Source organism: Saimiri boliviensis, chromosome 11, assembly GCF_048565385.1.
Source record: "Saimiri boliviensis isolate mSaiBol1 chromosome 11, mSaiBol1.pri, whole genome shotgun sequence".
In the NCBI taxonomy this organism is placed as follows: domain Eukaryota; kingdom Metazoa; phylum Chordata; class Mammalia; order Primates; family Cebidae; genus Saimiri; species Saimiri boliviensis.
The window spans coordinates 101,332,708-101,398,331 of NC_133459.1; the positions used below are offsets into that span (position 1 = coordinate 101,332,708).

Sequence of the window (65,624 nt, forward strand, 5' to 3'; positions counted from 1 at the left end):
ATAGACACCACAACCAGCTCCAGGACTATCCCTTGGAGACTTGGGAGTGAGCACTTTTATAATACAAGGAAATCAGATTACATGAAGATAAATGCATTTTAGGATGAATTTACTGAACACAAAGGACAGAAAAGCACTCGTGCAAATCAAAATGAAGGAGGTAGTCATTGTAAGGTTCTAAGGCAGCTTGTGGAAATAAAGTGCAGCCAGTCTCCTCTTGAAAATTGAATCTTGGAAATCTGCACTGTTAGGGCTTGAGGTAGTTTCTCTCTCTCTCTCTCTCTCTCTCTCTCTCTCTCTCTCCCCCACCCCTCTTTTTCTCTCTTCTTCTCTCTCCCTTTTTAAACTTTGAGATACCTACTCACTTTCCCATGCCTCCAATTGTGGATTATTATGAAGGAAATGGTCATGTTTATGAGTGGCTAAGTCTTCTATTTCCTCAAGAAAACACAGCAGTATTGTGTGACTACAGCATCCTATGGAAAATTTTAATCTTATTATAAGCAGAGCTCTGGTTTCATAGTCATCCAAGCTCTCTTTGAAATGACTTATAGACCCTCTTTGATTCTCTTTCTCTGGGGCCTCTACAGTGTCTCTATGGTCTCATCTATTTATACATTTGGGCCATTTGTCTCTCTGCAGCTTATTCAAGAGGCATTTCTCCCTCTTATTAACTTCAGCCTGCTCACAACATTGATTGTAGGTAAAGCTCCCAACTCCCAACAACCTTTGAGCTCTGATTGCATTCTGGCTGTGCAGCACATACTTAAAATTCTCAAGAGGGTGAATCTGATTGGTTGCTGACCAGCCAATAGATTGTTCAACATTCAGACAGGATCTGATTCTGGTCCAATCAACTGTAGCTGGATGGTCACATAGAACACATAAGGCAGTCAAGCCAGCCCCTTCAGTAGAGTTTACAGACCAAGACAGATCACAGAAAGAGACAGAGTGGGCCAGGTATCCCAGAACAAAATTTCTGTTAGATCAGTTTTGAAGTCATCAGAGGTCCACAACTTTAGGGAAAATTGTGGCAGGAAGAGGGGATCTGTTCATCATGGTGTGCATAATTTGAGGGACTACTGGGTAATTATAAACTTCAAGTCACTCTTAGCTTTTCATGTGTGAACAGAGCCTCCTCCTTCTCTTTCGGCTGCTTCCCAGAGTCACTGTACAGTTGGCAGCAAGAGGGAAGATTCCCAAAGCATGCGATGGGGACAGTCTCCTTCCCAACCCCACACTCCAACCCCCTTCTTCCCCACCCTGCACTAGAAACAGCCCCCACATGATTGTTTCCTAGCAAATGTTTCCAGAGGCAGCTAGCCCACTTTTTGTTGGAATGGCCTTCTAAAGAATGAGAAAGTTGTCTGCTGGCACTGAACTCACAAGCTTAAGCCCCTGTAATCAGAGACTACGCAAATGTAGGTATTTGGGATAGGAATAAACCAGTCCAAGCAGATCTGGGTTCACATGAGTCTTGCTTCCCATTTTTAGATTTTTGCTCTTTAAGAGAAATTTTCTAAACTAGATCTTACTAATGAGCTGCCAGCATTCAAAACTACTTTCAAGAGTCGAGACTTTCCAGTTTTAGCTTTACTACTCACTAGCGATGTAACTGTGGGCTATCCCTTCCCCACCCTAGGCCTCAGATCTCTCCCCTGTATAAAGAGGGAATTTGGAGTGATGATCTCTAAGACTCTTTTCTTCTTGACCATCTCTTACCCAGCTTTTACCCAATCACACCATCACCGCCCAGCTGTCCTCACCTCCAGGAATATGCCCTGAACTCTCGCAACCTTCCCACCTCTGAAGGTTTCACCTTGATTTTCTCTTTGCTCCGTTTCTCCAGGGTCTGAGTGGCATCCGGCCCTTGCCGGTTCACATGAGGAGAACTGCATACCTTTGACTCTGGAGAGTCATTCATTGTTAGTTTGTTTTCTATTTCTACCTTCTCCGGAACTGTCATCCTCAGGATCCTTCTATTTGCCACCAAGCCTTCCTGAAAAGATCTTTCAAGAGAGTTCCATTCAGCCCCTCAGCGTCTAAATCTACTGAAGAGCTGAACTTCCACATCAAGAGACACCTCCATTGTCCTGGAATGTGTACCTCTGAATTGAGCCCACCGCAGAGCCAGTCTGCAGGGGCTGAAAAATGCAATGTTACTGAGAAGGTAGGCCAGGCATCCTGTGTTCAGGCCCTCAGGCCCTGATAGGTTGCTCACCTCTGACGCAGTGTGGTTGGGTAAGAAGAGCCAGACCCAGTCCAGAGGCAGTCCCTTCCCACCTGTAGCCTTGTTTCCCTGGCACTTACTGCTTCTGTTTATCCTCCTCACAACGAGCTCCCTCCCACCTGTTCCTTTCTTGAAGGTCATTTTACCCGGCTTCCTGGTTTGTGCTCACACTCTACAGTCAGCAGCTTATCTCCCTAAAGAAGTTCAGTACCCACATATGGGGACAACTTGTAGGACTCGCAGCAGCTATGTGGACAGAGTCATCGGGCTGCCTCTCCCTATGTCCACCCTGAGGTTATCAATATGGCCTCATCCAACTTCTCAGCTTTGGTTTGATTTTCATGGTTTGCCATGAAGACGCAACTGTTCTTCATGGCTGTTCTCCTGCTAAAATCTCTCCAGAAGCTTGTCCCCTGGGGGATCTGCTGACCATAACCTGTACTAGAGGGGAAGGTCCTCTCTGCACTCAGTTTATTTCCAGAGGAATGAGGCCAATGCACCAGGCAACATCCAAAGAGAAGGGACCGAGATAGGAGAGTCTGAGGGCAGCCTGACTTCAAGAAGTAGGAGGACAGAGGTAGATCGGGAACTGCTCATGGCCAAGGGCAGCCGGTTGGACGTCAGTGTTTTTCCAGGTGAGGAGGATGAGGCCTCAGTAGCTCTGTCCTCTAGAAACCGCCAAGCAACCTAGAAAGCTTCATTTATTCATTCATATATGTGTTAAAGATATATTGAGCTCCTACCCTGATATATACTGTGTAGGCAATATAGAAATAAACAAATCCTATTTCCTGCCTCCTAGGACTGCCACTTGAGAAAAAGCAGCACAGAAATAGATCACAAAGTACCACGTAGCACATCTTTAGAATGGAGAGAGGCTGGAATGGAGAAACTGGCAGTACCTGACATTGTAAGAATGCAAATTCACTGGATCTGTCACACATTGCTGGGAAATGCAAACTAATACAGCCACTTTGAAAAACAGTTTGGCAGTTTCTTAAAAGTTAAATATACTTCTCTTGCCTGAGATCTGGTAACCAAAAAAAAAAAAAAAAAAAAAAAGTTAAATATATACTTACCTTACAACTCAGAAATCCCATTCCCAGGTATTTACCAGGAGAAATGAAAACATATGTTCACATAAAAAATTCTACATGAATGTTTATAGCAGCTTTATTCATAATTGCCCCAAACTTGAAACAACGCTAATGTTCTTCAACTGATGAACTGATCAACTGTGGTACATCCATACCTCAGACTACTACCTAGCACTGGACTACGGCTGCTTGCAACAACATGGATGAATCTCTCTGAGTAAAAGAAGCCAGACTCCAGATTTCATTTATGTAACATTCTGGAAAAGGCAAAACCAAAGGGGAAAAAATAAAACCACCACAGATTAGCTTGGTGGTTGTGAGAAGCTGGGGATGGGGGAAGTTGCTGACTTGAAAGGTGTATGAGAGAATGTTTTGGGGTGATGGAATTGTTCTGTATCCTGATTATGGTGGTGGTTATACAACTGATGTGTCTGTAAAAAATCTTTAATTGTATTTTACTTTGTGTAAATTGCACTTTAATAAACCCGAATGAAAAAACAGAATACCATGTAGTTTAGATACCAGGCTACAGGAAGGCCCAGAGGGATTTGCTTTCTGAAAAGATGGCCCTGTCACAGCCTAATGGGTTCTTCTTGCCCACTGCCCTGAAAAAAACAATGAGAACAGCAGGTTGTTGCAGCAAAGAAAGAGTATAAAGCTGGGCGCAGTAGGTCACGTCTGTAATCCCAGCATTTTGAGAGGCTGTGGCGGGTGGATTACCTGAGGTCAGCAGTTTGAGACCAGCCTGACCAACATGATGAAACTCTGTCTCTACTAAATACAAAAAATTAGCTGGGTGTGTGGGTACATGCCTGGTGGTGCATGCCTGTAATCCTGGCTACCTGGGAGGCTGAGGCAGGAGAATCACTTGAATCCAGGAAGTGGAGGTTGCAGTTAGCCGAGATCGTGCCATTGCACTCCAGCCTGGGCAACGGGAGTGAAATTCTGCCTCCAAAAAAAAAAAAGAAAGAAAGAAAGAAAAAGAGTTTAATAATCTCAGGGCCAGCCGCATGAGCAGAATGGGAGAAACTTCTCAAACCTATCTTCCCCAGAATTCCAAGGCTGGGGTTTCTTTTTCATTTTTTCTTTTTTTAAATTATTATACTTTAAGTTCTGGAGTACATGTACAGATCGTGCAGGATTGTTACACAGGTATACACACGCCATGGTGGTTTGCTGCATCCATCCCCCAGTCATCTACATTAGGTGTTTCTCTTAATGTTACCCCTCCCCGATCTCCCACCCCCTGCTATGCCTCCCTTACCCCCCTCGTCCCCGAACAGGCCCCAGTGTGCGATGTTCCCCTCCCTGTGTCCATGTGTTCTCATTGTTCAGCACCCACTTATGTGTGAGAACATGCGGTGTTTGGTTTTTTGTTCTTGTGTCAGTTTTCAGAGAATGATGGTTTCCAGCTTCCTCCATGTCCTTGCAAAGAACATGGATTCATCCTTTCTTACGGCTGCATAGTATCCAAGCCTAGGGTTTCTTAAGGGAACTCTGGCAGCCAGGGGGTCTGGGGAACTGAAACAAGTGATTGGCTGGGGATGAGATCATAGGAGTGTCTAAAATTGCTCTTGTGCAGTTGAGTCAGGTACTATGAGGGGGTCTCAAGACCAGCTGGAATCGCTTGGTCTGCGAAAATGCCGAATCTGAAAAGACATCTCAAAAATATTTCAGAGATACATGGGGAAGTTCTTTAGGTTTCACAATAGTGGTGTTATCTCTAGGAAAAGCTAGGGAAGTTATCTTGTGACCCCTGCTTATATGACTCTGGGGTAGTAAAAAACTTCTAGAAAAACACACACTAAGCCATAGGCATATGCCTATTCTTCAGCGAAGTTAGAGCCTTTACCATTATTCTAATCATGTGTTATGAATGCGACTTCAGTCTGAACAAGGAAGGGACAGTTTTTCTAGCCTCAAAGTTTAACTGTAAACCAAATTTCCTCTCATAGTTATAGCATCCAGACTAGAATCAGCAAAAGACCAATTTAGCCTGTGAGGTTGGTCGCAAGATGGAGTCTGTCATGTTAGATTTCTCTCATTATTTATACTTCTGCAAAGGTGATTTCAGCCCCTTCCTGGGGGTGAGGTACATAGGAAGTGGGGTGAGGAGGATTAAGAATGCCTGAATGTAGGGGGTCGCGTCTTGCTAAAAGCAACAGAATAAGGTAATGGCTAAGGGCATAACCTAATCCTGAAAGAGGCTGAAATGAAGTTTTACTGGCCAGGGAAGGAGGCAGGAGCCAGATTGCAAATGTACTTAGGAGTGTGTTCACGTGGGCGGTGGAGGCGCTGGGGGAGTGGTGCTATCTGGAATGTACGGATTCCAGAAGGACATGGAGGCAGCGGGGAATCAGACGGGCCTCACATCAGCTGAATTGGGGTGTGTGCAGTGCAGACTGAGCCAGAAATGTACTTAGAGCCTCAGAGCTTATTTGCTCCCTTCAAAGAAAACCCCTAGACAGCAACTGCAGTATAAACAGCAAACAAGCAAGCACATCGTTCTTCTGCATCAGAATGGAGAAGAGTTGGTCCTGAGCAGCCTGGAATCCAGCAGTAGCTCTCCTGGGACCCAACCCCTCCCAGGGGCCCCCTTGGCTCCCAGAAAGCCAGCACCTTTCTCCCCAGCAAAGCCCACCCTACACAGGCTCCTGAGCCTCCCACAGCCAAACAAGTGATGAATAGCAGCCCTCTCTCCAAGGGTTCTGCCCACAGAGGCGCGAGGGCTGCTTGCTAAATGGAAGCTACAAGCTACAAGGCCTCTGGGGCTGCGGCGGTTTGTTTTGCTGCAGGCCCCTTGGCAGATGGCGTTTACTCAGCCTGCCCAGCAAGCCAAAATGAGAAAGTGGGGTGCTTCAAGAGAACTAACCAGGAGCTAAGAAGGAGACATCAGAAGGAGCAAACATCCCTATGACAATGGCACCTCCAGGCCTGGGGTCCTGGGGTCCAGGGAACACAGACTTCAGGCCTCTCCTGGTATTTGGGTCCCTTGCGGTGCAAATGCCAAGGACTTAAGGGGAAGAAATGGGGCCCAAATGAAGATCAAGGGGGCCAATCTGGGTCAAGAAATGGTAACAACAGCTGTAGCAGACTTATAGCTAGGAGCAGAGACCAGCGCTAGGCTGGGTTCAAATCCCAGCCCTGCCACTTATGGGTTCTGTGCCCTTGGGCAAGTCGTTTAACATTTCCTCATTTGCAAAATGGAAATAGTAACAGTATGTACTTCCCAGGATTGCTAGGGTAACTAAAGGAGTTACCCACATAAAGTGCTTCGAGCACACCTGTCTGTTCCTAAGGCCTCAATAGGGTCACCAGCAATGAGTGACTGTTTCCAGAGGGTCTTCCAAGGACCTTGCAGAAGTTCTTGTTGCTTCTCGCTAGGAAAGTGATGTCCTGGGGCTGGATTTATTTGTGGGACCAGGTTTGTTCTGCACTCCAGCCCCTCCTCTCCTCACTCAGCCCTCCAAGGTGCAGTTTCAGTGTTACGGCTATGAATGTTTCAAGATCTGATCCTTTCAGTCAGCTGAGACTCTCTCCCCATGCAGCAGTGTTGGGATCTGGTTGCCGCAAAGCCAGTAGTTGTGTCCCTGATTAGCCACTTAACTTGCTTTCCTGCCCATTATTTCTCTCCCTATTCCACAGGGTGTCAGGGGAATTGGGGGAATCGTACTTACGCAGAAGAATGGCTGCATCTATTAAATGCCCCACAGTGCCTCTTCTGTCTTCACGGAACTTCAAGATCCAGCCTCCACCCTGTCCCTAGCTCTCCATGTAAAAAGGGAACAAGGCTACATGTATTTATTCTGTATTCCTGCAGTGCTCTGGGGTTTAATGTTATCACACGGTAAGCTGGGTCTATCTGTGCTGAAGGAAGGAAGGAATGAACAAAAGACAAACAAGGCAGGAAGGTAGGAGCAGCAAGTCACTTGGGAGGGTCAACAAAGGAACCAAGGGCCTCTCTGGAGTTGGGGCACTACCAGGCCCGTTTCTCCATGTTTTCAGGAGGAGAGAGTCTAATGCTGGGCAGGACCCTCCCTGTCTTCTCTCCTGGCTCTGAGTTCCTCTTCAGGACCCCAGAAAAGGCTCCCTGGTGCTAAAATGAAAGATGATTACTATTTGGGCTTTCTCTCCAAACCAAAGAGGGTTAACATCTTGACATAAGTACTGTTGCAGTGCAAGAAACTCAAGCAGCCCAGAGGAGTGCAGAGTTCCTCCATGCTGCCTGGAAACAGGGGCCTGGGTGACTTCTTGGGCAGCCCTCTCTACACGCTCCTTTGGGCTCTGGCTACAGCCCTCTTCTAGCAGCCTCAAACCCAACTGCGACGGGCAATCCTCTGGGTGGGGAATATTTTATTTATGTTTTATTTCTGCTGCTGGAAACTCAGGGAGTCTGAGAGTTCTACTGTTCACTCATCAGCCACTTGTAAACTTATTTTCGAAGTCTTTTAGCCTAGGAAGAACCTGAACTCTATAAAGGAGATCTTTCTCTGGAGATGCTCAAAGAGTGTGGGGGAAGGGACAGGGTAAAAGAAGTTGCTAGCATAGCATCAATAAATTCTGTTTTGATTGCAAGTGGTTTTGTACTTTATTATTCTTTCACTTTCCCCCTTCTTATTCTTCTTCTTTCTTTCTTTTTTTCGTTTTTTTTTTTTTTTTTTTTTTTTTTTTTGAGATGGAGTCTTGCTCTGTTGCCCAGGCTGGAGTAGCACAATCTTGGCTCACTGCAACCTTCACCTCCCTGGTTCAAGCAATTCCCCTGCCTCAGCCTCCTGAGTAGCTGGGATTACAGGTGTGAGCCACCACGCCCGGTTAATTTTTGTATTTTTAGTAGAGACAGGGTTTCACCATGTTGGCCAGGCTGGTCTCGAACTCCCGACCTCAAGCAATCCACCCGCCTTGGCCTCCCAAAGTGCTGGAATTACAGGCATCAGCCACTGCACTCGGTCCGCTCTCCCTCTTCTTTCTCCCCCTCCTTCTCCAGAGACAAGCCAGGATCCCTCTTAGGGGACTAAATAAAGAAATATCTTGAGTTCCTTCCAGGAAAATTACAGGCTCCTAGCTAGCCTTGAAAAGTCAATGAGCAACTTGGTAAGCAAGAAGGTAACAGTAGTTTCAAACGATAGCCAAGGAAGTTAAAGTCATGTTGGGTTCCCTGTAAAAACTACAGATGACATTTCAACATATGTCCCTGAGCTGTTTCTCAGAAACCTGGACCCTTACCAAGCGGATCTGCTGGTATGTCAACCTCAGATAAGGAGGCACTCAGGACTGAACTCTGACCTCTGTTCTTCCTTCTAAATTTCTTCCTGAGGGGCTTAGAGGAGATCATGCCTCTTTTCGGCTGCTCTCAAATGTTTAGACAAAACTTCACCTCCTTAACCAATCACAAATCAAGAAATCTTTGAATCTACCTGTGACCTGTTCCTCTCTCCCTCACTTTGAGCTGTCTTGCCTTTTTAGGTCAAACCAATGTACAGCCTCTATGTATTGATTTATGACTTTGCCTGTAACCTCTGCCTTCTTGCCTTTAAAAACTCTTACCTGTAAGCCACTGAGGACTTCAGGGCTTAAGAATTAGTGGCCCAGCTCTCCTTGCTTGGCACCCTGCAATTAATGCCTCAATTTCTCTTGCTGCAGTCCCAATGCCAGTGTTTGGCTTCGTAGTACTGGGCCAGCAGACCCCAGTTCAGTTTAAAAACACCCTTTCTTTTTTTTTTTTTTAATATGCAAAGTCCTTTTGGAATTCCTCAGTTGTACCAAGAACACCATGAGAAAGAGACTGCCTCACCCCATCCATTTGACCAGGAAGAATGGGGGAGCTTCGTACCCAGACGAAAGGAAAAGCCCAGAGGTAGAGATGCTTGTGAAGGACTCTTCCCAAATGGAAACCCCCGTTTAGCTCCCTTCTTCACTGAAAGCTTACAGGAGCTTAGTTTTGTTTTGGAGAGGAAGGCTTGTTGCCTTTGAGGCCTCAATTTGTTCCTCAAAGTAGTCTTTCCCACTGGAAGAACTGTTGCTTATTCTACGTATAAAACTGGATTTTTAAACCTGTCAGTCTCCCACATGAAATGTACCCTCTAAACTGGAGTCACTTTGAACCCCAGCGACACTGCGGGTCAGATAATGACCCTGTTTGGAGTGCCTGTCTGTCTGTGTTGCCCAGACATGCTCCTATTTAACCTTGATAATCCTTTCTGGATGAAGGATGCCAGAGTGAATATCAGTCATTCTATCTCCAGCAGCAATCTTGGACAGCCAAAGAAATGCCAACCTTAGGAAGTAAACAGCCCTAATATTAGCCTAGATGTGTGGACATGTTTCCTCAGCAGGTGTGGAAAAAAACCCTTAAGTTCTCATGTATTTTTAAAGCATGCCTCATGCACCAAAATCTCCCAGGATGTCACTAAATGTAGTTTGGCCCAGAACAGCTGTTATTACCGTATCTCTTACCCAAGGGATGAGCCAGCATCCAGCCCTCAGTTTCCTGGTCTCAGGATAGCTGGCTGTCCCCAAAACAGGTTGAAAAGCCCACCCTTGCTGACCCCGCATGTCCCTTTGCCACCAGGCAGGCAGCCATTTTAGAACCGCAGCACACGGCAACTCCCTCCACCATCGAAAAGAATATGCAAGTGACAGATGCAAACAGATCATGAAGCAAACACCAGAGGTCATGCTGTCACCAATGGGCATTTCCTGACAGGGTCTGTGCACAGCATCCTCTGTTGTTCACAGGGTATCGTAGGTGCTGGGGTTACATGGAGTCTCACACAGGCGCTAAAGGCTTGACAGGCAGGAAAGATAGGACATCGTCATTTATCATCGTCATGATAAATACTTATTATCGGGCCTGATTGTGCAGGTAAGCACTATAGGAAAGTCCTCAGAGGAGGGAGAGACTAGAGAGAAAGGAGGAGGGGTCAGGGCTGAAGAAATGGGACCTGAGAAGTACCTTGTTACAAACCTAGACCTCCACTAAGGAGGGGAGAGGGAGGGCTTCTGGAGAAGTATTGGGGAAAGGTGGGTTAGACAAGGTTGATGGACACAAGTGACGCAGAGCACAGCTGTATTGCAAAGAAGTTAGAGCTTATCCTGTGGCCTCCTGGGAGCCAGACTAGGACAAGTAAATGGGCCTCAAAATGTATGATACAGGAACCAGAAACTCCCTATTGGCCTGAACTTTAAATTCACTGTCGCGAATGTGGCGCCTACAGGTCAAAGAGGTAGGTGCTGGTGGAAGGTAGGGTTGGGAAAGTCAGGGAAGAGGAAAGGTACAGAAAGAAGAAGAAACAGTCACTGGGCTCCCAGTTGCATCAAAGGACAAAGGGCTGTATGATAAGAAGCGAGAGGGTGGCTGGGTGAAGTGGCTCACCTGTAATTCCAGCACTCAAGGACGGCTTGAGGTCAGGCATTTGAGATAAGAAGCCAGAGGTCTAAGGCAGTATACCAAAAGCAGCACATAATTGCTATAGCACCCAGAGTTCGTTCTTTTAAGAAAATAGAAATATTTTTATAACTTTATATTTTATAAGCATTTATTATATAATTATATCCTTATAGTTCTAATAAAATGGAATCAAAACTTATGGCCTCGTCATTTACGAGAGTTTAAAGTAAGGCAGAAAATTTTGTTTCCAATTCTTTCTTTTTTTTGAGACGGAGTTTCACTCTTGTTCCCCAGGCTGGAGTGCAATGGTGCGATCTCGGTTCACCGCAACCTCCACCTCCTGGGTTCAAGCTATTCTCCTGCCTCAGCCTCCCGAGTAGCCGGGATTACAAGCATGCACCACCACGCTGGGCTAATTTTTAGTAGAGACAGGGTTTCACCATGTTGGTCAGGCTGGTCTCGAACTCCCAACCTCAGGTGCTCCACCCGCCTCAGCCTCCCAAAGTGCAGGAATTACAGGCATGAGCCACAATGCCCAGCCTCCAATTCTTTTTTTAGTGTACAGGTATGAGAGTTTTAAAGACGTTACAAAACAGTGCTTTGGGCAAAATTGTGTAATGATAGAAACATCTAAACATCTGTTTTCAAATGTTTTTTCCTTAGCAGGTCGTAAATGTTTAAAAGATAACAAAGCATCATCTCTAAAGGAACTGCTTGTTGTTTTGTATAAGAAAAACAAGTAACTTTAATTTTGATACATCTTAAGTACTTGCCATGAGAAAACTGGTAAACCTTTATGGGAAACAAAAGACCTTCCTGATCACTCCATATCCCATTACAAACTATTGTAAGAATTCTGTTTTATATATATAAAAAAGAATTGTTATATTTTATAGACCTTTTTATAAAGCTAACAGCATCAATTACAACACAGCATTTTGTGCACATCTGGCTTTAACTTCTTTGCTGCCCAGTAAAGGAATATTAAGTGTGATTCTATCCTTGTAACCACATCAGATCCCTCTTTTTATTCCAGTCAATAATTTTTCTATAAAGCATTTTTATTAAGGAAGTCATTTACTCTTTTCCCACTCATCTTCCCTTTAGTGGCTCAAAAATACTGCTTTCTGATACAATTCTTGTATTTCAACAAAATGTAGCAAGTCCCATTAACTGAGATGTTAGAAATGTCTCCATTTTAAGTCAAATACATAGCAGATTTCCTACTAGGCATACCTTGTCCTAACATTCATTTACAAATTTTTCAGCGATGCTTTTTATGCGTTTTTCTATAAAGCCTGCTGACAAAAGATTACACTTTTTATTGCCATATTGTTTTTCATGTCTCATTTCAGCCATTTTTCATGGTAGAAAAAGCAAGTGTTTCCCTAAGGGCATATGGCTTTTTGTGTTTTGCAATTACTAAGAACACCAAAAGATTCATGCGTAGGTTTATCATTAGATTTAATGAAATGTTGTTAAATACTGGATTAAGCATTGTAATGACTAAGCATCAGTGAAAAAATTGAGAATGTTTTTCTTCATGATCTAGATGCTTAATTTTTAAGTATCTTACTAATTGGGAAATTTTCTGCTATCATTAGTTAGTATCTCAAGACAAAAACTCTTAGGACAATATCCTTCATCAACATTAATAAATGTCAACCACATTTCCGATAACTGTTTTTTAAATGTTGAATTTTTTTGTCAACTTCTTTTTAGCTCCGATTGGATTCTCATCACTTTTGCCTTATAAAGTGGCTAATAAAGTACTTATAAAGAAGGAAGAGGATCACTCCAGAAATCTTTTTGTTTTTTATGCTTTTATTATTTATATTATCTCCAACTCGTATTTCTTTGCAGGAATCTTTTAAAGACGTTTGTTCATTTTGTGAAGGTTATATAGACATATGGTAGGCACTTGAAAAGATGTTGCTGGTTGATTGAGAAAAATCTGATAGATGATATACTCATTATTTCCTCTTTTTTTTTTTCTCATGCTGTCTAGTCTAAGATCAACATTTTCTCTTTACAAAGATCTTACAGCTCCCAAATGATTTTCAAGATCTGCAATCCATGGGGCTATCAGTGGCAAGCACCCTTATGCCCTAAATGGTTTGACAAAGAGAGGGAAAAGGCCCCTGTTCCTAGTTCAGGAGGATCAAGTTTTTAATTCTCAGGGACTTCTCAGCCAAGACGCATTTTCTTGTATGCCACATTCTTTCTTGAGAAGAGTAAAAACAATCCATGGTATTTTATTCTGCACTTTCCCCCCGAGTCATAAATACAGATGAACAGTCAAAGAGCTCAGCCTTGTCTGAGATGCATGCCCAGGCCTGCTGGAGTTCTGCTGGGAGACTGCAGCCTGGCCAGGTCTAACCGAGGAGGAAATGAGCCTGAAGACAGAGCCCGGACAGGAAATGCACATTGGTTGTTGAGTCTGCAATCGCACAAAAAGGCACTCTCTTTAACAATCTTCAGGCGTCGCTTAGAATTGCATTTGGCTCCCTGTACTAGAAACCCAACCACGCTGGCTTACCCAAATGATGCTTTTATTTTTGTCATATAACAAGAAATCAGGAAGCAGAGTCCAGAGATGTTGTCAAGAAAGTTAAGAAGAACCTCAGATCTTTCTAGCTCCCTGCCCCGCCGTCCTAGCATGGGGCTTTCCTTTTCAGGAGCGTGAAACAGCTGCTTCATTCCCAGGCATCTCCTCCTTCAGGTGGGAAGAAGGGGCAGGGTGAGGCCAAATGCAGCCTTACTCTCCTCTTGGGCCTTTCTCTGCGTGCACACATGCCCTTCTCAGAACCCTGCACCTGCATTTCATCGTCCAGCACTGTGAACACTGCAAGAGAGCCTGAGAGATCAGGTATCAACTGGGCACATTACAGCCCCAAATAAAATTGACATCCATTTAGTGAGATGAAGGGAAGGAAAGACTCTGGAATAACTTGGAATGACTGGGCTCATCTCATGAATTCACCACTCATGCTTCAATTCCAAATGGAATAGACTGATCCTTGCTCGTCCACCATCCCCTCTCAAAAACTTGTTCATCATGCCTTAGACAGGCAGCACACTGAGAGAAAGTCTTCGGGGGGTTCTCCATGCGCCCCAGTCACACACTGAGTTGGCCTACGATTCATTCCTGAACAATTTCCTTGGAGACAGTAGGGACCGGGATGCCTGGGCCCAGCCTTTGCTTTACTGTGGGGAAAAGGAGACTCCTCCAGGTCCTTGACCTACCTTCTGAGTGCTTGAGGAGGATACCTCCTATTCACAAATAAATGGAGCCATCTGCGACAGGCTGTGCAAAGGCTGAGCCTCAACCGCAGAGCCACAGCATCCAACCCTGCTATTCATCCTGAGTCCAGATGGGCGTGCAGCCCAGCAGCCCCTGAGGGCGTTGGATTGCAGCACCGGGAAGACCTTGTGTGGGAGGCTCTCCCAGACAAGAGGAGGTGGGAGCAGGAGGAGGGGAGGCTCAGGGCTGGGGAGCTGACTGTACTTGAAGCTGTGATTCTCATCAGCGCCTTGGAAGATTCGCCACTTCTGCTCCATGCCTCTTCCAAGGGTGATATGGTAGATGTCATTCAAGCTAAATAGATTTAATGTTTTGTCAAATATTAAGAATTTTTGTGTGTCCTCTTAAAAGCAGCATAGCCTAGGTGACTCTGGGCAGGGTTAACAGTCATCTGTGTGAATGATTTGAAGGAGGGATGGGTTTTTTTCTCTCATTGTCAAGTCAACATATACACACTGAAGAAAATTCAGAAAGTACAGAACAATTTTTAAAAGCAGGAAACAAAACTCTTTGTAAATCTTAGGAGAAATACAAATCTAGATACAGATTCTAGACAGATGGATAGTATCTCCCTACAGTGCCTAGGAAAGTGTCCATGGCAGAAATTGCTGGCTGCTCCCAATGTCAGTCTTCATTCCTACCACAAGCTCAAATTCGTTTAGCATAGCAAAGTGCCCAGGTGAAAGACAGCATTTCTTAAGCTCCCTTGCGACTGGCAAGTGTGAAAGGGTTCTAAGTAGAACTTGGACAGGATTGCAGAAAGACTCCTAACGGTGCAGACAGGTCAGGCATGCGTGCCATGCCCTTTCGTTCCTTCTGTTCCCACTTTTCCTACCTGAAATGTAAATGTGATGGCTAAAACACCAGCAATCATCTTGGACATTTTAGGATTAAAGCTACGTGCAAAAGACAGTGATGCAGAAAGCTAGAAGAAACCTTTATCCCTGATGACTTGGTGAGAGCTGCCATACCTTCTCTGAAACCTGCCTCTGGACTTTTATGAGAGAGAGACTTAAACCTTTGTTTAAGTCACTGTGGTCAGGTCTTCATTAATCACAACTAAATGTAATTCTTACTGATCCGCTGTCTGGCACAGCGGGATGTCCAGTAAAAGCTGGAACATCTCTAAGGAGCTGCAGGTGATGAGAATAGTGGGCAAAAGAATCCTGGCATTGCTCTGCTACAAGTTCTGAGTGGCCAAGTCCTGTGCTCTTTCAGACCTCAGTTTATTTTCTCTGACGTGTGAGGGTCACACTAAATACTCTCTAAAAGCTTCTTTGAGCTCATATCCCTCCAAATCTACGGACTGGAGAGATCTGGGTGCTCTTCTGGTTCCACTCTAATCACTTTGCAACTGTAGGCGGGTTTCATAGCCTCTTGGAGCCTTGGGTTTTTATCTCAGTTGAGGTACACAGGAAATGTCTGTTGAATGAGGGAGGAAAGTGGGGATCATGCCACCTGTCTTGGCTGCCTCCCCAGATGATAGCAAGGATAAAATAAGATGACCCTGTACAGTGCCACCCAGAAGAGCGGGCTACTGTAATTCCAATGGCTGCAGGGCTGGCCTCCCCCAGCCTCATGCAGAGCTTGTGTTCTAGGTATTTGCCAGAACTGGCCTCTACTAGAAAATCGCCCTGCCACCTTCCTCCCTTTGAGCAGCCTCCAGACTGCTTCTTGGGTGGCCAGATCCATTTGTTGAAGGAAGGACCAAGAAGAGAACTAAAGCAGTCCACAGCAAGTGTGAGTGAGAAGTACAATCAGCCCCTCCCTGAATGCCGTTCCAGAGACACTGCCCACCATCTTCTGGCTGACCCCTTCTGAGGGTGCCAGGGACTTCTGCCATCATTTATCTTCAGGGGAGAAAGCTGTGGCCATCTGAGGAGCTTCTTGATCCCCATTGGCCCAGAGCTCCACCTGTGCGGCTGTTTCCTGGGAGGAAGTTCGGTTGTCCTGGCACTCAATCTCCATGGCAACCCTTGCTTTTGAGACACTGAATGGAAACTGCCTGGTATGGAGAGGCCAGTAGCAGAATACTGATTTGCCTGAGTGTCTGTAACAATGACTACATCCCAATACCTTTCCAGATACTCAAAGAGCTAAAAATATACCCGGCTCTGTCTAGGGCTCTCCAGCCCCGCTAAGCATCTTAAAGTACATCTGTGCTGGCTCTGACCTGCTAATATTAGTTATCTTCAGCAACTTGGGCTTGGGACATGGAGTAGGGTGTTGAATGCAAAATTGCAGAGCCAAGGTCTGAAGGGGTACGTTAGAGAGAAGAGGGTGAAGTGAGGAGGACCTTCTGAGAGGAAATCAGGGGGTTCTGGGGGAACAGCCAGCAGAGAGCACACCGAAATCTTAACTCCCTGCAGAGCTCTAGGGAGCTTCTTTGTCCAACTCAGACAATCTAAGCAGTTGCTCATTTGACAGCCATCTATTAAGCACCTACTCTGCTCCAGGCTCTTTGCCAGGCACTGGGATGACAGCGGTAAATAAAGGAGAGTGTATGTTCCCTGCTCTCACCAGAGTTTACCAAATGTCTTAAGTCAGAATCATCTCTGCAAGTTCAGAAATACTGTCTGCATATACTTGGATGGCTCCTCTGCTACGCAGTGAGCTTCTTCAACTTGAGGATTATTTTACTTACCATGTTGGCACCCCTTCCAGAACATAGTAGGTGGTGAGCTAATACAGAATTGAATGGAATGGGATGAACTGGAATGACACCGCTACAACTGCCGTGGCCTGTTTACAGCACTGCCGTAGCCTTCCCTTGGGCCTCCCAGAGGCTCTGGCTGGCTCTGCGAAGTGTGTGCGCAGGCTGTGAGGCGCTGTGTTTGGGACAGACGAGGTGACTGCTCCACTGACACCTGCTAAGAAAGCTCGGTATAAGGTGACAGTTTGAATTTATTCCTAGTTTCTTTGGCAGGATGTACAGACAGTCCCCCCGCCACAACCCCGCCGAACTTCATCTCCTTCTTCCCATAATCACTGCACATGGCATTCAATTAATTCTGCATTTCCCAGGGCAGGAAGCTGTACAGAGTTTAGAGCAAACAGCCTGTGCCAGGGCTGCTCTCAAAAAAGCAGCTGTCACACACTCAGCCCCAGTCTTCAGCTCCAACCTGGCCTCCTCCACATGGCAGATAAGCCACAAGATGGAGAAACGGAAAATGACCATGACTCTCTGGGGATGTTCTTGGATGTGCAGTGGATGCTATGAAGGTACATGAAGTGCAGACGCCACAGTGACCCTCACCATCCTCCTGAGCCTCAGGGGTCAGGTCCTGTGGCTGGCTGGTTGGCTGAGAGCCGAGAGAAGGCGCTGGGCTCCTGGAAGCACCCACGTGCTGCAGGCTGTCTAGCTGAGAATGAGAGTGTTTCCGTGCAACCGAACCCTTCTTTCTGCCAAAGCATCTCCAGATCTGCCTGAACAGGAACATCCACAGCAGAGCTGCTTGGGGTTCCTTCCTGGAACTCTGCAGGCAAAACAACCGCAACGCCCCCCCCCCCATCCCCCAATAGGTGGGGACACAGCCAAACCATATCCATGTTCTTGGCCCTTGGAGCTTGAAGTCCTCTAAGTGGACTCTCTAAGCCAGGCCGGACTAGCATGCGGACACTGTGGCCCCTCACATGGAGGTCCTATAGGGACTTCTGCCAATAGGCCACCCTACCCTGTAGGCACTCCCTGGCCTCCCTCTGGGTAGAAGCAGCTGCCACAAGGGATACCTGGCTGTTCCTATTTGCCTAGGACCTATCTCCCCTCTCTGCCTGCTACAAGGCCTTAGTCCCATCCCCTAGAACTGCCCTTAGAGGCTGGAGCGTAGCTAAACCTGCAGGAGGTGAGGCCAGGGCTTCCAGGCAGTCCAGTGGCTTGGCTTCAGGAACAGCCACCTGCTTCCCCACCTGATGGGCTTGGCCTAGCCTCCTTACCCCAGCTGCTCCTCTCCTCCTCCCAGAGAAGCCCGAGGTCTCTCCTAGGAGACTGGGCCTTTCCCAGTACAGCAAACTGGCTGTATATGAGCACACCGCACCTCCAGGGCCGTCTTCCTTTCCTCTTTTCCCTCGGGGGCCTTGCTGGGTGCCTCACTCAGAACAAGTGCCACTCCCTGTCTGTGGGATGACTGAGTGAAGAAAGGAAGGAATAACTGTGCTGAAAGTCTCAAAGCGAATTCAGCGCCTTGGCAATTTGCTTTTCTTCAGGACAGGAATCTCTATCCACACTGACAGTGCCCCTGACCTTTCCTTATGCCAACCATGCAGGCATATTTCTTCAAGAGGAAAATCCCGTCTCTTTTCCTGGGAGCTTCCAACCACAAAGTGGCCCAGGCTTGCTCAGTGGTGCCAAATGTGGCACACGAATTATTCTAAGCAACTCGAAGGCTTGGTTTGTAGGTGCACACCCTACAAAGAGACTGACGGGAACTGTGCCCTCCAGGAGCGTGCGCCCAAAGGAACTGAGTGCAGAAGGCAGTAGGGCAAGATACAGGTGGCCTACCGGATGGCAGCCTGGAGGGCATGGAGGAGGGAGGAGGGACCCCTCCTAGGGGTCTGCCTGCACTTCTGGCTGGAGATGAGGGTTAAGCTGAGTAGGCATTGCTGGGCGATGAGGTAGGCTTGGTCATGTGGGAGGAGGGAGGTGGAGGAGCCCGGGAAAGGGGAGCTGTGTCTGGGAACCGTATGGAAGAGAGTGTTTTATTTGGCATGAGAAAAGTGGTGATGACCCATTCCTGTTTTCAGCAACTGATTCCTGCTAAGGTGTTAATTGTTAATTAAGGAAGGTGTTTGCTGATAACAGCTTCAAGGTGGGACTTGAAAACATATGATTTCACTTATGTGAGGTACTTAAGTCAAATTCACACAGACAGTAGAATCCCGGTTGCCGCCGGGGCTGGGGGAGAAGGGAATGAGGCGTTATTGTTTAATGGGAGCAGAGCCTCCGTTTGGGAAGATGAAGAGTTCTGGAGATCGTTGGCCGTGTCGGTTGCACAACATGTGAATGTATTTAATGCCACTGAAAAAAATGGCTAAAATAAAAAATTGCTGTGAGTCTATTTGACAACCATTTTTTTAAGGCAATGTTTTTCTTCTCTTTCTCCAGAAGCAAGGCCTCTACTCATTTCTTTTTAAGGACAGCAGACAAGAGCAGTGACACTTCTAAAAGGTCGCCAACCCTGAGCTTGATGCCTAATTATCAGCTGATCCTGCTCAGACTCCCAGAGGGGAATTGATTAATCAGTGTTCTGTCCAGGCCAAGGAGTCTATGTCTCAGACTCATTGGAAGGAAGCTGGCTCTGGTGCTGAAGTCAGGCCGAGGGAGGCGAGGTGGATTAGCATTCACTGAGTGTCTGCTGTAGGCCAGGCAACGTGATAAGCAGGTGCCAGGCATACAAATCAACCGCTTCTGTCCTCAAGGAATTTGCAAGCAACTTCCACACTCAGCTACCAGCCTGCCATCCCCTATTGTGGAGAAGGCCATGAGCGTAAAGGGGAAGAGACGTATTCTTGCAATTGTCTGCCAGGACGCAGAACCCAAAGAATTTTTTCCAGGGCTCCAAGAAAAAAGGGACCTACCCTGCTACTGACCTCTAACGACAAAACTGCCTCTGTGTCCAGATGGTGAAAAGCAGTTAGGGTTGTCCGATGGAATCTTCATGGTGATGTCGTCGGCCATGGGGCAGGAAAGGACAGGAATCCTATCTGGGCTCCATACTTCCTTTAGCCCCCCCGGGGTGGGTGGGCAGGGTGGGGGGCCTGAGAAGACCTCACCTTTGAGCTGACAGAAGAGACTTTCTTTGGCCAGCATCCCCTGGTGATCACAGGTCCCCCAAACTGGGAAACCACCCAAATAGTTCAGGTTCTTGAAAAAAGGGTCTTATCTTTCCTACATCTGCCACTCTCTAGACATGTGGCTGATAGAGATCCCACCACGAAGTTTGGCTGGCAGTTTAAACTTTCAGCTTCAATTCGAAACACATGCTTTTTATTCATTCCACATCGACTGAGCCCCTACTTAATATTAGGTATGTTAATAACTGAGTCTCTGCCCTCAAGCCAAACAGGAGACAGAGATATGTCAAAGCATAGTTTCCAAAAAGTTAGAAACAGGAGTCTCATACAGTTATACTATGAAAATGTATTAAAGATTTTATTGAACCTAAACAATAGAATAATAAAGTTGATTCAAAGAGCCTTTGAGGAACTGGGATTTAAAAGAAAGGCACACCAAAATAATTTTTTAAAAAATAAATACACATTTAGTTAATGTCCTACAAGGAAATAAAACTGGGCTTATCTTTCCTACTGGATACAAATCATTTGACTATCAGGCAAACAAACCAACAATTACCCTGTAAGTTAATATGTAGCTTCACAGTCTGAGCCCTTAATCAATAGCAAATGACAAAGTCAAGCAATTATTGTCTTCTACTGCAGCACTTTCCAGTGGATATATAATGTGAATCAGGTGCATAATTTAACTTTTTCTAGTAACCACATTACAAAGTAAAAACAAACAGGTGAAATTCATTTGAATAATTTATTTAACCCAACACATTCAAAATATTGTCATTTTGACAAGGACACTAGTCACATTTCAAGTGTTCAATAGCCATCTGTTGATAGCACACTTCTAGAGAATTAGTAATCTTCACGTCAGACAAAGCCTCAGTATGATATTGAAGGAACATGCAGGCATCCTCTAGGCCACAGCCATATTTTGGATCATTTTTCCTACCATATCTACACAGATCCCCGTGATCTAGTTGGCCAGGACTACAGGAAAGGAGAGTCTAATCTATCAGGCTTGAAAGGGCCCGTGGAAAGCAGTTGAGTAAACATCTAATGCAACAAATGCTCTTGTAAAGGTATGTCACTGGCTGAGGAACGAGATGTTCTGCTGGCGGGACAAGGTGGATTAGAAGAGACTTCACAAGGTCTGGCGCGGTGGCTCATACCTGTAATCCTAGCACTTTGGGAGGCTGAGGCAGGTGGATCACGAGGTCAGGAGTTCAAGACCAGCCTGCCCAACATGGTGAAACTCCGTCTCTACTAAAAATACAAAAACTAGCTGGACGTGGTGGTGCACGCCTGTAGTCACAGCTACTTGGGAGGTTCAGGCAGAAGAATTGCTTGAACCCAGAAGGCAGAGGTTGCAGCGAGCTGAGATCACACCACTCCACTCCACCCTGGGTGACAGAGCCAGATTCTGTCTTGGAAAGGAAAGGGAAGAAAAAACTTCATAAAAGAAATCAATGTATCAAAAAGAAAGGCCAGGGCCGGTGGCTCACACCTGTAATCCCTACACTTGGGGAGGCTAAGGCGGGAAGATTGCCTAAGCACAGAAGCTCTAGATCAGCCTGGGTAACATAGCAACACCCCATCTCCACAAAAATTAAAAATTAGCCAGGCATGGTGGCATGTCCCTGTGGTCCCAGCTACTCAGAGGAGGATCACTTGGGCCTGAGAGGTCAAAGCTGCAGTAAGCTGTGATGGCACCATTGCACTCCAGTCTCGGTGACAGAGCTAGACCTTGTGTTTAAAAAAAAAAAAGATACCTGCACTCATATGTTTATTGCAGTACTATTCAGAGCAAAGACATGGACTCAACCTAAATGCCCTGCCCACCAAAAGATGATTAGGAGGTAAAGAAAATGTGGTACACATACACGTGGAATATTATGCAGCCACAAAAAGAATGAAATTATTTCTTTTGTAGCAACATAGATGGAACAAGAGGCGAAATAAGTTAGACACAGAAAGACAAACATCTCGTGTTCTTACTCATAAGTTGGAGCTTAAAAATGTGCACACATGGATGTAGAGAGTGGAATGACAGAAAATGGAGACTCAGAGAGAGAGAGGGGGCAGGAGAGGGGTAGATCATGAGAAATTACTTCATGGGTACAATGTATGTTATTTGAGTGACCGATACCCTAAAAGTCCTGATGTTACTACTGTGCAATCTATGCATGTGACAAAATCGCACTTGTACCCAATAAATGTGTACCCCCCCCAAAAAAAAGAAAGAAGGAAAAGGCACAAAGGATGAGCAGGTTCACAAGGTGGAGGAAGGGAGGGGACACTCCAAGCACAGGGAAGTGTGTGACCCAACGCAGGAAAGTGCACACATTCAAACACTCGTGTGTGTATGAGAGTGGAGTCCAAGTGTGTGGCACGGACTGACTGAGGCCCAAAAGAGAGGCTGGGACCAGATGGTGAAGGTTCTGGGAAGCCACGCTGAGGCATCTCACCTTTATCCAGCAGGGAGTCAGAGAAGACTTTTCAGAAGAGAAGGGCATGACCAGTCTTGTCTTTTAGCAAACTCGTTCAAGGAGCTGTTAGACCTGTGGCTGGTGGAATCTTTTCCAACTCCCTATCCTCATCACCCCAGTTGTAAATGGGGATTAAGTCTGAGTCATCATTGGTAGCTAAAAATATTTTCTGGGCACCAAGTGATAGAGGTGATTCCCAAATACAGGCAGAGGGTGCAAGGTGGCTTCTGAGGTCAGCATGGATTAAAGTCTCCTTCAGGGATCTGAAAAAGGCTGCAAGATGAGTTTTATAGATTGGTGATTTAGTAGCTGATACTCTGGCAGCCTTGAGGTCAGGTTAACATGAGGTCAGAGAAATCCCAGTTTGGCATTAACTTAGCCACTGGACAAGTGAGGCAAGAAATGGGCTTGGACTATTTTTATCCCCATCCATCTGGATGGAGGTAAGAGCCAGCTTTGATTTTTCTGTCCTTTATATCTGAGAAGCCTGGAGTACTTCGTGGGCATTCCGTATGATGCTGGTCTCTACCTCCTGCAAGAAGCAGGTCAAACAAGGGCAGCTAGAGCTGGAACAGGCACAGATAGTACAAAGAGCCAAGAACTCCTTCGTTCTCTGAAACACCCTCCTTGATCCCCACCCTCTCAATGTCAGAAAGAGGAAACTGACTTGTTGAACTTCTAGTTCAACCTGAAGACAAGATACGTGCACTGGGCAAGTTTCTTCAGGCCAAGAGCCCTTGCCTAACAGGAAGAGAAGAGGCAGTGTGGAGGAGGAGAGATTTCGGGATGGTTCCACAGTCAAGCCAGCTCTGTTGGGGGTGCGTTATGGAAGCAGAACTGAAGAGTCTTAAGACAGCTTCCTGATGGCTGCTGTGTTTCTAAGTGACTAGTCTTGGAAGAGAGTGGACTTTAGGGTCCTGTTTCCACTTAGGGCTGTACAATCACCAAGCGCAGGATAACTACCCAGTTGAAAACTCTGGCCTGATCTCCTTAGAGATAAGTCTTCTTGCTTCTGATGCTCCTTGCCATTAACTGATCACTGGCAGGAACTTCATCTGAATGCCTTCTGATGACAGGAAGAGCAGAGAACACTGAAGCCCAGAGCAGCAGGGGAAACTGAGTTAGAACTTGGGGAATGGTCCTAAATGGACATAGATCTGCCAGCTCTCAGCCCCATGTTTAAAACTGAGCTCCACAAAATGTCAAATATTTTATTAAAGCCAAAATCCAGTCTGAATTCCAGCTGTGATCCGAATACCGCATACAGGTTCAGTTGCCTCTCTGCCCCAGAAGCCACCAGCACTTAGGTTGAGACCCTCTGATCATTCGTCTCTCCCCTTCTCTCCTCTGCCAGACCTACCCCTCCAGCCCCAGCCCCTCATGGGGAGGCTGTGGGCTAGCCTACGTTCCTTTTGTCCCCAGTTTAGCTTTCCTCTACCTGTTGAATTGGGAAAGGTTCTTAGAGCTCATCCAGAAAAGAAGGGAGAGAGGAAGGAAGGAAATGAAACCTTATAAAATGTCAAGTTATTGAGCTAAGCAGGAGGAGTGCAGGACCTATTGGAGCTTTGTGTGAACCCGCTGAGGAGGGCAGTGTTATCCCTAATTTTATCCCAAATGGGAAACTGCAGCTTAGCCAGGTTAAGCAAGTTGCCAGACGGCACAGCCCATGGCGGAAGCAAGGCTGGAGTTCAGGCCCCCTAATTCCTGTCCACATTCAGTCTCAAGTACAGCTGAGTTGAATTCTAGAGAAACCAGTGATGGAGCAAACCCCCCACAGCGTGGATGCCTTGGATTGAACTAAATGGCAGCCGTCAGGGCCACGTGGCTCGCTATCTTCATAGCCTCTGCTGGTCCCATGTCTAATTTCTAGACTGAAAGTTCTTCATATTGTGTGTCAGGGGTTTGGGGGGAGAGGAGGGGAGAATCAGAGAGGTGGTGCTGCTGGTGATCAGGGAAGGAACCAGCCCATGGCAGAACCGTAGGTGGCCTGGGCACCTCCCAGGGCGAAGTGTGTTGGTGTGTGTGAGACATGGCGTGGCTCTGTGAGCTGAGAGAGGCAGGGCCCCCCCAGGCTAGTCCTGACCTGTCCTGGAACTGGACTTTTTGTTCTTTCTTTTTATTTTTTATTTTTAGGCAGAGTCTCGCTATGCTGCCCAGTCTGCAGTACCATGACTAATTTAGAGGTGCCATCATAGTGCACTGCAACCTCAAACTCCTGGGCTCAAGCCATCCTCCCGTTTCAGCCTGTTGAATAGCTGGGACTACAGACATGAGCCACCGCACCCAAGTTAGGGTTTGTTCTAATAAGGGACATGGTATTCCATTACACAGCTGAGATTCCTAAGCCTCCAATTGGAAAGTGGATTAAGATCTCTTGTCCCCAAACCAGTGGCATCCACAGTTAAGAAACCAGAGTGGTCTTCGTCTCAAAGAAACCCAAACCTTCCACCTGCCAACAATGGGGTGGCGTCAGGCTAATCCCACCACCAAACTAGCCTGCTAAAAATAACGATGACCTAAAGAAAACATTGTGGAAAAAAAAAACCCCGACTAATCTGTGCTGGACTGGAATACATGCCTCTTGTTCTGACCTACCTCCAGGGTGAAATGTGCCACCTCTTCCTTGCATTGTTGCCCCGTTCTGCTCATTCACGTGCTCACTCTGCAGACACCCAAACAGAGCATTTGGGGTTTGCCCAGCTGTTCTATTTCCCGCCTGTTCAGTTCATTTTAGGCCCCGCAGCCTCTGTCCACAGCAGGGCGCAGTCTCTCCCCCTTCCCTGCCTGCTTTTTCTCTCCCGGCCTGCTCCGAGGCTCCTGCTCCTCTCCCTGCCACTCTCCTTGTCCCCCTCCTTCTCCTCCTTTTCGTCCTCTCCTTCTCAACTTCTGAGACCCTGCTTTCAGGGGTGTGCATTTCCCTCTGGCCTCTCACTGCTTCAGGAAGCCAGCATACAGGCGCCACTGTTTCCCGATCGTCAAGGGGGAAATGGGCATGACGGTGAGCTGTCTCATGAGCACTGGTGTCCCAAGGCTCTACCTCGAGCTGGACCTGCCTCCACCCTCTCAACCCCTCTGAAAAAAGGGCTTCTAGTGTTGCTGTTGTGCAAGGCATGCCTGCCAGGGCAGGGTCCCTCAGTGTCACGGGGGAAGGACACACATTGAGCACTGTTTCCTGCCTGGGTCTACTGCCCCTTCACATATTCCACCTCCATTTACTCCTCTGGGCAAAATCTAAAGATGTATCATTATCTCCACTTCACAGGCCATGCTTAGAGAGGTTAAGTCATTTGGCCAAGGTCACGCAGCTCACAAGTGGCAAAGCCAGTGGAGACAGAAATAGCAGTCTGGCCGTGGACCGGGAAACGACGGGAATCAACGCTAGTGGTGGTGCTGGTGCCAAGGGCCCGGCTCTTCACTGTGGCTGTGTCTGGCCACAGAGCCAGTGTAGAAGCATGGTCAAAATCGGCCTGTGAAATCCATCTGTGAGATCTCCATCAAATTACTCTCTGGTTTCTTCACCTGTAAAATGTGATTTTAAAAAAGGTTGCTCTGATCCATTGCCCTCTGACTCTGGAGGAACACCCAAGTCCATGAGAGAAGGTCGGAAGAATGTTAGCCCCTTACCTTCAGTGGCGCTTCAGGAGTTCCAAAGGACCCTTCCATCCACTTTCTCATGCAATGATCACCCCACCTTGAAGGAAGACAGGGGAAGCTTAATTCCCATTCACAGATGTGGAACTTCAAGTGCAGAATCAGACGTCTCCCTGTGGAAAGAGCCCTTGCCGGCCTCTTTTTCTTTGTCAATGTGGCAGTAGTTTCATCCAAGAGCACAAACCTGAGCACCTAACTAGCACTTGGGGAGTCAGGGTGGGTGGGAGGCTCACAGAACACCACTAACGAAGACTGAGAAGGAAGAAGTACGGAGACAGAAAGGACGTGGGACGCGAACCCCGCGCTGTTCCACGTTGACCGTGACGCAAACTGCAGTTACTAACATTGGGAAAGAAGGGCCCAGATGGCTGAAGCCTGGGGAGTTGAGGGGAATGCGGACTGTGGAAGGGAGCACTGATGGTGAGGGCGGTGTGGGTGGGAGGAGACGTGGCTGGCTCGTGGCAGTGGGATAGTAGAGTGAGAGGCCCAGCATCCCTGAGAATTATTCTGGACAAATCTTACAGCCCAACCATGGACCTGAATGACGGAGGTGAATGACAGAAGTCAGCAGAGGGCAGCTAATTCATTCACTCCTTATTCATTCACTCATTGCTTTGTTCACCTTTGGGCTCCTGAGCACTGAGCAGGGGTTGGAGGTAAAAACACGAATAAGGAAGGCATCCATCAATGAGTAAACAAGCAATAAATTAGCACTATGCTATAATGGAGGAATATGTAAGGTTCTGTGTGAGCATAGGACAGAGGAACTCTACCTGGGAGAGCCCAGGAAGGATTCTCGGAGGTGACGTGGAGTGGGCCTTGAGGGATGAGTAAGAGTTTGCCAGGCTGAGGACGCAACAGTGGAACATGAGGCGAGCACAGGAGAGGGAAGATCTTCCAGAGGCAGCTTCTGGTGCAGATCCCTTTGAATGTCTCTTTTGTGCTCCATGTCCTTGTTAACTGGAGTCAGGCCAGAATTCCTTGTATAGCCCTGGCCTCTAATTTGACCCACACAAGGAAGTTTTGGATTTCTTCCTCTCCTAATCCAGACAATTGCCTATTCTGCTTGGAGCTCTCTGGTGCTAGGACTTACATCACAGAGAACAAGGCTCTCACTCTACAAGTTGACAGAAGGTCAACAGTTCCATCTCCTAGGTAATATACATGGACCCTAAATTCATACTAGAGTGCTAATGACTGACACGAGATACTTTCTTGTGCATAGATCAGAAAATGAAGAGGGTGAAGAGAGCAGAAGGACTCTGGAAATGTATGTGTATGTTTGGGGGCCAGTATGCAAGGGGACAGTAGTCAGCGAGAACCGCTGGCAGGGTGAGGATGAACCTGAGAAGAAAGATGGACAGTACTAGAGAGCAACTCTCCAGTCCTGTCCAGGGAAACCCAGCTTGTCACCACCTAGCACTGAGGCCCAGAGGGAGCCTGGTATCACTGGAGCCTTCTTACCTCCCTGCTGCCCTCAACATCCTGTCCCCGGGCTCCCTGGGGGCTGGCTGCCATCTCTAGTGGGGTCCTGAGAGAAATGAGGTCCCTAATCGATCTGCTAGGAGTGCAAACAGTGTCGTCCCCTCACGGGAGGAGCGGATCCTGGGCACACAGAGGGATGCTGGGAGAGAGCTGATGGTGACTCCTGTTCCCTGGTACTGTGGCTGCCTGGTGCAGTGAGAGGATGGCACAGACTGGTCTCTCAGCAGTCTAATTAGGAGGGAGGCCTCAGGAGCAGCTTTGCCGTGGTGGCAGCCCTGGTGGTGACAGCTGTGGCAGTGGCACAGCTCTGCTTCTCATGGGAGCTTAGGAGCCAGCACCCCAGGGAGGGTCACGTGGCAACAGCTACTCTGGAAACAGATCCTCCGGGCCTGCAAGGCTGGTCCCTGGTCTTCCTGAGGGGCAGCTGGCAGGCCTGGGCTGGGTGTGGGGAGGAGGTGGGGCACCTGTCACTGAGCCGCCGAGCGAGGCTGGGGCATGGAGGAAAGCCGGTGCTTTTCCTGCGTTTCCTATGAACATTTAATCACTGATGCTGGATTTGGAGTTAATCGTCCTTGGACCAGCGGCTCAAAATGAGGAGCTGAGGGGAGGGGAGCTGAGGGGAGTCTCTAGGGATCTTGCAGGTGGCACTGGGCCTCAGGCTAAGAAATCCTGGGCTCTGGGCTCTGGTCCCTGCAGAGGACTCCTAAGGAGCAGTCTCTCGGGGTGACTGGGGTCTGTGAGCTGAGAGCTCAGGGTGCCCTTGGTGTCAGTGGCAGGTTGGAGGAGCCCTGCAGTCCCACCTGAGGCTGGAGCAGGCTCGGGAGGCTCTGAGTCCAGGAGGACTGGTGGGGGGCTAGTGGAGTGGGGTGCTGACTCCAGGAGGACTGGGGTGGTGGAGTGGGGTGCTGACTCCAGGAGGACTGGGGGGGTGGTGGAGTGGGGTGCTGACTCCAGGAGGACTGGGGGGGTGCAGTGGGGTGCTGACTCCAGGAGGACTGGGAGGGGTGGAGTGGGGTGCTGACTCCAGGAGGACTGGGAGGGGTGGAGTGGGGTGCTGACTCCAGGAGGACTGGGGGGGTGGTGGAGTGGGGTGCTGACTCCAGGAGGACTGGGGGGGTGCAGTGGGGTGCTGACTCCAGGAGGACTGGGAGGGGTGGTGGAGTGGGGTGCTGACTCCAGGAGGACTGGGAGGGGTGGTGGAGTGGGGTGCTGACTCCAGGAGGACTGGGAGGGGTGGAGTGGGGTGCTGACTCCAGGAGGACTGGGGGGGTGGTGGAGTGGGGTGCTGACTCCAGGAGGACTGGGGGGGTGCAGTGGGGTGCTGACTCCAGGAGGACTGGGAGGGGTGGTGGAGTGGGGTGCTGACTCCAGGAGGACTGGGAGGGGTGGTGGAGTGGGGTGCTGACTCCAGGAGGACTGGGAGGGGTGGAGTGGGGTGCTGACTCCAGGAGGACTGGGGGGGTGGTGGAGTGGGGTGCTGACTCCAGGAGGACTGGGGGGGTGCAGTGGGGTGCTGACTCCAGGAGGACTGGGAGGGGTGGTGGAGTGGGGTGCTGACTCCAGGAGGACTGGGAGGGGTGGAGTGGGGTGCTGACTCCAGGAGGACTGGGAGGGGGGTGCAGTGGGGTGCTGACTCCAGGAGGACTGGGGGTGGTGGAGTGGGGTGCTGACTCCAGGAGGACTGGGGTGGTGGAGTGGGGTGCTGACTCCAGGAGGACTGGGGTGGTGGAGTGGGGTGCTGACTCCAGGAGGACTGGGGTGGTGGAGTGGGGTGCTGACTCCAGGAGGACTGGGGGGGTGGTGGAGTGGGGTGCTGACTCCAGGAGGACTGGGGGGGTGCAGTGGGGTGCTGACTCCAGGAGGACTGGGAGGGGTGGAGTGGGGTGCTGACTCCAGGAGGACTGGGAGGGGTGGAGTGGGGTGCTGACTCCAGGAGGACTGGGAGGGGTGGAGTGGGGTGCTGACTCCAGGAGGACTGGGAGGGGGGTGGAGTGGGGTGCTGACTCCAGGAGGACTGGGGGGGTGCAGTGGGGTGCTGACTCCAGGAGGACTGGGAGGGGGGTGGAGTGGGGTGCTGACTCCAGGAGGACTGGGGGCGTGGAGTGGGGTGCTGACTCCAGGAGGACTGGGGGCGTGGAGTGGGGTGCTGACTCCAGGTGGATGCAGGGCCACCTTCTCTTTTCCTCTTTCCCACTTCCCGACCTCACTTCCCTCCTTCTCTTCTTCACTCTTCATCGCCCCCTTTGCCCCTCCCTCCTCTTCCTCTTTCCTACTTTCTCCCTCTGCCTTCTTACTCTCTTCCTTTCCCAGCACCTTCTTCATTCATTTCCGCATTTCTCTGAGTGCCTACTCTGCATGTAGCACCAGGCTAGGCCCTCGAGGGGGAGCTGGGAGGAACCAGCTCCTCTGAGCAGCTCACTGCTGCCGGAGGGGGAATTTGACAAGTACCAAGTACCAGGTAGAAAATGGTAGGTTCTAAAAGGAAGAGAGGGGAAGAGCTATGGGAACTCTCTAAGGCTTCCTCATTATTCCGACAGTTTCTCAGGCAGGAAATGCATAATGGAAAAAGAAGAGCTTTCACGTTATTCCCCAAGGACTCCCAGGAATGCCCTAGAAGTGAGGTGCAAAAGCCAGCTGGAGACAGAGGCTGCGAGGCTTAAGAGAGGATGGAGTTCAGCAGCTGCTCGTGCCAGGCCTATCTCCTGCCCATTCATTCATTTGTTCATATTTACTGAGCCCCTACAGGCCTAGCAACTTACAGGGAAGCAGGAACTCACAACTGATGGTTACAGAGGACTGCAAGTCCCTTCAAGAAAATGCACTGGCTGCAGTGATGGAAACTGACAGAGGCAGAGGGGCATGGATGTGTGAGGGGGAAAACGCCTCACCAAGAAAGTGACATGTACAGCCAGGCCTTCTCAGCTACGAGAAGGTGGTTGGGTGGGGCTGGGCTGGGTTAAAGCAGTCCCTGTGAGGGAACAGCAGGTGCACAAACAGTGAAGGTGAGAGGGCCGGGGGATGTGTGGGAAACTGACAGGAAGGTGAGCTGCTGGTCCCAGGGGCTGAAAGCAGAGGCATGAATGGATCCGCAGAGGCAAGAAGGGCCTCAGGAGCAGCAGGGCCTCACAGGCCCCCCTAAGGAGTCTGGATTGTACACTCAGTGGGAACCCAGCCATTGAAAGGGTTCTAAGCAGGGATGACATGAATCTGATCGTTTCCATTGCAAGACGGTCTCTCTCTGGTGGCTGGGTGGAGATTGGTGGCAGAAGGGCAGATGGGACCGGGGGAGACCTGGGAGGAGGCTCCTGCAGGAGTCCAGCTGCCGGAGTGGGGTGAAGAGCAGGAAGCGGGAAATCCCTAACATGTATTTCAGAGCTAGAAATGTGGAACTTGGTAATGGGTTGGAATATGCGTGGGAGATTATTTTTGTCTGTTGGTCTTCTGTCCTCTCTCCCTGATTAGAATGTTTAAGTCCCATGAGGGCAGGGATCCTGTTGGTCTTGCTCACCACTGTTTCCCCAATGACAGAGTATGGGTGTTTACTAAAGATCTGATGCACGAAAAATGAGTGAGTGAATTAAGGAACGGGAGGACGGTTTTGACATCTGTTTCAGCTTCAAGGTGGATGCTGGCCGCACACTGAGAGGGTGACCTGGGAGACAAAAGGGTGGAATCACAGCTCAGCATCAGGGCGCTGTGAAGACACCTAGGGACAGCCACACAGGCACATTAGTGAGCAGGGAGAGCATGAGGAGGGGGTGTCTACTTGGGTCCCTGTTGTATACCCAGCGTACAGAGCAGTACCTCAGACAGAGACGCCACATGTGGTGGCTGAATGAATGAACAAATGAATGAATGGACCTGAGAGGGGATTTCTGGACTGGGACTATAAATGTGGATGTCACCAGTAACTGGAAGAGGTTTAAGGCAATGGGAGGGAATGAAGTCACCCAGCAGAGTATGTGGAGAGAGAAAAGGAGCAACCCCTAGTTCCCACCAGCAACCAGAGCTTGCCAATTTCAGAAGCCAAGACCCTAACTCAGCTGAAAGTGGCAGCCCCCATTTCTGGTAGACTTGATTTGAATGTTTATAGTATATGCTTGCTAACCCTGCTCTTCCAGGGACCCTGGAGAAGCAGGTAAATAAGAGGGGGGAGTGGAGGAGCCCCCGTAACCCTGTGGGGAAAGAAGGGAGAGGCTTCCAGCACCAACATCAGAAGGCCTCTGACCCCTTTGACTTGCAGCTGCAGCCATTTGGTTCCGTCTCATCAGGCCCTAAAGCTGGGCCAGGCCCAGCGGAAGCTGTCTGGGAGAGAGCCTGGTCCCCAGCATCCCCGGCAGCCTTTCAGTGTGATTTTGCATTTTGAATGTGGTTACCACGGCCCCAAGTGACTGAGCCAGCTCATGTACCACCTCTTGCGTGTGTGCCAGTGTGTGCACACAGGGCTTGGTGCCAGGTAAGGAAAGAAAGATGGTCACTGCAATAATGAATGCCACAGGGACCCTACGAGGGTGGGCACTGGATGGCATCACAACCCAGGTCCAGGATAACCCCTCGTTCCAGGCTAGAGGAGTCACAGATGTCTCTCTGCCCTGTCCTACACCACTGATGGGCTGGGAAGAGGCAGAGAAGAATTTGAAGAAAATCTTGCTAGGAAAGGAAAGGAGTTTAGTTGAACTCCGTTTGGAATACCTGTGTTCCCGACCTGCCTCCCCCACTAACTAGCTGTGTGTGCCACGTGAGTCAGAAAGTCTTAGGATTGGAAACAGTCTTCTAATTCCACCTCCCACGCCGAGCAGAAATCCTTCCCACAAACCCTGGTGCAGCACATGATCATCCACTGTGTCTCCAAACATTTTCAGGGAAGGGAACTTCACTACCCCGCAGGGAAGCCTATTTCTGTTTGGTAATTGTGTTAGAAAGCTTTTTTTTTCTGAAAGCCTGGGAGGACCCACACCAGATGTTAACAGTGTCACCTCTGTGGAGGAAAGTGGGACTGAGGAAGGGTGACAGGGGATTCCCTGTTGATTTGGTATGGGGATGGTTTCTAATACCTTGTATTAAATAACGTTTGTTTCTTTGAGACAGGGTCTCCCTCTGTCACGCAGGCCGGAGTGCAGTAGTGTGATCATAGCTCACTGCAGCCTCAACCGCCTGAGCTCAGAAGATCCTTCTGCTTCATCCTCCAGAGAAGCTGGGACTACAGGCACATGCCGTCACACCTGGCTAATTTTTTCTTTTTCTTTTTGTAGAGATGGGGTCTTCTCACTATGTTGTCCAGGCTGGTATCCAACTTCTGAGCTCAAGCAATCCACTTTCCTCAGCTTCACAAAGTGTTACGATTACAGCATGAGCCACCATGCCTGGCAGTATTAAATTTATAATAGCAAGGGAAACAACAGAAAATAAGTTTCCTATATATATACCTACTATGTACCCACAAAAATTACCAAAAAAAATTTCATTTAAAAAATGATTTTAAAAATTTAAGCCCAACCTACCTCCCTAACATGGCACCTATTAGTTCCAGATCTGCAATCAGAGAATAATCTAAACCCACTTTCCCACAGGCACCCTTTACACAACAGGTAGTTGAGATCAGGTTTCCAAGACGTCTCCAGCTTGAGTGGCGGCTCCTCATGTAACTTGGGTTCCAGAGCAGTCCTACCCCACTTACCCACTTGCATGTGTCAGAGAATAAAATTCCAGTGGCATCGCAGAGGGAAGGAACCAGTCACTGAGCTGGGTGTTATCTCCTGCTAATTAATGAATGAATCCCGAGAGGACATCCCTCCCCACTGTATGTGTATGTGGAGTGGGGTACACACACATAAAAGGGAGACAGAGTTGGATGACTCACTTCCCCAAGCCTTGGTTTTCTTATCTATAAAAGGGGAAAACAGTATCTTTGCTATGAGAATCAATTGCAGTTAAGGAAATAACATTAAAAGCACAAACTCCTACACTGGGGGTTATAACTCACAAGCCCCATTCAGTTCAGAGAGTGGGTAAGCATTGGACGCACAGAGCCAGACTGTTTGAGTTCGAATCCCAGCTTTGCTACTTAGTGGCTGTGTGACTTTGGAGAAATGGCCTGACATTGCTGTGCTGGTTTTCTCCTCTGTAAAACAAAGGTAATGATAACATCAATCTTGGCATGCATCTTTATAAGCATGAAATGTACCGCCTAGCACTCAATAAATGCTCGCTGTTTGGTATAATCGTCCCCACTCTTACTCCTTCGTAAGGAGATAAGGACTTCACTGAAATGAGGTTGATTCACTGAAAAGTGAGGACATCAAACCAAACTGGTCATCTGTTCCTGGAGTGAGTTGCCCCCAAATCCTCCCCTCTCCCTCTAGCAATGGCTATGTGCTAGGCACTGTGCTCAAGGCTTTTAGGCACCAACTCATTTCTCCTCATAGCTCAATGAGGTGGATGCTACTGTGCTCCCATTTAAAAGATGAGGAAATAGAGGTTCAGACAGGTTGAGTAACCTGCCCAGGGTCACACCACAAGGAAGTGACGGAGTCAGGACCCAAACCTGAGTCTGCCTGACTCTAAAAGTCTGTCTTGTTCTTTTAAACAATGTCCTGTCCTTTTCACCAGCTCCCTACTTTGGGCTCGACTCCAGCTTCGGCGGACAGGAGGAAGCCAGAGCCCTTTCTTGCTTGACGACACGGCAGCCTGCTGTTTCTGTCAGGTGGGGAGGGGGAGTGACCTGCTGCTTCTCTCGCCCACCCCTCTGCACTCCTGCACACTGCTCCCTCCTCTTCCAGCAGCCTGAAAGGGTCACTGGGGACCCCAGCTGCCACCCCTTAAGTCCCCTCAGGACCACTCTGGCATCTGGTACCCCTGCCGATGGCTGGGTTCTCAGCCCCTGACCATGAAATGGTTCCACATCGATCTACAGAAAAAACAGCCACTTTGGCCGTGGGCCCTGATGCGTAATATCGTTATGGAGTCAGCAGTGCATCCCGTCCCATTATCGCCTGGCCAAGCTTTTCCGAGGCCAGCCTGGCTGCAAATGGCTTTCTCCTGTCTAGGGGGCCACAGCCGCTGTTTGCCCTCTACTACCGGAGGAGAGATTTTATCTTTAATTGACACTGGCTGCCTGCCACCCCCTTGCCTCAGCTGGCCCAGGCTCCAAGCCCGATCTTCCCTTACACTTCAGGAATAGGCTACCCCTGGCTTCTTCCCTCTCCTCGGCCATGCTGTCCTCACCCTGCTGTCCTACACTGCCCCAGACAGCTCCCGGGTGTGTTCTTGTCCTTTCTTGGAGCAGCTAGACACAGAGATCTCAGAAATCTGTGGAGAAAAGCCTGAGAGTGCCACGAACAGGGCAGGGAGGGAGCTGACACTGTGCCACTACGGTATGTCATGTCACAGGTAGACACGTGACGCAGGGCCAGGCTCTTCACTCTCACTGTCTCTGAAACAGGGGCCATCATTATCCTGTAACAAACAGGGAAACAGGTTCAGTCAGTCACCCCCAACTTACCCAGCCGGCAAGCAGCAAAGCAAGACTTTGAATTGAGGCCCCTGTGGTCCTATGTGGATGCCCAGAGTAAGAGCGAGGAGTAAGACAAGAACGAGGAGAGGTGAGCAGGCCACCAGACGCACCACAGCCCCATGCAAGATGGAAACACAGGGCCCCTCCTTCAACCATGATTAATTTCATGATGGTGACAGCTCAACACTAAACCCAGTGTGGGGCCCTTCTAAGTGGCTGTGCAGGTTGCACACCCATAAGGCTGGCCCTGCATGTGCCCCCATGCGACAGTGAGAGGGATAACCACAGTGAGAGCCAAGGGCCTTGTCTCACTGGTCATTTTCCCGTCCTATCCAAGCCCAGGATGTGTTCACTCCCCATCCCTAAGTGGTCCCTAGTTGTGCTACCAGTCCCTAGTCGGCCTCAGTTTGTCAGCCATACAGTCATTGCAACGACTTTGGCATCCCCAGGGCCTTGGCCCATTTAGAACTGGTACAATTGCAGGGAGGAGGGGAGGCCCCCTGCACACATGGAATACAGTGGAATTCCTTAAACAAAGAACAGTCTTTTCTTCCATGCTACGGCAGCAGTGGAGATGATACCACTGTCCCCAAGCTTGGGGACAGCACTGGAGATAACACTGTCTGGGACTCAGGGTCCTGGGTTAGGCCTCTTTGTGTGTCTTTGGGCAGATGACTTGTCCCCTCTGAGCACTAGTCTCCCACCGTAAAATGCAGGGGTTGGGCCGCACTGATGGTTCCTGCTGGAGTGGGGTTATGCTGAGTGTGTGCACTCCTCAGGTGTCAGGAGATAGAGCCCCAGGAGGTCCCGACAGACACAGAGCCAGAAAGAAGAGGCAGAGGCAGGTGCTCACACGGCAGGAGCAGCAGGATGCTCCAGATGTCTTTATTGGGGCTCAAGCACAGCATGACAGTTGGAGGCAGGCGGACGGGGCACAGGGCCCGGCCTGGGCATACCCCAGACACACACGAGTGGACAGCTTTAGAAAAGGACTGACCAACACCAGGGAGGAGCAGGGAGGAAGGGCCGAGGGAGGGGCAGAGGCCAAGCTGAAGGGCTCACCTGGCCTCTGCTATTGCACGCATCCTCTGGCCACTGGCCAGGAAGTACAGTATTGCAACTGGTCTCCTCTCGCCCAAGGCTTCCCTTCTCAGACCCCTGAGCCAGATGGGCAGACAGAGCCTTTCCCTGCCCGTCTGCCCAGCAGCATCGTTAAAAACAAACAGACGAAGGAGACAGAACAAAGTCAGAAATAAAAAAGACAAAATGCCCCCCCCCAGTCAAGGACATAGTTGGGGTGGAGGAAGGCGGGGAGGAGGCTGCAGAGAGCCCCTGGAAGTCCCCCGCCAACGAGGGTGTGGGGTGGGAGGTAGAACCCCAGTCTGGGGTGGGGTGGGGCTAGTGAGGCAGTGATCCTGGGGGGCAGTCTCTGGCCTTCAATAGACTTCACCAGGTTACTTACTGACAGGGAAAACACCCCCAAGACAGGAGCCTGGGATCACGCAGCTGGACTAGCAATTCCCAGATGCACTTTTCTTGGGCCATTCCACCCACACAGTCAGCAGAAACAACAGAAATCAGTGAAGGGGATGGGAAACTCCAGGTGGGGCAAGGGCTTGGGGAGACACAGCCTAACGATGAAGACAAACCACCAACAGCACGTGCACTACACACAAGAGTATAGTATGTATGAATATAGATACTATATGTGCATATATATCTCTTCAATGTACAGTAGAACAACATCAGGCCCAGATGGCTCTGGGCTCCGAGGGTCACATGGGAGGTTTTCCACCAGTCCTGTGCAAACAAGGATATCTGAGTCTTCCCCAGTGAAAAGATTCTTGTCTGGGTTCCAGAGTTTCCCTAAGCCTCTGGCTTTCTGTCTGTCTGCCTGTCTCTCTCACGTTGGTGCCGCTTTAAGAGAGGGTGAGGACTTCAGCCTGGGCATAGTTGGACGAGAGGGCGTCTTGGCAGGTCTCTGTGTTTAAAGAGCACAGGTGTGAGACACTGGGACGCACGCTTTCGGCTCAACATTGCCTTCTGGGGGAGAGGACAGGGAGTTCAGCAAAAGACAGGGAGAAACAAAGAATGAGATGTTAGAAGGAAGCCAGCTGCTGACCCACAAGGTGTGGGCTGAGGAGCAGGCCAGAAGCAGAGCTGGAAGGCATGAGGAACCCAGGGCTAAAAGGCCGGGAAGAGCAGGGATGGGTCAGGGAATGGGGTGAGCCCTTCACCCTTCTGCCAGCCCAACTCTGGTGACTCAGATGACGCAGCTCATCTCCATACCTGTTCAGGTAACCACTAGCTCCAGGAACCACTAGCCTCTTAGGTCTTCAGAGCTCCAGTGCAGTGGACTAAGGGACCATGGCTCTGCAGCCTTGCATGGAGGCAGTGGGGAAAGTTCCTGAGTGGCTGTGGCTCACAGGCCATCACCCCAGCTGCTGCCTGCCCCACTTGAGCTCTCCCCCAAGTAGCTCCATCTGCTGTCACCACCCTGGGATATTCCATTGTCCCAAGGAGCTGGTGAAGAAGGCTCCTGAGTATGATGCCATGTCGTGCCCAGCCCCCTTCCTCAATGTGGCAGGAAGAGTCCCAGCAGTTGGAGGGCATGCAGCCTCAGGTCAGTGCTGAAGGGGAAGGTCACGGAGGACGAATGTGCCTGTCTCAGGAGAGAAGGTCAGGAAATAGTACCTTATTGAGAAACCCGACCCCTCAGAGAGCCCTTCTGGGACCCCATCCTCAGCCTGGGATGTCTGTGACCTGGGCCTTTCCTTCTGATACCTTACCAGTGGGACCACAGGTAGGGCAGGGAGGAGTGCTGCCCTCAGCTGCAGATCTGGGTCGATAGTGGAGGTGGCAGTTCCAGACCCGTCGGGACAATCCCTGCAGCTCTGGGGTCTGAGGTCTAGCGCTAGGCCTCCTCTCAAGGTGGGCAAAGATGTGGCATCCAGACGTCACAGCTTCCACCTGGAGCTTTGGGGTGCCTCCACCAACTTTATAGGGAAGGGGTGTTCTCAGTTTGGAGTAATGCTGTTTCCATCTTCTGAAGACTATATGTCCCAGTCACCTCCATAAACCCTGTGCCTTGGTCTACAAGTGTTTGGAGCCTCTGAGTACTAGCCTTGAAATCAGATGAGCTCAGGGTTTTTCAGAGCCCCATTTCTGAGGACAAGCAGACAGAGCTGTGTTCTTGCCCTGTACTCCTGTCTACGTAACTGAAGCAATACCTGCCACTGCTCCCACTCACTAGGGGACAGGGAAGTGCCTCTGGGCTCCCTGGAGGCAATTAGGCCCTAAGATGCACTGGGAAGAACGCCTGGGCCACTGAGGGGTCTTCTGTATGAGACAGGAGTCACAGCAAGGCTGTCAAATGTCCCAGAAGCCAGGGAGCAGAGCGGCCCATACTGAGGTAATGGCCTTAGATTGCTTTTTCACTGGCTCCATGGACTCTGCATCCTCAGGGACCTCTGAGAGTCGGGGAGGGGTCTTCCTAGGAATCTCACCCTGGATTCTTACCTATTTGACCCACCAGGGGTGGGGCAGGGATTTTAGACAGTGACACTGGCCAGAGCAGAGCTGGCCCTCGTCTCCCAGGAAGCTCTGTGAAAGCGCAGCCTAGGGCCTGTGGCCAGTCCACGGCCTCCTCCCCTCTGGCTCCTGTCAGCCAGGCTCTAGGCTGCAGCGCCCCCTCCTCTGGTTCTACCCCTCAGAAGCCCTGAAAAGTGGCCTCTAGGGCTGCCAGTCGCCCTGCTACAGACTGGAAGGTGAAGTCGTGAACTTCTACCCAGCCTGCCTCCCAGTTCTGTGGGAAGGGGCGGAGCTCCAGCTGCAGGGGAAAGGCGTCTGACAGCCAAGGAATGGGTGCAGGTCCAAGTCTAGCCAAAGGAAAACAAACTCCACTCTCAGATGGTGGGTGGGAGAGAGCCTTCTCCCAAGGAGGGAGGCCCACGGCCTGGGTAAGCCCGACGCTTGTGCAGGCAGCCACTTCCTGTGGCAGTGCCTGGTATCCAGGGTTTCTGCAAATGCCAGGGCTCACTCTGCCCTTTCCTAGGGCCCTGGGCAGGCCCAGAGGTGCTGAGAGGTGGTAAGGGCAGACAGTCGACTCAGCCCTCCCGCTATCTGGGTTCTGTCTCTCCTAGATGAAGCCAGAGACCCAGGAGGGATGTGTGGGAGCCAGCTCCCTGAGGCATTAGGGCTCCAGCCTGGCACTGCTGCATCTTGTCGCCCAGGGACATCTGTGCCCACCAGAGGGGTGCCATGAGCAGGCCCAGCCCTGTGGGAGGGAAGAGAGGGAAGGAGGCGGTGGGTGCCGTGGAAACTTGGGCTCCTGACAACTTGAGGGCTGCCACAGAAATAGCGGCCTTGGTTCCCTGAACCAGAAAGGCAAGTCAGAGGAGAAAAGAGCAGTGGCGCCCTGCTAACCTGCACACCAGGCTCGCTGTGGCCGGGTCGGAGCCCAGGCCCTCTGCACAGGGAGCCCTGTGGCTGTGGGGCGCGGGGCCCTTACGGCTCCATCCTGCTCCACAGGCTTCCCCATCCCTGTCACTTCAAAGGCCTGGAGGCCCCCAAATTCCCTCTTCTCCACTTTTAGGGATCACTTCATTCTGAGAGCAAGCAGGAGGTGGGCCCCACAAAGCACTGCAGGGTGGGGTATCCCAGTGCCCACTCAGGACAGATCTTTCCAGAAGGACATTTCCGTGTCTGCCCAAGACTGAAGGAGGCACCGAGGTGGGGACGCTCTGGGCACAGGCTTTACAGAATACCCACCACGCAATAATCTGCTCTGCCCAATTCACCTTTCGGACAGCCCCGGATTGCCCAGCCTCTGCCCAGCCCTGACGCTGCCCTGCCATCCTATCTTTGCCGACCATGGAAGGAGCAGATCTGGACCTTAGTCATTCTCTCCGCAAAGTTGCATAATCTGACTCTAAAAATTGCCAGGCGCAAGGCTCTGCTGTCAGGTCTAATTCCCATCAGGTGAAACAGGAAACGTCTTGGCTGAGGCAACCTTGCTCCTCAGGCTGTGGAGGGCCCCCTTCCTGGAAGTGGCAGGAGCAGGTGGGGGCAGGATGGCTTCTGTCCCCACACTTCCCCTCAGCTGCCCTTGCGCAAGGTGTACCCCTGCTCACCCAGTGACTCACAGACCTGTTGTGCTCCTGGGCTCGTTAGGTAAATGAATACACTTAATTATAGAAATTAGATGAGTCTCCGGTTCTGGCAGGAATACAAAGCGCAGAGGCTGGGTGGGAATGGCAGGTGACTCAGAGGCAGGGCTGGGAGTTTGAGGGAGCGGGAGAGGGAAGAAAAACTGTCGCAGAAGCAGAGGAAGCAGCGTGGAGAGCGATGCCGCGGCAGCTCGGGGCGCAGAAGGGACACCAGGTGCTGCCAGTGGGAGTCACCACTGAATCTAGGCAGAGGCTTCCCGAGGGAAGGGTCTCCCTTGCCTAGGCAGCCGCCCACGACCTGCACCAAGCCTGAGGCTATAGCGCTAGGGACCCCTGCCTGCACCCCAAGCCAGAGACAGAAAACATCAGGCCTCTTCTCCCAGGGCAGCACTGCCCATAGGCACTGCTCTTCCAAGGAGTCAAACCGCCTTTACACGAGCAGAGATGCCCCACATGACAGCCTTGTTCCTTGCTGGTCTGGGTGGGGGGTGGACAGACAGACAGACAGACAGGCTGTTTGGCTACTGGTTAAAGGCTATGAGGAATGGAAATACATTCGCAGTGATTAAAAATATTAACATAGGCCCAGCTCCCCAGCAAGGCTAACTGGCCCCAGGCGCACTGTGTGCACTTACATGCCTGGTGGCTGCCACTGGCCTTGGTGGAACACCAAGAGGGAGGCAAAGCCGAGAGACAGGTCCAGAGTGTGCACCTACAGCCCAGGAAGAGGCGGTTACGGGTGGGGAGAAGCCCTGGGACTAAGCTCCCCTTTGGTCTCCCGTTCCAGAGCTGAACCTTTTGGGAAGCTGGGAGCTATGGAGGAGAGGCTCAGGGGCCTCCATTCTTCTCTCCTGACTGCTCCCTCCTGCTGGCCCCATGGGCCCTCGGGGAGTGAGTGCTGAGGGCATGGAAGGTGCCTGTTTGTGCGCATGTGCCTGGAGAGGAAGGTGCAGCTAAGGGGCAGAGTGACCAGGGGGTGGGCTGGTGAGGGGCTGGAAGGGGGTGAGCAGAAACTTTCTCAGAGGGTAGGGCGAGCTGTATCGCGATGCCAGTGGAGACAGCCCCAGGCTGGTTCCAGCTGCTCCAGCTATGTTGTTTAGACTCCGGGACTTTCCACAGCCTTGGTGAAGAAAAGGCACATGGGTCAGTGGGCGCAGCTCCTCAGGGCCCACGTTCCAGGAACACTGCAGGGCGGCGGCCCTGGGCCGGGGTGGAGGGGCCTGGCCCTCCTGGGCTCTCTTTCACTGTCTAGGTCTGGACTCCTGAGGACAGACTCTAGGGCCCCACACCCAGCTGACTTTTGTCCTGTCTCTTCCCCAGGTAAGCTTCCCTGCCAGCCGCCCCCCAACCCAGCTCCTTATAGTCCAGCTGCACAAAGACCCTACAGCCTCCAGCATCGACCTTCTTGACCCTAAGAAGCCCTAATTAGCACCTGCCCCCATCCTCCCCGGGAACTGGCACTCTGCCACATGGGCCTGTGTGGGGAAGCCCGAGCCCACTCACTCCCGGTCTTAAACGTGACCTGAGTATGGAGAAGTGCGGCACGGTATGACGTGGGGAAAGTTGCCGAGCGCGCACTGGGAGTTTGACGATGTTAACTGCCACGCTTGCCTAGCAGGGCCTGTCTCCCAGCAACCCACCTGTTCCCTCTCGAAGGTCACCCTAATTGGCTGAGCTACATGCTTGTTGCCAGGAAGCACTGTGGAGGCATCTTGAAAACAGAGCAGCCAGGCCCCACGGCGCCCCAGGGGCACTGGAGGGTGGGGCGCTGGCTTCCCTCCCCTGTGCATGTGCACCGCCTTCCCCCGGTGCGGCCCACTCCCTGTACCTCGTGGTCCCTCCTGACTGGCACCCTCACGGCCTCTTCCACACCTGTTTCCACTGAGCCCCTCACTGCCCAGGGAGGAAAGCAGGTGTGCATGGCACTCAGCTCCGAGTTCTTGAGTCCTATGCGGGGACCGCTCGTTCTAGACTGTCCACTTAGCATGGTCCAGCCAAAGCAAGGCTGTGGGCACTGAACAAGGACACAGTGGAAGCCACTGCCTGTTTGGGAAGGCAGGAGAAAAGGCCACACCCAGGGCCGAAGGATAGGACATGGGGGTGAACAAAGGAACACAGCTGAGGGTACAAGGTCTGAGCATTCTCCATCTGCAGCCTTTTGCTGGGGTTGCTGGACCACCTCCTTCCAGGCGCCAGATCACTGTTTCTGCTTCCGCCAGCCCACAGAATACACACCCAGCAAAGCCGGACACATGCCTTTCTGGGCCTGATTAGACTCGGGAGCCTGCGGCTTCTGTGGGAACAGTGGTACTGAAAGAGCCGGGAAAGGAACTAGAAGATGCCCAGGGAGCCTGCATGGTCTGGCAGGCCGGGGACATGTTCGGAGGGATAGAGGCATCACAGGCTATTCCTGTAGCTGCCACTGCCCCTACTTCACTCAACTTAGTTTGGGTCTGGGGTCTGGGGACAGAGAGAAATGGGGGATGGGAAATCCAGCTGGTTAAGAAGTGGCAGAGAACCCGGGGAAGTTTGTTTTAGAGGGAATCAGGGTTTATAAATTCCTGGTCTATCATGGTTAAAAAAAAAGCGGGGGAGGGGGGATCAGGGTTAATTCTAGAAATAAGCAGAACACTGAGAGAGATGAGGTAACAGGGACAGGGCAAGAGAGACGAATAAGTGATGGAAAACCAGGTAGGAGCGTCTGGTCCTAAGACCCCTGGTTCTCAGTCACCACAGGCCCTCCACCATCCTTGATCATTCCTGTCCCCTTTCCGAGGCCCAGAATCCCTTAGCTCCACAGCCCGACTTCTGCCCTTGCCTTGCCGCAGGCTTGGGGCCTGGGGATGGAATTTCAGGCTCTTCTGACAAGCAGAGAATGGGCTGCTCCCTCTACCTCTCCAAATCCTCAGAGCATTGCTCAGATGCGACCCACTCTTCCTGCCCACCTGCCCCACCCCCTGGTCACTTCTGGCACTGCCTCAAGAGGACAGTCTCACCTAGGCGCTTGCACATGGAGGTCTGCCCATCCCGTGCTCCAGGACCCTCAGGGCAGGTTGGGAGGATGCAGGGCCCTGAAAGGGGCTCCCTGATTCCTGAACGTTGTTGGCACCTTGAGCGGTGACCTACTTGGGAAGCCTTAGCTGTGTTTAAAGGAGGCCTAGGGAGAGGCTGGCAGTGACCCCGTGGAGCGGGGCCTGAAGGCAGCAGCAGGGACCAGAGGAAGAGAAAGAGATGCAATGGACGCACGGGGCGGGGCCCTGGCCTTGCGTGCCCTCAACCCTCTAGTGCTGCTCTTTCCCGTGGGCAGCTGGATGGGAGCCATATGCCACAATCCAGGGACTGGAGATCAGGCACCCGTTCTAAACGTGGGGATGCATCCAAGGCAGAGGAGATGGTGGCCACGGTCTCAGGGGAGGGGGGGACCTCAAGCTCTTTGGGGGGGACTGGGGAGACTCAGCTCTTGGGGGGCTCCCCACCTGTCCAGCTTGGGAAGCCATACCTTTCCGGACACTACCATCGGCGCAGGCATAGTCCCCAGCGCTGAGCAGGAAGCAGGCAGCTGCCTTCTTGTTTCTGTCTCGAGTGGTGGAGCGTCGCAGGGCCCGGCGCTCCTCGGGGGTGGGGGAGGAGGCCAGGGGCTGGGTGAGGCCAGCTCCCTCCTCATCAGACAGCACCGCGTTGGCATCGCCATTCTGCTTAGAGTCTGAAGGGGGCACACAGAGAGGAGGCTGCGTGAGGGGCTGCCTGGGCCTTGCTCATGGGGTCCTCTGGGGTCTCCTGGACCCAGAGTGTCACTTCCTCAACCTCAGGAGGGGGCCTAGCATCTACCTGGGAGTCCGTGTCACCAGGGCAAAGGCAGGATGCTGTCCTTGGTCTGAAGGCTGGCTTCCCTCCCAGCCTCAGCCTAGGGTCTTTCCTCAGGGATGAAGTCACAGCACAGATGCCCTACAACAGCAACTCCCCAAATCTGCCCGCTGACGGCTGCCCCAGGAGATCAGCCCAACGCAGGCTGCAGACTCTACTTCCTCCTTGAGTCTGGCTCAGGCTGGCTCTTGGATGAGTCTGCACTCCCATGGAGAATGCCTAGCTTGCTAGGGGTGAGGGGTGGCACAGCAAGGGTCAAATCTACAAAGTGGTGTCTGTGCTTTCTCTCTGGATGACAGTCATTCTGGGTCACTAGGCATTTAGGTCAGAGTCCTGTGCCCCAAAGACCTAGAGCCCTCTGCAATTAGGGCTGACCTTTGTCTGGGGAGGATACCGTGGGAAAAGCTCCGATGCAGCTCCCAAGAGCTATGGGCTTAGTCCCCACCCCTTGCCTCTGTCAGGCAGCAGCACAGGTGAAGCTCGGCCCTGGGATCTGGAGAAGGGGGTGCTAGTCTACGAAAAGACAGTGGCCCCGCCATTGGCCAGGCATGCCCTTAATGTGGCTGCTGTCAGGGTCAGGCTAAGGGCAAGGCTGATAGGGCCACTGTGAAGTGTACCTTGAGGAGCTGACCTAAGGACTTCCACATGTTAATATTAGGATTCTCTCTAAGCCCTGAATGGGCCTCAGAGTGCAGCTGAAATTCCCTGGGAGATTAATATTCATGAATTAGGAAGGGGTATCACTTTGGTGGGGGAGAAATGGGAAGCCTGATGGGTGCTAGTCTATCAAGACCCAGGCCCCTGACATGACTCTAGGGAATGAGAAGACCCAGGCACATATGATGGGCACATGCCAAAGGCCATGGGTGAGTGTCCCGAGCCAGGTGTCTCTCCTGCAGGGTCAGTCCCACTTCGCCCCAGAGCCTAGCCTTAGTCTCCTGGCTCCAGTCCAGCTCCCCATACTAGGAATTCCATTCATTTCCCAGGAGCCCAGCCTCCACATAACAGTCAGGATGCCTTTCCCACCCTCCATGTTGCTGGGGATTAAGCTGTTTTCCATTCCCCATCTCCTGATTCAGGGGCAGAGATGAGCTTTCTTGGGATGGCCTTTCCTGTCCTTGCGGGACAGGCTTCAGATGCCCAGGCTCTCTTCTTCCAGGGCACAGTTACCAGTTTCTTCCATGGTCCTCCCCTTCCCAACACTGTCTGGGCCACTCCCTCCTCAGTTCCTTTCCATCCCATGTCAAACCCTGAGCCCAGGACTCACTCTAGCTTGTGCTGAACAGAAGGCAGCCTCCCACTACTATTACGTTATCACATTTATTAGGCCAAGATACCAGACTCGAACGTTTGCAAAGAAGTGATTCATGTGTTGATGTACCTTAGAAGAACAGCTGCCCTGATCTTTGGCTAATAATGACAGCACCTGACATTTGTAAAGTGGTTTTAACTTCTCAAAGTACTTTCGTATCTGTCATTCATTTGGGTCTTTCAAAGTCTCACGGGTAGGATATAATATCACTCCTATTTTACAGGTGCCTAGAGAAGGCAAGTGACTGGCCTCAGGGCACACAGCACAGTGGCCAAAATGGGATTAGAAACCAGGGCATCTAATATACAGCCCCATGCACTGCCCCTCACAGCCTACACCGGGTGGAATACTCACTCCAAAGATCTGATGTTTGGGAAGCTATGGGAGACCCAGACAGAGGATAGAGAAATTCAGCCTCAACACTTTGCTCTCATAAAGGCACATCTTCTGCTTATCCCCACACAATAAAACACCAGCCCAAATCCCAAGGGCCGAAGTTCACCTGGAAACTCCCTCGGCCACTGGGGGAGAAGGGATTTTCCTTCCCAACCCCTAATCTCACCTGCCCGTTTCCTCTCCATCATACCCTCTTCCCGGGCAGGGGGGCTGGGATCACTGTAGGTGCTGTCCCGGGGGGAGGTCTCCTCAGACTTGCAGTACATGGGTGACTCCAGCTGGGCCGGCCGTGGCACGTGCTTCTTTCGTTTCTTGGGCAGCTTCTGCTTGGCCATGGCCAGGGAGTAGTACATGCCGAAATTGTTGACAATGACAGGCACCGGCATGGCAATGGTGAGCACGCCAGCCAGCGCACACAGGGCCCCCACCAGCATGCCTGACCACGTCTTGGGGTACATGTCCCCATAGCCCAGTGTCGTCATGGTGACCACAGCCCACCAGAAGCCAATGGGGATGTTCTTGAAGTCGGTATGGTCATTGCCCCGAGGGTCGGAGGGCCTGGCCCCGATGCGCTCGGCATAGTAGATCATGGTGGCAAAGATGAGCACGCCCAGGGCCAGGAAGATGATAAGCAGCAGGAACTCATTGGTGCTTGCCCGCAGGGTGTGGCCCAGCACACGCAGCCCCACAAAGTGGCGTGTGAGCTTGAAGATACGCAGGATGCGCACGAAGCGCACCACACGCAGGAAGCCCAGCACGTCGCGGGCCGCCTTGGAAGACAGGCCACTCAGCCCCACCTCCAGGTAGAAGGGCAGGATGGCCACAAAGTCGATGATGTTGAGCAGGTTCTTGATGAAGTCCAGCGTGTCAGGGCAGCACACGATGCGCACGAGAAACTCCAGTGTGAACCACAGCACGCACACGCCCTCGATGTAAGTCAGGATGGGCTCCGTCTCTACCTCCCGCCGGAAGTGCACGCTGGTGATGTTCCCCACGCGGAGGATCTCCGTCACGTTGCGGTCGATATTAAAGGCCTCATGCGTCTCCAGACAGAAGGTGGTGATGGAGACCAGGATGAAGAAGAGAGAGGCAAAGGCCACTACCTATGGGCAGGGGAGGAGAGCAGGGGGCAGCTGTCAGACAGGGATGGACAGGCCCCGCTGAGGACACGGACTTCTGGATGAAGGTTACCAGGAAGGGCATTCCAGGGTAAGAGGTGGAATTAACATATGGAGTCAGGGGCTGGAAGTCCCTCCTCAGAGGGTCTTTATTCATCTGCTCAGGAGCTCTAGGACAATGTTTCCCAATCTTTATCACAGAAGAGAGAAGCTGCTCTTGGCTGGAAGCAACTGGTCAGAGATCTACAGCTGCCAGACCTGCATTCCATAGCTCTGCCCACCTCTGACCCATTTGCGTTTTAATGCTGCTTCTCAAGCTGCAATGGGTGTAAAAACCACTTGGGAATCTCATCACAATGCACTCCTGATCCAGAAGCTTGCGGCAGATCCTGTGATTCTGCATTTGTAACATGCACTCAGGTGAGGCTCTTTGTCCACGCACTGCAGTTGCAGTAACTAGGCTTTAAGGCAGCAGTCCTCAAAGTGTGGTCCTGGACTACAAGCATTAGGTCTCTGGTCCTTTGGTTAGAAACGCAAATTTCAAACTTTACCTAAACCTACTGAGTGAGAAATGCTAAGGGTAAGGTCCAGCAATGTTTTACTAAACCTTCTAAGTAATCCTAATGCGCACTACAGTTTGAGGTCTACTGTATGAAGGGACGCCTGGAGGCAGGTTGCTACAAGGAATGACCCTAGACCACTTTCTGCTGGCTGAGCCTATGAGCCATAGTCTCTTCTGTCTCTTGCCTTAGGATATCCCTGCTGACTGTCTAGGCGGTGAGGAAGTCCCTGAAGGTGGACAACACGCACCCTGGCAGTTGGCAGGGTGGTCTGATCACAAGAACCAGTCCCACTCCTTCCCACGAACAGACATTTCCTGGATCTCAAGCTCCAAAGAAAAAGGAACCACACCCATCAGCAGCAGAGTGGCAGGGGCTGATCCCGACAGCTGCTGGGATCTCGGCTAGAAGGATGACAGCAGCACGCAGCAGAGGAGAGGAACGGCTGGGTTTAAGTGTCCCATCGTTATGAATGGAGATGAAATGCATGTAGAATAACACCAATTACGGAGCCTTCATGTGTTATTCATGCCGTGCCATTCACCACTGTCAGGGTGCCCACTGATGGGGTCCAGTCTCACATCTCCTGCTGCCGCCTGTCCTGCATGATGGCTGGAGGGCACTTCCTCCTCGACCAGATGGCTGAGCCTAAATAGGTGGGTAAGGGAGGTCTGTGGCCTCATGGTACCATTTGGTAATCCCCATGCCTGCCCGACCCACCCTGATTTCCACCTGGCTATGTAGACAGGCACTGGCATGTCCCTGTCCCCTGTCTAGTGAGGACTCAGAGAGGTTCTCCTCCCTGGGAGTCTGCACCGGGATGGGGAGGGCACACCTTGTATTCCATACTGCAAAACACCAATGAAGAATATAAGGAACCTGGGAAAATGAAGCAAGCAGCAGCACCTCCAGGGTTTCTGGAGCAGGAGCAAGTTCAAGGGGGGAAATCTGGGAATGAATAGTCCTCAGCTGTCTCTTCTGTGCCTGGAACTGTTACGCACTCTGTATGTGCTTCGATTGCCTTCAATCCTCCCAACGACCCTGTGAGGCAGGCCTTATCTCATTTTATGCAGGATCAACTGAAGATCAGAGAGGTTACATACTTGCCTAAGGTCACACAGCCTGGAAGGGATGAAAACCAGATTTGGACTCAGAACTGTTTAACTTCAAAGGCTGTACCTTTTCTTCATAACACAATGTTTTCACCCCCTCCCAGGCAGGGTCAATTCACAGGCCTGGGAAAGCCATCTCTGAATCCCTGATCCTGTTCCCAGTTAGTTCCCTGATGACTGCTATTTCACCCGTAGGAATGTGTGCCTTGGGCTTAGGACAGATCCCCCTTCACACACCTCAGTGTACCTCATTTACACTTTAACTTGGATGGGTTGATCAGAAACAGCATGTTGGGAGAAGGCTGGGTCCGGGGATGAATAGCAGTGAAATGCATGTATAATAACAATTACATACTTTCTCTATTTTGCAACACTGCTGGAGCTTTGCTTGCCCATTTCTCCCCAGTGAAGGTAAATTTAAGTTCTTTTTCTGGCCTCATTCTTCCTCCTCTGAAGAAAGTGGCTGCCAAGTCAATATAGGCTGATAAGGGCATTAAGTAAATGGCTCCAGCCTGTGGGCTCTGCATGGCCATCCAGAGGTGAGTTGGCAAAACTGCCTGTCCGTGGCCATGGTCATGCTGGGAGTCCAGTCCTGGCACCACCCTCTCCCCTGAAAAACAGAAAGGTTGAGGTAAGGGGCAGGGACAGCATAACCTAATTCTGCCAGGAAACATGGGAAGCAGAAGCTGGCTCTCTGAGGAAAAGTTAGCCAGGAGAGCAGTCTCACCTGGGAGACTGAACATGAAGTTAATTCGTGACTTGGAAAAACAAGTTCAGGAAGAGCTGCCAAGGGGGCGAGCAGAGGGAGGGAGGGAGGGAGGCCAGTACGGCCCTGACCATCCTCTCACAGCCAGGATGCTTGCCTAACTGCCCTCCTCAACTGCCACCACCATGAGCTCATTCTGCAGCAGGCAAGAGAGTCCTTCAGGCCCAGTGGGTACCAGCCACATCCTGGATTAGGGAACAACCCCCTGGATTCCTGTCTGTCCACTCACCTTTGCTTTTTTTTTTCAAAACACAAGACTGTCCCATCTACTATTAACTGCTACCCTCCACCTCCACCCTCCAGGAGAGGAGGGGAGCTAAAGAGTGGCCATGTGTGTGCCCATTTTTTAGGGGCAGGAGAGGCACAAGAGAGGGCAGATGATTTGCCCAGGATCACACTGAGGCCAAGTCTCCTGACTCTCAGCCCAAAGCTCTTTCCAGTTGGCCTTTCTGACTAAGCAGAAGGGGACAATCCCCTCCTCCTTTGCTGAAACCGCTGAAACCTTGGTGGGGCCTCAATCTTCACTGTGGCCTCTCCAGGGCTGGGGCAGCAGGTGCCCAGCAAGCCCCAAGAAGCCCTCACTCCCCAAGGAGACAGAGCTGTGGTCTGAGCTGTGGCACATTGCTCCAGGTGGGTCCGGAGGTTACAAGGTCCCCTTCAGGGCCCAAATTATTCCTTTCTGCCCTAAGTTGCTCCCAAACTGAACTATTTCATAGGTGGTAGATCCTGCTTGCCAATGGCGCTTTTCACCAGGCCTTCCTCTGGGGGCAGGGATTCTGCTTTCGTCTTCCCGGCTCCCTTGACTTCCTAGCACAAAAGGGGGCCCAGGGAAGAAGAGGTGGCTGCAGCGACACCACCCTGCTTAGAGGCCAAAGCCTCAGCCTCGAGCCTTCTATTCATTCCCCACCGGGCCATCCTGCCATCCTACGGAGCTGGCATGGACATGTGAGCCTCCCTGTCATGTGCTCCTGTGTGGACAGACTAAAGGGAGAGAAGAGATAAGGAACCCTACACTAGAAGCCTTGGCCCCAGGTTTAGACTTCCTGGATTCCTCATCCTGGCCTGGCCCTGCCACTAGACCAGGTAAATGTACTCTCTGTACCTCTTTCCTCTATATAAAATGGGGCAGTACAAGTACCTGCTTCACAGTGTTACTGTAGAATTAAAGGAGTCTCTACATGGTAAATGCCTGGCACCCAGTAAGTGCTCCACAAAGTGGAGATAAGAGCTGAGGAGGGGTGGGGTCCCCTGCGTGCAGCTTTTGAAGATGAGCTGAATCTGGAGCCAAAATGGCACAGAATCTTTGCTTTTTAGAAGTGAAAAAGACGGAGAAAGTTATCCAGTTCAACTCCATTTCTGCTGTTTTACAGATGAAGAAACTGAGGCCCAGGACTTGTCCTGGTTTTCATGGCTGAAGCTGTTAGTTCCTTCCGCCACAAAGGGCATGGATTCTACTGGAAGTCAAAGCTTCTAAGTAGAAAACTGCCAGTGAGCTGCCTCCACCAGCAGCACTTCCTTTCCTACTAGAAGGATGCAGGAGGGTCGCAGCACCCGGGACAGTAAGCTCCCATCCTCTATGCTGGAGGGTGCCTCTCCTCACAGCTCCCTGTGCCCCCTGGGCTCCTAGGACACACTGGCTGGCTGGGCCCTGTTGAAAACCCACCCATCTTCAAAGGCCCAGGTGTTCAGCCCTATTACCAGCGTCCTCCACCAACCCCACCGGTGGACTGTCCTTGTAGAAATGTAAAGTCACACACTTCCGGGTTCAAGTTGGGCTCTGCTACTGACTGCCTATGAGACCCTGCATGAGTTTCTTCACCTCTCCAAGCCTTAAGGTCTTCATTTATAAAATGGAAAAAGGAGCACCTACTACGTACCAGATACTATGTTAGGGAAAATACCAGGGAACCACCCTTGCCCCTTGGACCTTCCATTCTAATGGAGGCAGACTGTTAACAAATAAACAAGTAAAATACACAGTACGTCAGGTGTTCTAAGTGTTATGAAAAAAATAAAGAGAAAAAGGAGATATGGGGTGTGAGGATAGGGGAGCTGCTTCTAGCAGAGAGGTCAGGTAAGGCCTTAATGGCAAGATGACACCTGAACAGCCCTCAACAGTGAGTCATAGGAAGACCCAGAGAGTTCGAGGCAGAAGGGACAAGTAGTATAAAGGTCCTGGGGCTCCAATCTGCTTGCTACGTCTGAGAGGACAAGGGCAGTATCTACCTTGTATGAGGGTAGGATCTACCTTGTACGGTTGTTTTGAGGATGCAAAGAAACGATACTTGTAAAACTCAGCACAAAGCCTAGAGCATTCCAGGAATCTGGGGCAGGCTGGGTCGAGGGGAGAGGTGACAGACACCAATCATTGGGAACTGAACACAATCAGCGGGGGCAGGGGAGAGCCCAGGGAAGAAGGGCCAGAGAGACAGATGGGCACATAAACATAAGGAGACTCAGACCCAAAAACCTATATTAAGGATGAAGTGTAGGAGAAGCGAAAATTGAGAACATAGCCAAAGACACTGGCAGAGTAAGATCTAGGGAGATGGGGTGAGGGACTGAGCCTTCTGGGGAAGCCAGATCCTCATGCCCAGGCGGTGCTGGAGGACAATGGGATACCCTGGGGGTAAGAGGCAGGAAATGAGAGGGTCTGCCAAACAAAGCATCCCTGAGCTAACCCTGGCTCCTGGCTGAGGGCCTGCACTAAGGCCCAGGTCCCAGTAGAGAAACATCCCCTCCTCTCCCCTCCATGGGCACCCCTGGGAACAGGACCTGGCCCTGCCCCCACCCCGTGCTGAGCCAAGACCTTCTGGTCCCAGTGTCCAGAGCCCACCTCTACCTACGCTTGCCCTCTGATGAGCCAGCACTTGGGGCCTCTCAGGGCCTCTGGTTTGCCCTGAACAAATGAGTCCCAGTCCCAGAAGGAATTCAGTCTAGCCCAGATCACTATCCAAGAACCCACCATTCAGTCAAATGGAATTCCTGGTTATTGCCCGTCTGGGGCCTATGCTGTCCTCTCTCTGCTTGGGCTGGCCCCCTGACCGGAAAACTCCCCCTTTCCCTAACGCTGCATGGTTTAGCACTACCCACAGTGAAATTTTATTTATTTACATATTTATTTATAACGCGCCTATTTCTAAAAATTATCGAAGGGCGCTAAGTCAGTATCTTACAAGGCCCACCCAACTCAACTTCTATTTCCTTGCAGAAGCCTCCCTGAACAGCCTGCTAACCCCATCCCACGCAGAGGTGGGATTTGTTGACTCCTCCTCTCACTTCCTATTGAACTTTATTTTTTTATGGCTCCTATGGCACCTCTCATGATCCATCTTGTAGGGAGATGGGATGAGGGACTAAGCCTTCCAGGGAAGCCAGATCTCATCATTTGTTGTCACCTAATTTACCTTGACAGACACTTACGCCACCTGACTTGGCTTCTGTCAGGAGCTGGGGACCCCCTCTGACTCGTGTTTGGATTTCTAGAACCCCACATGTGTCTGGCGTGTGTATGGTTAAGTGCACAGTAAGTGTTTTCTGAATGACTGGGTCCAGGGTGACCGCCTGCTCTCTCTCCTGGTCCTGGTGAGCCTGTCATAAGAAGAGGTCATCAGACCCACTGACTGGGACAAAGTGACAAGGGTATCCCCATTAATACCTCCAGGTGCTGGGGCCTTAGGACCTCTGCTGCCCTCCGGGGTGAGCCAGGTCCACTTTCTGATAGGAGCCCTTGCTAGGGGCCAGGTAACCACCCCTTAGCCTTAAGAAAGTTCCAGCAGGCAGCAGGGGCAGAGGTCATGGCAGGTCAGTTATACATAGGGAACAGGGTGGTAAAGAGATCTGGTGCCCAGCATCCCAGGCTAATACTGCCCATGGGTGGAGGTGAAGGGCCCCCCAAAGCCAAGCTGCCTGGCTCTGCTCTTACCTGCTCTTCCCTCAACTCATCAAAATAGCTCGTTTATTTTCTCCCCTTCCCCCACTCCACACCCCACCCCAAATGTGACAATTAGAAACACCTCAGCATTCAGAGACAACATGTTCAGAGACAAATGTTGGTCTGTTCAGAACAGAAGAAAACAAACCCAAGAGGAAACTGGGAGGCTGCCCTGAGGGCAGGGTCTGCAGGGAAGGAGGCCTGCAGCCGTCAGCCCGGCCCCTTCCTGCACTTCAGGAACGGGGCGGAGGGGCTGCCCAAGGCAGGCTGGCACTGCCCTCCTGGGGAGCTCAGAAAGCCAGGGTACTGCCCTCCTGGGCTAGGGTTTCTGACTCACCCTAGCTCAGAGAGCACTGCATCAGTGAGTCCCGGCCCTCACTCTAAAGCTTGTCATGACCACGGACCTGTCCCTCAGGCAATGCCCAGACCAGAGATGCCAGGGAACTTCCGAAGGGGGCGGGCAGGAGTGGAGCTCTGCACCTTTCCCAGAAGGCCTTGGTTTCATGCTCTGCCTGGGCCAGGGAACTTCCCCTAGTCTTTTCTCCTAACCACGCCTCCCTTCATTTTTCCTATGGAAATCCCACAGCAAGAAGAGAGGTTAGACTTGAGTAACTCTAGGGAGTGAGAAGAAAAGGGTCAGTTCAGAGCAGAGTGGAAGCAGCAGCTCTCTAGTGAGGGGCCACTCTCTGGAAGCCAGAGGTCCTCTCTGGGAAGGAGCCAGAGGCCGCAGGAGGAGCACAGACTTAGACTCAGGTAACCTGGGTTTGGATCCTAGTACTACCATAAGCAGTGAGACCTTGAGCAAGCCCCATCAGGCCTGTTTCCTCATCTGTATACTGACATGCAGATGTGAACAACACCCGCCTCACCTAGGCCAAGCACAGGCCAAGCCTCCTACACAGTAACTGACATGTCAAAGGGGAGGACCCGGCTGGAGCGACCTTCCTGGTGTAGGGAGGTACACCAGGTACCTGGTGTAGGGAGGTTCCTGGGGATCCCCTCCTCTACTCAGAAGGGAAACATCACAGGCAAAAAGAAGCATCAGAGGAAAAATGCACTATTTAGTCAAAGGAGAGGAACTGTAATCTTTAACAAGGCTGACAGCTGAGCTAAAGCCAGCCCTGTCCCAGAGACCCTGGAGACTAGGGTAGCAGAAGGGTGAGCTGGGCCCATTCTTCAGGCCTCTTGTCTGCTCTCGGAAGAGAAGGTGCAGGATTCTATAGCTTTGGATGCTGCCAAACCTCACTGGGCCCCTTCAGGCTGTGAAGGCACCCTGGCAAGCCTTCACCTGCCCTGGGCAGCAGGCAGTGGGCAGGTAAGGACAGGACCAGTCTGCTGCTTGTGCCTGTTCCCAGCTCAGGCCACAGAAACAGAACCACCAGCAGCAGCCGCCCATGGGCCCAGCCAGTTAATGGAGCAGGGGTGAGCATCCCAGCCCAGGAGCCTGCCCGAGTGGAACAGCTCCTTGGGCCAGGCCTGTAGCTAGGCAACAGGCTCTCATAATCAGCTCAGTTCACTTTCCATTTGTATCATTTTGCTCCTGTCATAATGCACTACTCAAATGACCAGGCTGCTGTGTGAGAAAGGAGGCCTCAGGACAGAGCACTGGTCCTCTGCCCCCCTTCGCCCACTGCCCCACAGTGCTGCAGGCCCTTCCAGGGAGAGGCAGCTGTGAGCGAGGGAAGGTAGCACACATACCTGGGGGAACAGGGCTGGGAAGGAAGGGACAGGGTGACTACCCAGGGACAAACGGAGGGGTGAAAGTGCAGCCCCAGAACTCCCCATATGGCATGTACTCTCAGGGCTGGGGGGTAATAGAATAAGTCTTCCTTCTCACATCTCCAACTGCTCCTGGGTTTTCTGATGCCATCCATAGGAGGTACAGAACCTCAGAAGGACACCTCTCAGGCCAGAGTAAGAAACAAGCTCTCCATCTCAACAGGAGCCTAGTTCAGCGGAAAGAACGTGTTGCAATCACAAGAGCAAAGGCTTAGGAGTCAGGGACTCCGGCCTTTTTTTTTTTTGAGACGGAGTTTCGCTCTTGTTACCCAGGCTGGAGTGCAATAGTGCAATGGCACGGTCTCAGCTCACCGCAACGTCCGCCTCCCGGGTTCAAGCAATTCTCCAGCCTCAGCTTCCTGAGTAGCTGGGACTACAGGCACGCGCCACCATGCCCAGCTAATTTTTGTATTTTTAGTAGAGACGGGGTTTCACCATGTTGACCAGGGTGGTCTCGATCTCTTGACCTCGTGATCCACCCGCCTCGGCCTCCCAAAGTGCTGGGATTACAGGCTTGAGCCACTGCTCTCAGCCAGGGACTCTGGCTTTGATTCAAAGCCCGGCCACTATCTGGCTGTGTAATCTCGGGCAGGTTGTTTACCTTCTCCCAGCCTCAATCTATTAAACAGGGATAATCATTGGGTTTTAGGATTACTGGGAGGATAAGAGATTAATGTAAAGTATATACAGCAATGTATCTGTCTGGGGTGCTCAGTAATGAGCAGTTATTCATTAATTTTTAAAAATTATGTGTTCCCACTTCTATGTCCCGGGAGCAGGCGAGGGCTTGCCTTTGCCTGCGCTCCTCAGCAGGAGGCAAGTCCTCTTTTGGCACACGTGCTGGCCAGAGCTCCATCCAGATATTCACATCAGGATTAAGAACCAGAAGGCTGGACACTATGGGTGGTTTCCTGGCTCTGCTATTCGTTCAAGTCTTTGGCAAGAAACTTAATGTCTCTGCATGCTGCTTTTCTCAACGTTTAAATGGAAGAATTAACCCCGCCCCATCACAAACTTCAAGACCTCAACTGGAATGCCTGGGCTGACGTGATTCCAGGTCAAAGGGGCAAAACACCTTGGGTTCCTGGAAGACTTCAAGGGGCAGGCCAGTCTCTGAGCTTACTCAAAGAGGCCCCCTGGCTTGGTCATTCCACAGTGAGTTAGGAAGAAAATAAACTCAATGATAAATAAACTCAATGATACGTGGGCTGCCACTTGGAATTCCAGGAGGGAAGAAGAGCAGTTGAAAAACCCTCAGAAATCCTAGAATGCTTCGAAATAGGACCTAGCTCCCCTAATCACCTCATCTCATCCCTGCTTCTCTAGTTTGTCCCCTTTCCCCATCCCTATCTCTCTCTCTCCTCCCCCACCCCCAACTTCAAGAGTCTGAATGATGTGTGCCTGTCTCTCTCCTCTAATGCAGACAGCCAAGTGCTAACACTAGCAAGGTTAGTGATCTACATGAGAAGCCCACAGAACTCACAGTGGACTCAGTCCAGGGGCATCACTGTGCCCTCACCTTCTGAGCCCGTCTCAGGGCTGCAAGGAAAGAAACCCAGGCAGCTCCCTCTAGTTTTGTTCTCGGTCCTGAGAAAGCTCCCTGCCTTCTTGGGGCTGCCTGCGGCCCCAGCCTGGTATGCCATGGCCCCTGAGACCTCTGCTCCTCCCTTCTCTTCCAGGCAGAAGATGCATCCGCCCTGGCCTGGCATTTATGCCAGTCTGGCTTTTCCCTGCAGGCCTGTTCCTCAATTCCCTACCCTGCCTTCTTCTGTGACTAGGAAGAAGTCCAGCACAGGGGTGCTGGGAAAGGGAGGGTGCTCTGGGACTCATTAACATGGCAATTTGGGGTGCTAGAGGAACCAACCGGGTTCCACAGCAAGCAGCAGTCCCTAGACCCAACAAGTTACATTGCTCTTTCCTGTCTCCCAGACAGACCCCAGCCAGGCTTTAGGCTGCTGACCCTAAGATCAGACACCAGCCCCCAGAGCTTTCCTTCTTTAAAGAATCTAAAGTCATTCTCCAGGAATTTTTTTTTTTTTTAGCTGTCCAAGTATAATGGGGTGAGTATCGGTGAGTATCTCCCCCATTCCCTTCTTCCACCCAAAAGGATTAGGGAAACTGGATTTACCTGGAGAGGAGGTGGCAGGTAGGGATTAGGTCTTGCCTAAATCAATCCGTGCTTCAACCTTCCCCCATACACCCATTTCAAGCAGTAACCTGAACCAGGGCTTTCTGGAAAGACTATGCTGCAGCAGAAAGAAAAGAAGCGGCAACAAAAAACTGGTATCATCACCAGGAAGCCTGTGGCTGGCCACTGGCCAAGGGAGCCTGCAGGACCTAGAACATCAGCCCCTTCCTGTTTAATTCTGCTCTCACCTCAGCTGAGGCCAGGACATCCCAGGTGTGCAGGAGGCCTTGGGGGCATGGCATGCTCCCTGGGAGAAAGAAGGCCTGGAAAGGAGGCTGAATTGTGGTCTCAGCTTTGCCTCTTATGAGCTGAAGAGGCTGAAGCCTGTGTCCCCCTCTCTGAAGCGCATAGTTGTGAGCACACTGAGCTGCTGGGAGGATGTAAATGAGGTGGCACGGCATGGAAGCATCTAACAAAACCCACCCCAGTTTCCTTCCTCTCAACCCTGCGCCCAGCAGAAGGCCAAATTCCAGCTCTCCAGGACCGTAGTCCTGTGCGGAGTGGAGGGCAGCCGCAGATAGGGCGGCCTGTGCAGACCAAAGAAGTGGGTGGAGGAGCTGAGCTGGGCACCCCACTCACTGGAGGGGATGCGGCAAAGCAGGCAGCTGGGACTAGGTCCAAGTAGTAAGTCAAGTGTGTGCAATCTCCTGATGGAGCGTGCAGGGGAGAGGGTAGGAGTGTGTAATTTTCCTGCGGGCCATGGAGGGGGTTGAGAGGAAGGCGGGAACAACCCGCGGTGGTAAGGTAAGTCGGTCCCTGCTCCTCCCTGTCCCTACCCACCACCACCACCAGGGAACCCATGCAGACCCGAGGGGGAGACCCGGGCTCCCGCCACTCACCCTGGCCGCCCGGGAGGAGTAGGGATCCTCGAAGAGCGCCCACATGCGGGGCTGCCAGCCGCGGCAGCCCCCAGACCCGGAGCCATGGCCTGCGCCTCCCTCGTGGGGGCCCAGTCGCTGCAGGGCCAGCTCCCGCTCATCGTCGCCGGCCTCGTCGCCAGGCCCCGCGCCGCTGCCGCCTCCGTCCGGGCTCTCGAAGATGTCGAGCGCCTCCTCGGCGTCGCGGTGCTGCCGGTAGGTCATCCAGCAGCAGGGCTCCACGTCGGTCTCGTCGATGCCCCAGAAGGTGAGCTCCTCCTCGAAGAGCGGCCCGCACACGTCGGCGGGGCAGTGCAGCTTGCCGGTGCGGTAGTAGTTGAGCACGTAGGCGAAGACGCCCGGGTGCCTGTCGAAGAAGAACTCGCAGCCCCCGCCGCCGCTGCTGCCGCTGCTGCCCGCACCGCCGCCATCGGTCTCCGGCCGGCCCCCGCCGTCGGGGTCAGCCAGCCAGGCGAGGCGGGTTCCGGGTAGGGTGCGCAGGGTACTGCGGTAGGTCTCATGTCGCGTGCCGCCCACGTTGATGATGATCTTCTCCGACGCCTCGCCCTTGGCCATCTCCTCCTTCAGACATGTTTTGGATGGAGGCTTGTTCCCCGACTTGCGCCCGCGGTAGGAGGAGACACACACCGAGCTGATCATAAGAAGCGCTGCGGGGCTCCGGCTTGGGGCGGCCGCTGCCCTCCAAACACCCTTCCCGAGGAGGTAGCGTCAGACGGGGGAGGGGAGGAGACGAGGAGGAGGCAGGAGGCGGCGGCGGCCCCCTCTGCGGCGTGGCCCTGCCCCTGCCTACCCCCCCGGGACGCGGAGCGGGAGGAGTTGGGTTTCTCCGGTGCACAGGTGGTTGGGGTTAGGGTAGGAAGCGCAGGATGAGGGAGGCGGAGAGAGGAAGGACCCGGGGAGGTAGCAGGCACACACGCGGTCCCCCGCTAGGACGGGACACACAGACGCTCTGGGCCGGAGACACGCCCCCGCTTTACCCCTACCAAAGACGAGGAAGCGCACAGTCCCAGCGCACCGTGAGGGTCCGGGGCGCGCGCGCTCACACTCACACGGGCCACCCTCCGGCTCCCAGACCGCACAAAGCCCCGGAGCAGCCGGCTTCCCCGCAGCGGAGGCAGCGCAGCAGCAACAAGTCCTCCGAGCGGCTGCCGGGGCCGGGCCGACGCTCTCACGGCAGCCGGAGCTCTGCGGGCCCGGGCTGCGTGCGGTCAATACGAGGCGGCGGCGGCGGCATGTGGCCTCTTCCCCCCATTCATAAATCCAGCGCCAGGCGAGGAAGGCGGGCGGGGCAGAGCAGAGCGTGGCGGCCGGGCTGGCGGAGGCTGCTCAGGGCGAGGCAGCAGCTGGAAAACAAGCGCACCCGCAGGAGCGAGTCTCGGGTCCTGCGTCCGCGGCTGGGAGCTGCGCCGGACCGGGCGCAGCGCTGCGGGGGCCGCGCTGGGGCGGGGGGGCCTCAGACGGGGCGTCCTGCGCTGCGCCGAGCCTGGGGGGCGGGGCCGCTCGGGAGAGCGGGGCTCTGGGCACTGGCGAAGGAGCACCCGGGGCGGCGGCCGAGTGGCCAAGGACACCTGCAGGCTTCCCGGGCCGCGCGGAAAGGGAGCTTCAGCGCAACGCCCAGGCGCCGGGCTCCTGCGATCTGGCGGCGCCGGGAGCCACGCCATCTACGCGTCTCCCCATCTCCGGGCGGGGCGCCGGCCTTCGCAAGCGCGCGGCAGGGGGCGGGCGCGAGGTGGCATAGGGGAGGGGGCGCCTCGGCGCCGGTGGGCTGGGGTCCTGGAGGCTCTAGCTCAGCCTCCCGCAGCGGCCGCCACGCTCCAGTGGCGCCTTTTCCTCCCGGGCCCCGCCTCACCCAGGCGCGCCCTCCCTGGGGCGGGGTGGGCGGGGCGCGGCGCTGGGCTGACCCGGCTCGCTGCAGGCCCCGGCGGCCCAGCGCAGCCTTCCTCCCGGGAGCCGAGGCCCGCCAAGGCGCGTCACCTCCTCGCCGCCAGTGCCCAGCCCAGCGCACCGCCCCTGCACGCCTCCGCCGGCAGCCCCTCCCGCCCCTCTCGGCCCTGCTCCCCGCCTCCCCCCGGCCCGCAGCTCCTCCCACTGCAGCCCGCTGACACAGGAGCGCTCTCGACCCCTGACCTCTAACCTCCGCAGGTCTCTTCTTGCTGCGTCCGTCGCCCCCTCCTCGCCAAGCTGGTTGCATGTTTCACTGCGGCTGACGGAAGGCCAAGGAAGAAAGAGGGTAGAGATACTGTCGCGAGGATCAGGCTGCTCTTTCCTTTCCCAGGCACCGTCTTGGGGCCTTCTGAGCACGCCGCCCCGCATCCTGCGCCTCGGAGACCCAAGGGAGTCCAAGACGCCCATGGTCTTGATGCTGTCCGCCTCTGTCCCAGCCACCACAGCCTCCGCGATGGAATGGGGGACGTGGTGGCCTTGGGCAGAGAAGCGCCCGATGGAAGGAAACCGTAGCTCTGGCTCTGTTCGTAGCGAAATGTGTTATGGATGTGGGCTGGGTGGGTGGCCCTGAAAGGCCATGAATTAAAGCTTTTGCTCGTCATTGCCCTGGGGGCCACATAGGAAGGGCCTGTGTCCTGCCTCGTGACCCCTCCTGCTTTTACTCTTATTCCACTCATTGCAATTTGACTTTGCCTGTGTATATTTTTCTCCTCTCCCCTCCCCAACCCTGAGCTCCTACAGGCGGCATTGTGTTTTTTCATCTTGGTAGCTCCCACCGTGTCTGCCTCTGAGAACCTGTTTGCTAAGTGATTGAGAAGCTTCCATACCCAAAACATTAGGCACCAACTGGATTTTACTGGCCCTATCCCAAGAGCAACTTGCAGATTCATTTGTTTTTGTTAAGTCCAAAACCTATTTTACATCTTCATATTAATCCCCATTGGGTTTTTTTTTTTTTTTTTTTTTTTTCTTTTTTACAGCTTCAGGCAGCCTCCATGCTTGTCTGGATGATGTCAGGAGATCTTGAGGCAGAAATGAAAGGTGAATGACACACCTGCCCTAGACACCTGTCACCATCTCATTTCCCATTTTCGGATCAGGCAGTACCTAGCTCAACTGGGAAAAACAAGACGAGGGTCTATGTGTGCTCTCAGGAAAGGTTAAAAGCCCAGTGCCAACGCAAGGGAGTTTTACAAGCAAGTCCAGAAAACCAAATTTTTGGTTATTAATGAGGACAGAAAACCAAAATGACAATGATCTTTGATGATCTGTACTGATACGCAGGGGACATGAGTTCATTAGAAACACACATTTACTGGCACCTGCTTTGTGCCCAGTCCCCGCTCCTCAAAATGGTATTTATATTTCAGAGTTTAGCTGGCTTGGGGTTTGCTGCCGTGAAAAGAAATATCGCAAGTGTGACTGGGAAGAGAAGACCCGGGACAGGCCAGAAGCTGGAGTGGGGAAGAAGGAACCACAGAATATTAAAAAATCATCTGTAATGAATAACTTTTAAGTCCTATCCAGTCCGTGTCCTGGCAAAGTCCCTCAGGGTCTCTCTCCTGCTTTCTATTCATCAGGATGACTGAACTTAGTCATTGTAAGAAAGGGAGTATAGTGGGCCAGGGGGGAAAAGCCCATAGTATCCCACCCGCGACTGACTTACCCACTCACTGAATACTTACTGAATACCTGCGATATGCCAGAAGCAGTTCCGGGCACTGGAAATACATCAGTAAATCAAACAGCCACTTGCCCTAGTAAATCTGCCCAGCTGGTGCTTCCATTCTACAGGGCTTGTGGATGGGGATGAGCACCAGGGGAGATGGGAATAGGGAGAAAGCTGCCAGGGAAAAAGAGCAGGAGGGAAGGGAGGGAGATCAGAAAGTTGGGGTGCGGACATGGGAACCTAGGAAGAGCTGACAAAAACATAGGGCCCAGCCTGGGAGAGGCAGCTGGGTAAAGGTGAATGGGACCAGGTCCCGTGCTCAGTGCAGTGACCAGCTCCGGAGACAGGAGCTCAGCCTCAGTCCCAGGCACTCTAGAGAGTGCCTCACCCTTGCTGAAGGTTTTATTCTAGAGCTCTGAGCTCACCTGTTACCTGTGCCTTTCTGGGGAGTCGATATGCTACAGTTAGCACATGGGACTTTTGTCCTCATCATTTCTTTGCACGAGGTCTTGGTGGTCCCTCAAAACGCGGAGCACAGGAAGGACAGGAGAGCCCCCTGCCCAGCCCTCTGGCACAACCTGCCATGGATGGGAGGGTGCTGCCCCCTGGTGGTGCTAGGACGTCCTGGCTCCGGACCTCGCCCCGGGCTCTAGGCTATGATGTGGGCAGATGGGCATGCGGCTGATTCTGGGCTTCTTTTTGATTCCAGGACCTCAGCTACTTCTCCCAGCCTAACTCTGCCACTGGGACTCTGCCTACTCCCTCCCTTCTTTATTCTTCCAAGACCTTGATACCTGACAGTCTTAAGCAAGACCACAAATCAGCCACTATTGGAAATTCCTAGTTCCCCAAGCTTCTTTCTCCCATTTTCAGCTTTTCTCTGCTGTCCTCTCCTGGGTGCCCTGATTTCTTCAGGCTGTCAAGGAAGAGCGCCTGTCTGAGAGCCAGTTCACAGAAGGCGTCAGCCACCACGGGTTTCCCTCATCAGGAGTGAGGGTGTGACGAAAGAACAGAAAGAAAGGGTCATGGGAGATTCCCGAGGGGCACCGATGGGGGCTGTCAAGCACCTGTACCTTTTCCAGGCCTGCCTGCCCCAATAAAGTCCTCACCTTCTGAATGCTGAAGCTGACCCTGTCCATGGGAAGCTGAGAGCCTGGAATCAGCCATTCACCCTTCCCCTTTCCCCACTCGGGCTTTGTATGGGCTCAGCCTCTTTAGGATGGCTGCAGCCATCCAGTCTCCTCTCCATCTTCCCTCTTTGCAACTCCTTTGTTTTGAGGGGCTCCAGGCCAAGGCAAGGCTATCCACTGTCCCTTTTTGGCATTCTGGCTCCTGCCAGGGACTGACCCTCCTCCTTCAGGTCCAGGCCAAGGAGCCAGCATCCTTTCCCAGCATGCCCCGTTCTCTCCCAGCCTGGAAAATTGAATTGCTTTATCAGACTCATTAGAGGGTGATAGGGCCTCCCTGCTCATGGAGGAGCAAGAGAAGGGAGGGCAAGAGCAGGCTGGCAGCCTCCTGTCTGCGTCTCAGCTCGTTTCACCCTGCCTCCCCCCACCCCAAGCAGCCTGCAGACACTTGCCTCTGGGGAGAACCTAGCCCTAGTGATTCAGGTCTTGTGAAGGTCAGTAGAATGGCTCTGCCTCAGGACTGCAAGCAGGGTTGGGTTGCTATGATAACGCCGGTGAAGTTGTGTCTGGGGTTCAAAGGCAGCCTTTGAGGGCCCAGCTCTTAAAGAGAAGAGAGCAGACGCTCAGGCCTGGCCAGGGTTCAGGACCTCATATGCTACGGACCTGGAGTCATAGGGTTGGAGGGGACCTGAATGTTAGCTCAGGGACACATTCCCCCCTCTTAGGGGTGTCAGGCCTAAGCAGCAGCAGCGAACTCTGAGAGGCTGAACTAGGGCCGGGGTTGGATCAAGGACAGAGAACGATGTTGAAGGCCACGAGCTGACTGGACCCCAGAGGCCTCCTTGTTTAAGGCTGCTGGGCTGGGAACTTGGCCTGCATCCAGAGAGCACCCCCACAACACACACACACACACACACACACACACACACACACACAGACACACACACACACACACACACATGCCCAGGATCCAGCTGGCAAGACTTCTTGACACTTAGCATTTCTCAGTCTGCATCCAGAGAGCATCACCCCCAAGACACACACAAACACACACACACACACACACACACACACACACACACACATACAGTAGCCCAGGGTCCAGCTGGCAAGACTCCTTGACACTTGGCATTTCTCCATCTAAAACAGTACAGATTCCTCCCACCTGGGCTAAGTTCCAGAAAAACTGGTTCCATTAGAGTAGTTCATTAGTCCTGATGGGCTCAGTCCCCTCCACCAATGTCCTGGGGAAAGGGGAAGCAGCTGTCTGGAGAGGCAGACCAAACTCAGGTTCCTCTTGGGTGCTCCTGAAGTCCAGGGATTCTTCCCTGCTTGAGTCAGCCCTGGGCAGAATGGAGGGACTCAGAACCCAGGCAGCTCAGAGCCACGGACAGAGGGCGGATCCCCACTGAGTCTTTCTGCTCCGCAGCCAGCACTGTGCCTGGCATGGATCAATCTTCATAAGGGTTTGGGGTTGAATAACAGGCATAGTCATCTGCCATCTCAAAGGTTCCTTTCCTCCTAAGATGATGTAAATAAAGAATGCAATTAGCCAGGCGTGGTGTGCCTGTAGTCCCAACTACTTGGGAGGCTGAGGCAGGAGAATCACTTGATTGAGGTGGAGGTTGCTGTGAGCTGAGATGGCGCCACTGCTCCCCAGCCTGGGCAACAGAGACTTTGTCCCAAAAAAAAAAAAAAAAAATAGCAGAGTGCCTAGCATCCACCAGTCAGTGTGTCAGTGGGGGAAACACCCAAGTCAGATTGTGACTGCCTCTTCAAGGCAGGGACTCTTGCCTGGTCCTTTGTATATTCCCAGTGCTTAGCACAGTCCCAGGCACTCAGAATACCTGATTCATACTTGATGCATGGAATTAATGAGGCAACGGGGTGAGGAGGAGCCCTCCCTGTCAGTTTCTTGCTGTGTGGCTGAGTGTACTAGATTGGGAGTCAAGAAACCCAGGCATTGGCCCCAGTCTTCCCTTTGTTTGGTTGTGGGAATTCTGGTTAAATGTCTTTTCTCCTTTGAGCCTCAGTTTCCCCCATTGTTACACAAGGAGGTTTGGCCAGATAATCACTAAGGTTCATGTTCCAGTTACTATTGTTGTGAAACAAATTGCCCCCAGTATGTAGTGGTATAAATCCAACCAGCCATTTTATTTTGCTCATTATTTTATGGGTCAGGAAATTAGGAAGTGCTCAGTTGGATAGTTCTTGCTTAGGGTCTCTTAGGCAGCTACAATCAGGTATCAGCAGGCTGCAAGCATCTGAAGCTCAGCTGGGCTACAGGTTCAGTATGAGTGTTCATGCGGCTGGCAGTTGACATTGGCTGTTGGCTGGACACTCAGCTGAAGCTGTCACTCTAAGCATCTGCAAACATACCGCCTCCCTAGCACCGCAGTCTCAGGGTGGTTAGCCGTCTTACATGGCAGCTGGTTGCCTCTAGAACCAGTAACCCTAGAATACCAGGCGGAAGTGGCACAGCCTTTCCTAATCTAGCCTTGGAAGTCACATAGCATCACTTCGGCTATACCCTGTAGGTCAGAGGAGGCATTTGCTCATCCAGAATCAAGAGGAGGAGCATAGACTCCACTTTTGATGGGAGAAGTATTAAAAAGAATTTGGGGCCTTTGTGTGTGTGTGTGTGTGTGTGTGTGTGTGAGGAAATCTCACTCTGTCTCCCAAGCTGGACTGCAATGGCTCAATCTTGGCTCACTGCAACCTCCACCTCCCAGGTTCAAGCGATTCTCCTGCCTCAGCCTCCCAAGTAGCTGAGATTATAGGCATCTGCCACCATGCCCAGTTAATTTTTGCATTTTTAGTAGATACAGGGTTTCACCATGTTGGCCAGGCTGGTCTCAAACTTCTGACC

The 65,624-nt window shown here is 52.0% G+C and overlaps 1 protein-coding gene across 4 annotated transcripts; it reads right to left on the reverse strand.

Moving 5' to 3' along the window:
* Positions 1–35,789: 35,789 nt before the first annotated feature.
* KCNC4 (potassium voltage-gated channel subfamily C member 4) lies at positions 35,790–60,027 on the reverse strand. Of its 4 annotated transcripts, XM_010344103.3 has the most exons (5): positions 57,977–60,027; positions 45,847–46,783; positions 43,608–43,811; positions 40,744–40,820; positions 35,790–36,921 (listed from the first exon to the last, which is right to left on the reverse strand). In XM_010344103.3, the coding sequence occupies exons 1-5, from the start codon at positions 58,652–58,654 to the stop codon at positions 36,844–36,846; spliced, it is 1,974 nt and encodes a 657-aa protein (XP_010342405.2). In that variant the 5' UTR covers positions 58,655–60,027; the 3' UTR covers positions 35,790–36,843. The 4 variants fall into 4 exon arrangements, with proteins under 4 accessions (XP_010342405.2, XP_039316860.1, XP_039316857.1 ...); XM_039460926.2 differs by lacking the exon at positions 40,744–40,820 and having other exon boundaries at positions 35,790–36,983; XM_039460923.2 differs by lacking the exon at positions 40,744–40,820 and having other exon boundaries at positions 57,977–60,026.
* Between the last annotated feature and the right edge of the window lie 5,597 nt (positions 60,028–65,624).

Coding starts and splice junctions, on each gene's coding strand:
- KCNC4 (XM_010344103.3), bottom strand. CDS start 58,654: ATGATCAGCTCGGTGTGTGTCTCCTCCTACCGCGGGCGCAAGTCGGGG. Junction 43,812..45,846: donor GATGGAGAGGAAACGGGCAG/GTGAGATTAGGG, acceptor TGCCCCCTTCAG/ACTCTAAGCAGAATGGCGAT. Junction 40,821..43,607: donor CGATGGTAGTGTCCGGAAAG/GTATGGCTTCCC, acceptor CCTGGGCTGTAG/GTGCACACTCTGGACCTGTC.